We start from the raw sequence: 69786 nt of genomic DNA, 5'->3' as shown, positions 1-69786 counted from the left end.
ATCTATGGCTTTTGTTATTTAGTGGGGATTTTTTGGTTTGTTTCTCTACCCCCATGACGAGTTTAGTTGAAGTCCAAAAGAAATCAGAGGCTAAAATAAATGGTGACAAGCTGGGAGCTCCCTCTGGGTCTGCAGCCTCACTGACAAACACATTTCTTCAACAATTTCTAGGAAATGTAAAGCCAAATTAGAAAAATCTCAATATGCCAAGATGCTGCAAAAGATGTTTGGCTGCTCCTCAGGAACTGGTTCTCTGGATCAGCCCTTTAAGTGTGAGGATTTTCCCTTCCAGGCAGCCTAGCACACTGGTGTTGCTAAATGAAATTACACACGGATCACCAGGGCAAGGAAAAGAAAAATAAAATGTGCCATTCCTCAGATAAAGGGCTGCAGTGTATCACCTTGTCAGGCTGGAAGGAAACTCCAGCTTATGAGGGAAATAGCAGTGTTGGCTCTTTTCAGAAGATTAAGCAGCACCACTGCTGCCTGGAATTTAATTAAAGATACATGTATTTGCTTTATATTCTTGCTCGCTGTTTGACCAGAGAGGAGTTGGGGTGTAAAGTCGGGTGCTTCCTAGAGAGCTGAGGGACACCAGGAAAAGTCCTGACTCTGCTTCCATCCCTCAGAGAGGGTAAAAACTGAGGTCAAATCCTGAAGGGACGGTGCTGGCCTGTCAGGAGAGGGAGCTCTGGCCACACCACCCAGCTGGGAACCCTCTCTGCTCACTCCCAGATTTCTGCCCACACCTTCAGCTCCCACTGCTCTGTCCTGGCTCCATCAGCCTCCAGCCTCCTCTCCCTCTGCTCTGTGTGCCTGCAGCAGAGATCTCTGCAATCACCGTGTTCCAGTCAGGGAAATGAGATCCTCCCCAGGGCATTCTGGTGTCCCCAGGAGACAGCTGGAGGCTGGGTTTGGTGCCTGGCAGGGGCTCCTTTCCCTGCCACAGCACAGACCATCATCCCCACGATCCTCTCCGTGTTTATGGGGTGCTGGGGAAGCTTTCCATAAGCAGTGGTTCTTCCTGGGGGCTTTTAGCACTTGTAGCTGTAACACCAAGCAAGATGTGTCGTGCAGAATGCTTTCAACTAAATAAATGGAATCCAGTTATTTAAATTTATGCAAAAAGGCTGCGATAAATGGAGGGGTTTTTTAAAAAAATGCATGTCACACAATGATTCTACAAAAAATGCAGATACTGAGCACTAGTTATCAGCTGCTGGGATCCAGCTGATCAATAGGTATCAATCCAGAGGACTGAAGAAAATGATGGATAGGGATTTCCATCACTATATTCCTATAGCACCTGATGGCTTCCCAGTCCCCTAATTAATTTAGCCTCATGACCTCTGGAGGTACCACATGCTCTGAAGAGGAAAAAAAAGCCCAGATAACACAGAACTTCAGTTCTAGACCTCAGCTCTTGGCTTGGATCATTGAATCACAGAATGGTTTGGGTTGGAAGTGAGGGTGCCAAGAGAAGATTGATCCAGCCCTGTCCTAGACCATCTCAGTCCCACTGGAGACCATCAGGCCCAGATGTCCCTCATTTCTTCTGCAAGATGACATGAGATGGATTAATCTCATAAAACCCCTGAGCTTTGAAATGGAGCAGGTTTTGTGGTGAGCCAGCAGAGGTGGTTGTGAAAAGGCACAAAAAGGTGCTGCCTGCCCCAGGTCTAAAATACACTAGCAGTTGTAAAGTGTTTAGTTTCCTTGATCCCCTCCTAGATCACAACCTGGCTCATGTTTCCCTGTGCTGGGACCTACCTTTCCAAGTGATTTGGTCATTGTTTCCACTCCAAAAACTTCTCAGATGGGGAGAGCTTTCCCTCTCTGAAGCATTTTTGCTCTCTGCAGATAAAGTGCAGCCTCAGCTCTGTAAATCAGAGCCCTCACCTTGAACAAGGAACAGTCCTAACCACAATTTAATGAAAACCAAAGGAGGTCACAGTGGGAGCCAAAGCAGCTGGGACCAGGAGGCTTCCTTGCATCTCTAAATGTTGTCCTAATGCTGAGGAGTGTTGCAAAAAACAAATGTTCTTTTCTGGAAATCAACACCAGCATTTCTCTGCTTCTGGCTGCTGCCAAGAATGTCCCCCTCAGCACAGGATGAGTCCAGTCCCAGCCCTTATTTGCTGCTGGAAGGGCTGGGCTTGGTGTAACAGCCTGTGACCAGTGCTGGGGCTTACCTGTCCATTCAGTAGCAGTTCACAGGGTTGCAACTTCTCCCTGGAAGACTTTAAAAATCCAGTGTAAAATATCATAAAAATACAAAGAGGCTTGCTTGGCACATATCATCGATTTCTGTCCCCACAGCTGGCTTCATGTGATAGTCTGAAATATTACTTGTAATATTATGAGATCCAGAGTGATCTTCAAATTGATGATGTCCCTTTAAAATGACTTTCAAAAAATCCTTTTAAAGTAGATGACAGATTTTTAATACCACCCGCAGAGTTCAGCATGTATCAGTGTCACTGTTCTTGCACAGCTGTAGCAAACCCTCTCCATCTGGACATTAAAAGATTTGAGTTTAAAAAGGAAAAACAGCAAACCCCCAATCATTAACCAGGACCCATTTGCCAGAGATCGATGAAATTAAAGAGCACTCGTGTTAAATTACTTCCATCCAGCATGTATGACACATTGAATTTGTTACACTTGGGAAATCGTGATATTCCTTCTGCTATTACGAGGCAGAAATACAAAAATTCCTAATAAAAGAACACACACACTCACACATGAAAAATCAGCTTCTTATGGCATTTCTCTTTGAAGCTGCTGTGGCTCAGTGCCAGTGAGAAGTCACAGACTCATCTGCAGCTGCCTTGCTGGACCCTTTGTGCTAACAGAGACTCTGGACTTGCTGCCAAAATTTGAATCTGTGCCCTCCTTTCTCTCAGACTACTATGACCAGTGTGGTGTTTTGCAGGCCCAAAAGGGATCCTCCTTTTATTTCTTTTTTAAATTCTGTTTATTGGTTTTCAGAAAATGCAAACTGTTGCTGTCTTAAGTGCAACAGGTGACTGCACAGAGAGATCTGCACTTCAGCACCAAGGGACATGGAGTGCAAGGGGAACTCACCTTCAGGCAGAATCAAATTCACCTTCTACTTCAGCATCTCATCCTCAGAGTCTGCCCTCTTTAGCTGATGGTTTGTCCTGGTTTTGATGGCCATCTGTCTCTTGTCTTGTGCAGGTTATCCAAGGATACAGAGCTGGAGGACTCCTCCAAAGTGCTGGTGGCACCCGGGATGCGTGGGTTATCTGAGGCGTGAGCTGTGAGCATCAGAAATGAACCATCTCAATCCAACGTGCAGAACTGTTGGGAAGCAGGACAAGCCCCTGTGAAGCCTTGCCTCCTCCTCATCCTCCCACATCCCAGCACGGGCAGCTCCTGCTTCCATTGGGAAATGTACAAATAGCCAGGAATCCAGCTGGTGTGAGGGAGGGGAGAGGATGAGGCTGCAAGAACATGAAGAAGAAAATGAGGAGGAGGAGGAGTAGTTGATTTTTCTTGATATCTTCCACAGGCTGACCTTTGTCATTGTCTTCTATGGAGAAATTACCTTTCTTATCAGTTCCTTGCAAATTCCTTGTGAGATGTACACAAAGAGGATGCCCAAGACTCTGATGGGTGGAGGGATGGACATGGATGGATGTAAGGACACAAGCAGAAACACAGCTTCTCATCTCCTGCTTCTCCACTTTTCCTACACAAATATGCCCGTCCCATCACTTATCACTTCCTTCAATCCTGACAACTGATGAGGAAGTGTTTAGGACTCAAGGTCTTTATTTAGTTTTCTAATCAAATAATTTAAATATATGAGTTGACACAATAGGCAAAGAGCCATAAGTCCCACTGCTTGCTATTATGTGTGATTCTTCTTTGAGCAAATATATAATCACAGCCCTAAGTTATAATAATTATGTAATATTTCTTGATAGAGGCAATTGGAATCCATTGTGTAGGGAAGTAATTACAGCCTACTTTGGTTCCTTTGTTTCTGAGTGGTTGGTATTTATGGGCAAAAAAATTATGCATGCTCAAAAATCTTTATAAAATGTTGGGTTCTCAGAAAATCTTGGACCTCCTCAGATGCACGGGATTTTTAAAGGGATAATAAAATCTTTTCATTTTCTGCAGAGCAAAAATGTGTATTAAGTTAACCAAGAAACATTTAGTTCTAAGGATGAAAGAACATCAAGGCAAATGTTTTGCTTACAAAAGAAAAGAGGAGAGTTTATAAATTTACACATTCAAATAAGCTTGATGGGTGTGTGTGCACATGTTCCCTCTCTCACACATACACAGAAGGTATGAGCTACTTTTAAGATGACACCTTAAATATGGATTTTTATCCTGTAGCAGTTTCATGTTGGAGGGTTCTTATTTGTAATTAAATTTCTGAGAAAACCTTCACAGTAGTGACAGAGCAAAAATTGGCTTAAAGGAATAAATTAACAGTAATAGCACAAAAGAAGAAATGTCAGGCAGACTGCTACAACACTGTCTAATTTGCTTTTTTGATCACATCAGCGGAGGTCTGGAAATAACCAGATGCATTAACATTTATCTAGGAATGATAAAAGTTGCCATCCTGCCAGATATTCAGTTGGTTTATTAATTACCAGCAGAAACCTGAGATGAGATGTGTGTTGGTTTAACTTCTTAACTGCTCACTGGAGAATGTTTTTAAAGGGATTTCCTGTAGAGAAATAAGAGATGTTTGGGAAATATTTTTGAAGCTTGAAAACAAAAATGTTAAGTTTCAGTTCCTGCCATGATCTTGGTAAGTCTTTCATCAAGTGTATGGGGAACTGGTAAGGGATGCAGGAAGTGGGCTGAAGCGGAGAAAAGATCATAGGAACACAAATATTTATCCTGGAGGTATGGGGTGGCCTTTTCTACCTAGCAAGTGAAGGGGCTCTTCCAATAACATCTCAATGTTCTCAATCAATCCTGCACCCATTACTGTCATGCTGGGTGCCAAAGTTGCTGTTGAAGAAACTGAAACTGGTGTTTTCCATGCCAGAGTCCCCTGCAGTCCTGCCAGTGCCTTTTCTCACTAAAACTCTTTGCTGACTGGAGATCAGATGAGACATCTCCCAGTCACGGCCATGTCTGGTGCAATAAGCATTTCTTCCCTTAGATATGCCCATTTTATCTGCCTGCTTCCCATGGAAAGCTTTGCAAGTGGCTTCCTAAGATTAAAAGAAAGTGTGTTATTTTCCTCACTCTGCACAAAAGCCCAGATATTTTTGTTCCTTTTGAGTGCTTCCTGATCAATAGGCCAATTTTAGCTAGTGACCCTTTACAGAATGCTCTCTTGGCCCCTAGAGATTCTCTAATTTGCTCAAAAATTGCCCTGCTGAGAGCAGAAACAGGCAGCATGACCCCAGCCCTGTGCAGTGCATATGCATGGGCTAGATACATAATTTCCTGTTTCTTCTGGGTGTAGATCTACTTGTAGTCCCCCATTGGAAGCATTTTCTCAGTGGCTGACTAGCACTTAGGATGAATTATTTAATGTGCATTTTCGAGCCATACTTTTTCATGTGTCAATTTTATGCTGGATGCCTGCTGCCTAAAAAAGTGATGGCACGATAGCAAAGCCCACCCTCTTCCACATATTTTGACTAATTGCCTCTAAACATCCTGTGTTAGAGTCAGGCTGTGTTCTACACCCATGTCACCACCATTCTTTCATACATTTTTTTTTCCCCACTGGTTTTCTGAAGCTGCCAAAGCTGCCCAAATCCTCAGAGATAAATCAGAGGTCAGAGCTGGATGCTCCTGAGTGGAGTGGGAGTGGAGAAAGTCACAACTGTTCCCTATCCTACAGAGCACCTCCTGTAGATGTAAAATCTTAATTTGCTAAGAGGATAGAGGAACTTCATACTGAATTTGGTGGGAAACGATTGGTGGGTTTGGACAGGGTTTGGGGAGGTGGATTGCTGCTGCCTTGCTCATCCCTGGCCGTGGATTTTTTTCCTTTTCCTCCACACCTGAAGGGAGACTTCCAGGAACACACACTTCAGGGATGTGCCAACTCCAGAGCTGCTGCTACCTTATTGATGCTTGGCATTGAGATTCAAATTCTTTTTTGAAAGATTGCAATTTACACATCAGTGTTATTGTAGCAGCAGAGATTTCTTAATGACTTCCTGTCAAGCACAAAATGCAAGCTAATTTCTGATCCTAAAGAAGTGCTGTGACAAAGAGATTTTTAATGACAATGTTGGGTACAACCAAGCCACTGTGCTTCTCCAGGGCAGTATGTGCAGCTCATCCTCCTGATGTCTTTCACCCCCTAAAAGCAGCACAGCTCGACTGGGAAAAGCTAAGCCAAATTAAAAATAATTTATTTTCACATGAATCTTTGAGTGATTAATTTATCCTATTGGTTTCAGAACATGAAAACGTGATCCCACCCCAGGTAAAAGCTTTTTGGAATATGCCTGATAACTCCATAGTATGACTTCCTTCAGCACCCAGTAGTAATAAATAGCACCTCTTATTAATAAAACATAACAAGAGAAAAAGACATCCCAGAAGCCAAACATCTCTTATAATTCATGAAAGAGTTAACAGGCAATCTTACACCTCGCAGGGAGACCTTTGCTACACATTTTTAATGGCCTGGGCTCTTGGTAGGTGAAAGGAAAGTTCCAAGCAATAATTCAGGTTTAAAATACTGTCTCTGTGCCAAGTAATCAAACTAGTTTTAAGTGAAGCAATTAGCAAGCATTAGAAAGGCAGCTATTTCCTGCTTGAAGGTGGTAAACTCTGTGTCTCTTATTATGATTTCTCTGGGGATGTGAGTAATGGGCTACAGAGCTTTTTTTGAGGGGGTAGTGGGTTTTTTTTTTGCATATGTGGAAATACTGGCAATGTCCTAAATCCTTGCCAATTTACTAGATACGAATGACGATGAGGGTGGAACAAAGTCCTTACTCTTTTCTGGTGGTTTGAGCAATATGTGTGCCAAAATCTGTAAGGTGGTTTTCTCATTAGGTCCTTAAAAACAGGTTTTTCTTCCTGGTTCTGCCTCACCAGATCCTCATTTCTGGGACCAGGCTGGTGCTGGAATGAGCAGACGAGGCAAAAACTGGTCATTCTGCTGCTTTTGCTAGATTTTGTTAAGGGGGTTGATGAAACACAGGTGGGGACCACATCACCCTGAAGGAGAGTTTTCTCCTTGAAACCACTTGGTTTTTTGCCAAGGGGAGCTCTCAGAGCTGCATTTCCAAGGCGAGGTGGCTCCTGATGGGTGCAGCTGCATCAACAGTCTGTTTTAACCTAAACGGGTGCTTTTGGAGCCAATCTGTCACTTCTCCTAATTTCCTACACTTTGTGAGCACAATTTACCTAAACTTAACCCTGGGGTGCCAGAGCAGATCTCTCTCCTCCACCACAGCTTTATAAACTGGCATCCACACCTGAGGCTCCTTGGATTATTGAGAAATCCCTCTCTTGGCTCTGCTGGGCTTTGAAAAAGGCTGTAGGGGCTCAAAGCGAATGGACATGGAGCCAAATAAAGGTGAGAAGCAAGGCTGACACCCTGCCAAAATTCAGGACACGTCCCTGAAGTCTGAGCAGCACAAAGGACAAAACCTCTGCCCTAAAGGAGAACATCTGCATAGGGTTCAGAAACAGAAATTTCATGAGTTTTTCATCAAAATTTATTCTTTTTGTTTTGAACATTCGGGGGAAAACCCCACCATTTTCTAAATTAAAAGGGTGAATCTTAGAGAATATTAAAACTAGTTTGCTTTCTATAATTTTTATTTCTTCCCCGGCAAATTCAAAAATAGCATTGGAAAGCATTAAAACCAAATTCTTCAACAGCCTTTCACATTTTGGCCAGCACATGCCCTTATCTGGTACTGAGCCTGATGAAACTAGCTTTTTTTCAACAAACCTGGATCATAAATGTGATCAGGTGGAATTTTATGTAAGCACCAGCTGAAACCTGTGCTGGTACAGTTATTGCTGTGCATAAGCAAAAAAGGAAAGCACACAAAAAAAGAGCCATGGAATCTTACCTCAGGTTAAAGAAACAATGGGAAGTTTGGCAGAAAATGGGGAATTACATACTTTTATTAAAAGACTTGAATTTGTGTAACCACAGGAAGCAGAGGGAGAAGGTCCCCCTCCCAATCCCTTAGATTTTCAATCCATTTGTTCTTTTTTTCTGAACATGTAGAACAGCTTGGGTTTTTCTGACAGGGTGTCTAGATATTGAAGGTAACCACAACTGTGCTTAAACAATCAGATTTTGTGGCTGTGCTGGGAAAAAAAAAACAAAGAGGAAGAAGCAGCATCCCCTGGATCTCAACCTAGATAGGTACTGGCAAAAGAACTTCCTGTTTTGGAAAAAAGGGAATGCCTGTTTTCCAGCTGCCAACTCAGCTGCTGAGTCTCCCAGCTCATTGAAAAGACTCTTGCCTGCTCTTTATTTCTTATTATCATGGCATCTGTGCAAATTTGGTGGTTTTCACAGTTTTGCTTTTCACACCCAGGTTTTTCCAGTGGAGGCATGAATGCCTTCCCAGCAATCTAAGCACCTTCCTGGCAGGCTTGAATTCACAGAGAAACAAGCCACAAGTTGGAAACCATTCAGCCACAGCTGAGAGATGTGATATTTTCCATCAGGAGATGCAGTGTTTGTTTTTGAAGAACTTTGCCAGCCCAGCCTGCTTCAGATGGGGATTTTGCTGTGTGTCTCTGGTCGGGTCAGACCCCTGAGAGATGGGCACTAATTACATGCTGCTGGTGGCTTTGGTCCCCAGATTGTGACCCCGTTCTGCCAGACACCAGGGTGAGGCTCTCACGATTGCAGACGCAGTCAAAGGCCACCTGTGCTGTCACCAAGTAAAGTGCTGTGGAAAAAAGCACTCTGAAAACCCCTGCCTTGTGCTTTCTCAAATTAGCAGATGCTTTCAATGCTGTTGACCTTCCTATCTCTGCAGCTCTGCTCCCCATCTCCAAAAACAGGGATAATGGTATCATTTTGTGGCACAGGGCTCTGCTGAAGATACACCCATTAGTGCTGGTGAGGTTTTCAGACTCAAAGAGAGAGCACTTCAGAGGAATGCTGAGCCCAGGGTTAGAAAGGTGTGCAGAGGGAACCAGGACCAGAGGCTGAGTGATGAACAGGGAGAGAAATACCCAGCAACCCCCCAGTGTGGGGGTCTGGATCATTATGGATGGAGCAAAGCAGGGGCTGATGGAAGGCAGACAAATAGCTCTGTGGTCACATCTTTCAAGACTGTGTCATAATAATGTATGCAGAGGAGACTAAACCAAAGTGGATGGCACTGTGTGTGTGTGTGCATATATAGGCACAGGATCTAATTTTAAATTAACAGCTAGGGTGAAGCAGTCATTGTGAATGGTGAGATTCGCAGGCATGAGTGTGTGAAGTTGAGGTGGCTGTGAAATGCATATTTATCAAAATAAAATAAAATAATTTTAAAATAAAATAAAATAAAATAAAATAAAATAAAATAAAATAAAATAAAATAAAATAAAATAATAAAACCACAGACATTTCCAATCCCGCTATGTAAAGATCCTCTGCTGACATCAAAATCAACAGAACAGCAAACCTGTGGTAGCACAGAAATCTCAGGGCATCCTCCCAGGAATTTCAGGATGACAATAACCAGAGCTGCTAAGGCTGACCTCAAAGGTTCAGGACTTCACCAGAAACCAGGACCCTTCCAGGGTGTCCACCCACCCAGACATGGGCCAGGAGACCTCCTGCACTGCTGTGTGCCCGTGTCTGGGGTCTCCACTGCTTCCTGCCTCATCTGCCCCTGCCTGATCCATCTCCTCCTGCCTGCCTTTAGCTGAGACCTGCTCCATGTTAAGGTGATATTTGCTGCTCCTGCAGCCCCATTTCTTCAGGGCTGGGATTGGAAAGGCAGAGAAATGGCTGTGCTGCACATCTGGTGGGGTGGCAACCTCTGGTCAGCTGGAGGGGGCACCTGGGGCTGCCTGAGGGTTATAAACCTCTGATCCTGCAGGAGCTGGGATGTGTAACTCCCAAAATATATACTTATAATAATATGTATAATAATACGTATAATAATATGTATAATAATAATAATAATAATAATAATAATAATAATAAATCTGATTACTTCTGCATCAGCATTTGGAAGCAGAACAGCAAGATTTGCATCTTACAGCTTACACTTGCTAGCAGCAGTCTCCAAACTCTCCTCACTACCTCTTCCCCACCCCAAATGTAAATGTCTTTCTTTAGGTATTTTATTTCCAATCTGAGTGTCTAAACTTCGTTTATTGAGCTGCTCAAGTCTGAAGATTGAATCCTCTATATCCTCTCTTCACTCCATTTTCTTTCAGGCAGGTCTGATCACTGCTTGAAATATTCCCATTCCATCCAGCTGATGGAGATTTTTCACAGTGGAGCACAAAACATCTCCACCTGAGCACAGCAGTGCTGCATTATTAGCTTGGGAAGCTATGACCTTGAAGGCTTTATATTTAATTTATTTCAGCATTCCAGCCATAGAGATGTTTGCTCTGATTAGACCCAGTAAATTAGCCTCCACAGATAAATTATCAGGGGATTTTCTTCTATTTTTTTCCTGCCCATTCTCAAACAACTCAAAATGAGCCTGGATACTCAGGTCTGTGTGGCTGGAAATTTTAAATTATTTTTTTTTCCACAGCACAGGTCTCCAAGCAGTTTACAGTGAGTTTTCCTGAACAATTTCCCCTCAGGTATGTGCCATTTATGATGTCACCCACTGGCTAATCTGATTATCAAAACCTTTTAACAATTAAATAAATCACAAATTATCTGAAGTTCTGACCAGTGATTAAAAAATAGGGAGTGGATCCATGGGGATATCCATATCTGCACCCCTAATAAGGCTTCATCCCTGGAAGTGTTCAAAGCCAGCTTGGATGGGGCTCTAAGTATCCTGAACTAGTAGAAGGTGTCCCTGCCCATGGCAGGGGGTTGGAATGAAAAGATCTTTAAGGCCCCTTCAAACCCAAACCATTCAATGATTCTGTGACTCCCTGATAAGTCATTCTCTTGGCATTCTGGGAAGGAGGTGATATTTCTTAACAATTTAGGATAGGAGACAGAAACAATGGAAAAAAAAAAACAACTGAAGGTCTTAATGAAAGTCAACAAAGTGTCATTTTCTAGAGATAAGCACCTTGATTCATATAATCTATTATGGCAGTGACCATGCCTTCTCTAGATAATGTGATTGCAGAAATATTCATTATTCTGGTAATAGAAAAGCAGGAATTTCTTCTTGGTGTGTGAATTCCAGACACACCAAGCAGAGAGGAGGAGAGCTGAACCAAATCTTTAACATTTTCTGGTTGCATATGAGGAAAAGGCATGTTTTTTCTGCAACACTTTTTCCACCAGAGATATAGAAAATACTTGCAAGCAGCTGAGTAACAGGAGCTTAATTCTTTATCACTTTTGCCCCAGCAAGAAGACTCTGTGTGACTCTGAGCCAAATGCAAATGTAAAGAAAAGCACATTAGCTCCAGTCACCCTGCAGGGACATTCTGTTTTGCATTTGCAGGAGCTCTAAAATCTGCACATGGGCAGTCCCTGTGGCTTATTTTAACAGGAAGTTTTTCTGAGCTTCCCTAATTCAGTCACCTGCAGCTACATGAATATTTCCCTAGGGAAGAGAGGGTTATGTCAGCATTTAGAAAAGGGCTTTTCCCAGAATGACTCAAGGAGTGAAAATAAAGATAGATGCACACTTCTGGAGGTGTTTTTCTCCTTGGGGGACATCTTTTCTCCGAGCAGGAGCTGTGGAGGTGAGGTTTAAGCCAGTGTGCTCATGGTTCCCAGCAGAGCACTCAAAAAGCTTGTCAGGACAAGAGTTCACCCTGCAAGACCCAGGGCTGTGCTGCCTCTCCTCTCACCTGCTGGGTTTCCTGCAGGCTCCTCAGCTTCACCTCACTTGTGGAGCACTGATGAATTTTGCCTGCTCTCCAGCACCTCTGTCCTGGCATGCTTCCAGCCCTGGGCTTGGGGACTCCATCAGGAATTCATTGCATTTGCAGCACAAGCTATCACTCCAAAAAGCTTTATTTGCTAATTCCTCTGCAGCTCCATGAGAAAGTTTTCCCCTACAAACTCATTTTCTAGCTTAGATGAGGATGGAAATGATGGAAGGTGCTGGCTCCAGGTACCCTGACATTTATTTCCTAGCAGTGATTTGGATAATGCTTCCCAGCTCTGGGGGGAAGGAAGGCTGGATTTGTTTGTTTGTTTTTTGTTCTTATACCAAAGACTGGAAATTATGATTTAGTCCTTGAACTGTGTAAATTAAGTCCTATATGCAGAATGACTAGAAAAGTCATGGGGGTTACTTCAGCCAGGAAATAGCCCCATTAAATGGGGTTTTTGGATCAAAACTGCTCAAAGTGCATTTTGCAATTTTCATACCCAAAGAAGAAGTGTTGCAATAAATGAGGACACAGTGATTCGAGGTCTAGCATAAAAAACGACATAAAATTCTCTTGCATGTTAGCTCTGTTTCTTTGGGGTCTGTATAGCTACAGGCAAGCCAGAGCTTTGGCAGGTCAGGGGAACACGTTTAAGCCTGGGCTCCGGTGACCTCACTAACCAAACAGATGAAGCTAAAAATAAATGCAAGATGTTGTAGACATACAGGAGCCCCTGTTCCCTGAACTGTTTGCAAAAGGAAGAGACTGATTCTCCTGCTTTCAGTTTGTTGTTGGAGATAAGAGCTCACATCAGACAGTTTGGGTGGGGGGGGTCCTTTGGTCTCATTTTCCCAGACAGCAAATACTGCATAGAGATCCTCCAGAAATCCCTCCTGCTCTCTGCATTCCTACTCCCTAAATACTTCAGGCCCTTACATTTTTATGGCTAGATAATGAGGCCAGACCAAATCTGTCATCTGATCTCTCTGCTAATGTAGCAGACACAGCTTTCCAATCCCAGCTTAAGCCGATTTTACTTAACTGTGACCTCTGTAGCTGATGGGAGCTGAAACAAAACTCCTTCAGTTCAGGTCCTGGGGTTTGGACAATGTGTGATTAAAGCTCTCTACAAGTCCATTTGAAAATCCATAAATGACTACCTAGTCAACATGCTGAGTTTAGAATAACCATAAATTATCTTAAGCAAATAATTTGCCTTGATCACAGAAGTGGAATTTTATATTCACAAACAATTTGAGAATCAAAGGGGACTGGCACAGAAAGTTTACAAAAGACAGCAGACCATTTTCAGTTTTCCCATGTAACATGGACTCAAAATGATTTCAGCAAAGATTGGATGTGCTGGGCTATGGGACATGAAGATGGACTGACCTCCATGGGTCTTGAGGAATCTGATTTTTCAGAGGCTACAAAAGCAGAATTGAGTGATGGTAACTTGTCATCAAAGTGAGAAACCTTTGTGTTGACGTGGCTCTGATTGCCAGAGTAGACTCCATGTGACTTCACCCCAAGATGAGAGAGGAAAGCACATTTCTGTAGGTTAGTGGAGCCCTGGGAGAATTCACACTGACTGGGGCAGGCAGACCCTGGCCAGTGACAACACCAGAGGTGCAGCTGAGACAACCAAACAGGCGGAATTTCCTGTAAGAAAGTCTCACATCAAAGAGCCACACCGTGACAGCTGATGCTGGCAGGGTCTCCACAGATGTGGCAATCTCTGCACCGTGCCCTGTGGAGGGAATAGGATGTTCCCATTGTTCCTTCCCCTCTTAATTAGCCACGGTCTTTTAATAACAAAGCTGTCAGGTGCAAGGGGAATGTGGCTCCCATGGGCTGGACAGGGAGATTTGCCATCCCCACTGCAGCACTGCTCCCCACATTGAGGCAATTTCCTCCTTTTTGTATTTGGAAGGGAGTACAGGGGAACAGGGTTCTTCAGGTGATAATTTAAAATATTTTTCCTGCTGGCAGAAGGAAAAAAGGCTTCCAGAATGAGATCTGACCTTTTGTGTGCTGCGGTGCTGATTCCCAGAGAGGCCCATTGAATTCCTCCCTCATGAGAAAGGACTTTGTTTCTGCACCACAGAGGAGGTCACTGAGAATAGCCCCATTTTCCTGCCCATCAGCTGGAAAACTTCCTCCTTGGGGCTGGCCTGATGGCTCATCCTGTCCCCCTCTGCATGGGGAGGCAACCACATCCCCCCAGTAGAACCTTCTGCCCAGGAGCAATATCATCCTCAGCACTTCTTCCCCAGGTGATCTCAAGGTGCTCCACAGCTGACCTTCAGTTTGGAGAGGTCCAGGAGCTCTGACTAAACCCCAAAGGCCCTGGGAAAATCTGATCTGCCTCTGATCTTAAAAGAGCCTCACAGTCTCTGCTAGTCCCAATGGAGGGAGAATTTGGGATGTGCAGACAGGTCCTTTCCTCCAGGAAAGGCAGAGATGTCCCCTCCAATGCCCTGTACCCCAGTCTCTCCTTTATGCAATCAATTCCCTTTGCTCTCCACTGTAACAAACCTCGTCTCATCCCTCCATCCCTCCTTCCTTGCCCTGGAGCATTCTGCAGTGGAAGGGATGAACAGTTTCCCTTCCTTGCTCCAGGCTGTAATGCAACTTTCCTTATTTTCCCTCTGGTCTCCTAGGATCATCTCGAATGGACTTTACGGGCTAACCCCAGTGTCAGCTCAGCCAGCTCAGCTCTGTGCAAATTTGTAATAAAGGTATGTAAAGAAAACCCCAGAACATGTACTTTTTTTAAATTTATTTTATTTTATTTATGGTTAGAATAAAGAAGGAATGTGGTAGGAATGTGTCAGCTGTAACAGCTGAAGCAAGGGGAAGCAGTTGGACCTGGGGTGAGGGGTACCAGGGGTACCCTTGGGATGCAGGAGGTGAAAAGGGAGAGAAAAGGACTGAAAATACTTGACAAAAGGGAGATGAAAGAGGGGGTTCAGTCTTCCATTCCTCCCTGCTGGTGGGGCTCAGCAAAGACGTGCTTGTTTGAGATTCACAGTTTTTTTCCTTGGCCTCAAGTCCCATTTCTGCTTTTGGAAACATCACTGGGCCTCATCTGCAAGGTATTCTCTGTGTAGATAATACACAAACTGCTGCATTCAGATCCCTGAAGAGCTTGAGCTTGAGCACCAGTGGCTTTGTGCAGAGCCAAGATCCACCACACACCCTTCTTTTCCTGGTGAATAACAAGGGTTGAAGCGTGTTTGCTGTGTGGCAGCACCTCTGAAGGGGCTGACACGTTTCACCAAGCAGGTACAAATAATTGCTTTACACTGCACAAAGGCAGTCGAGGGCCAGGGACTGGCTGTTAAAATGTTTGCAGTGACACTGTGCCAGGCTCTGTGACGGGAATTCACCTTCGTGTAATTAATTCTGAGGCTATGTCACTGAATCTAGTTCTCCTCAGATAAAGCTGGTGTTAAATAGGCTCAAAAACTTGCCGTGTCAGTCCACTTTGTACTTGAGAGGAGATGTACCTCGGGGTAGGGGGAAGGGAGGGGAGGCAAATATGCTGATGGCTGAGAGACACTGAGATATGCTGGTAATGGGGCCAGCCAAGAGGCAGAGGGAGAATAAATAAACATAATTTGGAAGTGACAGTCTGTCTGGCATTGTACTGCGGTCTGCTAAGATTTCTGTTTTTAAAGGATGCAGTAATGTAGTGAAAGCAATATGGTGAAAGGGCTCTGGTATTATCGATTAGCTTTGATCCATAAATTTCTGCTGAGCTCCTTGAAAACAGATGAGATAAGGATGCAGGACAGATGGAGGACAGATCCAAACAGATCCAGGTCTCGATGGTGCTAGCACCACAAAATGTGACCCTAAGGACAACTAGAGTGGGAATGAAGGGGCTTTTCACTGTGGCAGGTCTTGACTGGGTGTAAAACTAGTGAAATCATAATAACCATAGAAAGCACTGAATAGCTGGGGTTGGAAGGGACCTTACAGATCACCCTGTTCCATCCCCTGCCAGTTCCATGGGCAGGGACACCTTCCATGACACCAGGCTGCTCCAAGCCCCATCCAGCTCTTCCAAGGATGGGGCAGCCACAGCTTTTTTCTGGGCAACCAGTGAAGCTGATCTGACTGAAGGCCTTCAGGTTCTCCTGTACTTTAGGGAAACTGTTGGGGCTGTGAAACTGTACTTCAGGGAAACTGTGTTGGGCTACAGTGACAGGGAAGCCTGTTTGAAGGTGTCTCAGGATATGTGTGGATCCCTGTGGAGATGTCTTGCTGAGCTGGCAGATGAAGGGGAAGCAGAAAAAACCCAGTCCAGTGGCTGGCAGAGCTGATGGGTCACTCATGAACCATCATGGATGCTGAGCTGAGCTACTCCCAGTATCCCAATGCATCCTTTCTGTCACACATTTGCTCTTGGTTTTTGGTGAGTGGGTTGCAACATGGGAATTTTGTGAGACAATCCCATATTCCTTAAACCTCTTGAGGTTTCTTTGCAAGCTTAAGTTGGGGAGCTTTATCAGAAATACTTTTCCCCACTGGCAAATTCAAGCATCTGAGACCTGTTTGGAGGGAATTTGACAGGTCAGGTTTCCACGGAGCCTGGAACTGGCAAATGCATTGCAAGTTGCCAGCAAGTCTTTGTTTATTTTTCTTGGTGACCCTCCAGACAATCACATTCTCAGATTCTGGTGATTCAACATTTTATTGCATCAGAGACCAGCTGTGGTCAGATTTGGCAAAGCCAATGGCATCTTGCCAGCTGTCAGTTCTGTGCTCAAGGCTGGAGTTTCTCCAGAGGAGCTGTGTGAGGAACAGACCATCCCTGTCTCACGGCTCAGAGGTAGAAGGGAAACAGCTCATTTCAAGTGCCTGGTCTTGCAATGATCTCCAGAATGCTCCAAGGACAACCAGGGAAATTGTGGGCTTTTCTTTGGACCATCCCTGCATCCTCGTGGTTTTTTACACTTGCTAAGCTCTCTCCCACAGCATCAGGTCCTTTTGCAGATGATGCCAGAGCTCTCTTGACTCATCCTCCCACGGAAGTCTGCACCCACCTGGCTCCAACTCAGTGACATGTTTCCCATCCAAACACTGACTGTTTTTACGGGATTAGGCCTCGCATGCTGGTCTTCAGTGGCTTGGATCCAAACCCTAGAAATGTCCATGAAGAAATTCCTGTTTGTTTCAGCTTTGGACCTGGTGCCAAGTTCTCAGCACTGTGCTGAGCACGAGCCAGGATCCTGCTGAAGGCAATATCTGATGCAGTACTATGTCACCCCTTTGGATTCCCTGTCTTCAGCTTTTAAACCCCAAAAAACGTGTTTTACTCAGCTCCCTAATGGTTATTCAAGAACACAAAATTGGAAGATGATTCCTTGAACCATCAAGGCTAATCCCCTGTTCCTCTGGCAACCATGCCACTCAAATCTTTGCATAAATCTCAGTTTTGACTGTAATTAATCTGTTTGACCCTTTAAACCATGGCTAGCTTCTCATGCATGTTGCATCCTTTTTCTGCCCAACATGCAAGTGTGTTGTAGAGTCTTTTCTAGCAGAACTTGGCTGCTGTCATTATCAGCTCACACCTTCTACTCCCACCCCATCTGTGCCTGGCACTATTTTCATGCATAATACATCGATCATCTGCAGCCTGGTGGGGGGGAAAATCATCACTTCAAGTCACTTGTCTGAATTCAAGCCACATCTGAGCTGTATCCTTTGCTGAATTCCATATCCATGGTTTGATAAAAGGGAGGGAAACCAGCAAGAAGACTTCAGGCTCCTCCTGTCTGCAAGGACTCCTAATCAAATATTGTGTTTATAAACCTTTGAGAGCCTTATGGGCCACAGTCAAAACTGGTGGAAATCCATGCAGGTCTGATGGACTCTTGCAGCAATGCCAACTGATACCAGGCAAAGGATAAGAGCTCTGTTGTGTTTGCTTAGCTTGGTTTTCTGCAGTGCAAAGCCTCTCCTCTTTAGCAGGTTGGATGGGCCTTTGTGAATATTTGACTGATTTTCAACCGTGCTGCTCTTCATTTACACCAGCATGGCTGAGAAGAGCACTGGTGCTTCATTCTGGAAGACAGATCTTCAAAGAGTAATGCACACGTAACAAACTTGATTTTGAAGTCTCTCAGGAAGGCTTTGAAAACAAAGGCTCAAATTCCAGAGTAAGTAGAAAGACCTTGGTTCCTAGTGGTGAAAGCTTCCTACCAGAATTATTCCCAGAGGCAGTACAGACTTTACGTTTTGCCTCATCTAAATGCATTAGGAGGAGTATTAAATTTCACATGTGCTGCATATTGATGTAATTCTCCTGACATGTCTGTTTGCACCATTATGAAATAAGGGATTTCCTTTCCCTTTCTTTCCACATTTGCCTTGCTCCCTAGGGATCTCGAGGATATGATCCATTGGCATACAAGGATTATGCCTTTTACACAGAGGACTTAAAAAAAGCTTTGTCATTGGGCTAACAGAGGTCTCAGGACAGCATCCTGCATTAGCAGTGCTTGACTTAACTGACAACCGATGGCTGGGAGAGATCCATTAATCTTTTGTGTCACCCTCCCTCCAGGCCCTGCTCAAACTTTGTGAGGATGAAATCTTTGGTGCAGGAGAACCCTGAGGGTCTTTTCATGTAAAAACAACACCTCTGTACCCTACAAGCATTCCCCAACCCAATCTGGCATTCCCTTTTGTGATATTTTTTTAATGTCATGTTCAGGGGAAGGGTGTGTCTAAACAAACAGCCCCCAGATATCCTGCCAGTTTTCTGCAGGTTCAGAGTTAGGTTGGAGGGTGCTCTGCCGCCCTGCACACCCCTCTGCAGCCCTGGAAGGGTGACCACCCTTGGTCCCACAGCTCTGCTGCCTCAGTGCTTGGCTCTGCTTGTGACTTCATTCTGCGTCACAGCTCCACGATGTGACAGGGACAATGTAAATGCCAGCTTTGAGCAGAGCTGAGGGCCTTTTCCTTCCCCATAAAAGCTGAATGCACTCAATCTTGTGGGCAGTAAGGAGAGGGCAGAGTTCAAGGGAACAAGAGGCAGAGTTGAGATTTTTTAAGCCTTTTTTTTTTCTTAACAGGCAGATTTAGATTGCTGAAAGAGAGCCATAAAACGAATTTAACAAGCAGAGGGAAATAGAGGAGACAACCAATTCCTTGAAAAGTCAACACTGACCTTACTACACAGACTTGAGGGCACATTGTCTTCTTTCTCTGGGAACACCTGTGCCTATGCTCTCAGATCCTTTATACCGGGCTGATTGCTCCATTTCTCAGCTCATCAGCTGGATGGGACACAGGAATGTGTACTGGAAGAGATGAATATTTATATGGTTAGAAAAGGCACTGGAGAACACGCCTTGCTTTTACCTTCAGGTGAAGTTGCTGGCAAAGAACCTGTGATTCTTCAGACCAAAGGTTATGAAGTCATATATATAACTTTATATGCATACATATATATACACACATAGATGATTTTATATACATATGTGTGTGTAAAATAATGAGCACCTACACACAGGGAAGCACCCATGTGGTCTAGATCAGTGTAATGTGCATACAAAATGCTTTCATGCACAGCTATAAACCACATTCCTTAATTTTGTCTGTGATTCAAGCACTTAATCCAGGTGGACTGGAAACCCTCCTGTCAGTCTGTCCCAGGCAGAGGAGCAGGGACTGAAGAAGTCTGTGGTTATTCTGCTCGGTTTGTGCTGTGCCTCTTTCTTGCTTGGGTTGATGGTGACATCTGGAGGCTCTGTCGTGTGTGTGCACAGTGACTTTACAGAATGCTAGAAGCACGGAATGATTTGGACTGGGAAGGACCTAAAAGACCACCTTGTTCCAAACCCCTGCCATGGACAGGGACACCCACTGTTGATGCAAGCCCCATCCATCCAGCTTGACCTGGAAAACGGCTGGGATGGGGCACTCACAGATCCTCTGGGCACCGGTGCCAGGACCTCAACACCTTTTCAGGGAAATATTTCTTTCTAATATCTAACCTGACCCTGCCCTCTGTCAGTTTGAAGCCCATTTCCCCCTGTCCTGTTCCTCCATGTACATGTAAAAAGTCCCTCTTCAACCACAACACGCTTTTTGTCTCAGCTGAGGGACACCTGTGCATAAAGGGGGTTTACCTATCATGTAGGCAGATCCCAAAAATCAGCCACAATCCATAATCCCAGAAGGGAGAGTGCTCTGCCTGTCCTTCTTTACTCCACCTCTCCTCACCCTGCTGTTACCACGTAAGACAGATAGCCTTGCTGGGGGAGTGACAACATTTCTCATTTCTGTAACTCACTGCTCTGCTTTTTGGCATGTGTGAAGTAAGTGTGGGCTTCAGGGGTTTCAGCATGAGTTGCCATTCTCTGGTTTTGTCCTTGAACCATGATCACTGAGAAAACCACGTGCCAAAGCAGGGGTCTCTGTGGAAAGTTCCTGTCATGTTTTAACTCCCCAGCAGAGTATCTGGAAGGCACCCTGGCTGCCACACCAAAGCCCTTCCACTCTGCTATGGTTGAGTACTGTTCACTTCTACAAATGCCAGTATGCAAATTTCATGCACCAAAAATTGTGCTGCTCCCTTGACATCCCTAGAGGATGTTTTCCACCTTCACTGGTTGGTTTGCCAAGGCAGGCCCAGCCCCTACAGAGACCTGTGAGATGATGACTGGGAAGTGTTGTTACCAAACCCCAGCCCAAAAAATGACCCATGTTTGAGCAAAAAAGTGTGGGCAGCTTGTATTCAGGGTTTTTTCACAGACCTGCTGCAAGCAAGGAACAGACTTTTACAACCACTGCTGGAAATTCCTCTTTTTTGTTTCCCCCTAGCAATTTCTGGCTATTTGGCACCACCCAGCTGTGCTACCACTGTTGTCACTACATTCAGCCTTTAAGCACTTTGTAGGCCTTGTTGCTGGGCCATGTTCTCCAGGAGCTGCCCATGCATTTCTGGGACTGCAGCGAGCTCTGCTGCACCCATCCTTCATCCCATCACCAACTTGAAGGCTGTAAGGAAAAAAGAAATCAGGAAAGAAAGGAAGAAAGGAAAGAAAAATATTTTAAAAATTGTTGGACTTTTATACTGGCAGCTGGGAAGCTGGCTGAAGTTCTGCAGAGATTGGAATTGACTTCTAATTGATTTATATCTAATTTGGGCAATTTACAGGTCCCAACCCCAGCACTGATTTGTGACAGACTTGCACAACACAGATGCTGAATACCTCCTGCATGCTTTGTGAAGAGGCAGACTGCTTGGATAGGGAGAATTGGTTTCCAGCACTTGGAAGGTGCCCATAATGGGCTTCTTGCATCTTTCTAATTCTCAGGCAGTGCATATTTTATTTTGAGATTAATGCGTGGACTTTTGAAGCTGAGAATAGACAGATGAAACTTGCTTAGGTTTCATCCTTGGTTTCCAGTAAATCTCCAAAACCATTTTAAATTTAAGACCTCGCCCTTGATCTTAAAGCATTCAATGAGTCATTTAAATGAAGGGAACAGTGATTGCTGGGGGACTTCCAGCACAAATTCTGACTTATTCTCTTTTCTGGTCTTGATGCATGATTTTCTCCATGCCAAAAGATGAACAGTCATCTTTTACTTTGAGAAGCTGGATTCACCTCAAACCACATCTGTTCTTTGAGAACATCAGCATCTTTCTGGCTAATCCCTCTCAAGGAAGCCATCAGCTTAAACTGTAAATTGTACTTCCCTTCATTTTTCAATGACTCATGCTTGTTATTATTATTGTTCTGCTTATCAGGGTATCTCTCTTTCTGGGGATGTATTATTTCATGTTTCAGCATCATACCACAAAGTACATATGTAGTTTCCAACCACAAATGTAAGAGTAATTGAAAGAGAAATTTGGAAAGTGTTTATTCAAGAGACACATCTCCTAAATCATGTCTGGTAATCAAATGGATTCAATAATTGCCCTAATTTTAACTCAGCATAATGAGCCTTTCCAAACCCATGACTTAGAATTACCCTAATTGAGTCCAGAACCACTCGTGATAGTAAATGCTGAATTTCCTGAGCAGATTTGAGTTCCTGTTCTGGGTTGGAGGTGAGACCAGCTGCAGGGATGCAGGAGCATGGACAAGGCTCTCTGGAAGCAGCATTTTTACTTCCCCCCAAATTTTAGCCCCAGAAGAGCTAAATGGTGACTTTATCTGTGATGTAGTAAAGTTCGTGCTGCCCAGGCTGGTCCTCAGGCATCCCATCTGACCTCCCCCAGACATCCATGTGAGGGATCCCAAAGGATCCCCTTTCCTCACAGTGTGAGATCTGGTCTCAAATCTATGTTCAACACCACTTTGAATCCTACTGGAACGGTACGAGGGACTTGGCTGGCACCAGAACCTGGGGGTTTTGTTTCTTTGGGTGTGATCATGAGGGATGGATTACAAGCAAGCCTTTGTAGAGTGATTAGTTATGTTTGTTAAACCAGTTCTGAGCTGGATCCAGCCTTTTGGTCACGAGTCAGGCAAGCAAGCACAAGTCCATGTGTGACAGAGTGGAAAACAGCATGTGTGTGGCCCATGCTTAGCAATAGCTGTAAAAAAAGAATATCCCACTGGCTGTGTGATGTTACATTAGCCAAGGTGTTCCACTGTTTTGAGCAGTGCCTCTGCTTCCAGAAAAAAAAATCTCTCCAAATGAACTGGCTATTAATTGAGGGAGACCTCAAACGATCCCTAACAGCCCATATACTAATTAAAGACAGATCAAAGCATAGTTTCTCCCGTTCTCTCTGGAGGCAATTGAATTTCTGAGGGGAAAAATAATTCCTCATGGCTTTTCCTTGGTTTCAAGTGCAGAAGTGCACACTGTTTCCTAGCTGGCAGCGAAGATGTGGGTGATGTATGAGGAGCAGCACAGACTGAATGCAGGAACATGCTGCTGCCATTTAATCCCAGGTAATATATTTCACAATCCTACTCCTGGAGTTTTTCAGCAACTGGTTTAATGTATTGGAAAGTACTTGGCTTGCCTTGGAAATGTTTCCCATTTGAAAACAAGCTGCAGTGGGAGAGCTGGCAGTTGCACAGGAGGTTGCTCTGTGAAAATTGGATTCCCCTGTGTGGCACAGTGGGAATGGGTCACAGGGAGAGCTTTGAGCAACTCCCAGAAAAGGCTGCAGGCTGTACAGATCTGCCAGCGGAGAACCCTTCTGCTTGGTCTCCAGAGCATTTCTGTCACTCTGTCACTTGGCAGAACAGGGGTTTTAGAATGGATTTATTCCTGGTTTCTGTCCCTTGGGCAAGGAGAACGTGCAGAAGAACAGCAAAGCCTGGCTTACACTCATGAATTAAAAATCTTGGGATTATTTTAAATCTCCAGATGTGGAGTAGAATCTCTGCTCTAATTCTGCTCTCAATTCAAGTCTATTTTTTTAACCTCAACAACTACAGCACCACTGTCTGGGTCTAGTTTATCAGTAAGGAATACCAGGACACCTGGTCCTGGCTGAGACAGCCAGAGGTCTGATGCATGTGTTTGGGATACATTGAATTTTCTCTGGGGCCCTGTTACCTGCACAGGAATCAACAATTCCCCCTTCCAGGGGTGATGTGAGGACAATTTCTGCTGCTGTTGTGCAATGCTCTGAGGATGATAATGCTGGAAAAGGCTGCTTGCTCCAGCCCTGGAGAGATTTGTCACTGTGCCTAAGCCCTTTTGGAAACAGATTTATCATTCAGTTTAGGAACAAGGAACAGTATCACATCCAAAAAAGTTCTTCTCCCACCCTGGCTTGCAGCTTTCCCAGGCTTTCCCCTTGCCTTTCCCAGCAGAGAGGACCACACACCCTTTGGTGCTGCTTCTTCCTTCCACATATCTGCAGCTCCTATCTCCACCCCTGGTGCTGCATGAGGCACTGCCAGCCCCTCCAGGCCCCAGAGCTTGCACCCAAACTTGCCTTTTTGCACATTTTTTTTTCCAGACCAATCACTTTCCTTTTTGGGACAGGGTGTGGGAATGCATGCCTGAAACAGATTTTGTGCATAGAAAGCTTCTGGAGGGTGGACATAAGGCAGGGACCTTGGCTGCACCAGTCTGAGGTGCTCATCCCCATCTTTCTGGACAATGAGGCATTTTTTTGACTTTTACAAACTGGTGTGAACTGGATAAAAATAAAGGGCCGTGTCCTCTGGTTCCACTGACACAACAGAGCTGCAACAGTGGGAGGTGGAGAAAGGCTCCCCAAACCTGGCAGGGATGTGAAGGGAAAGGGTCTGCAGCACGCAGCCACTGGAGGGCACAAGGAGCAAAGCTAAGACCCTTCTCCAAAAGGCCTCTGCAGGAGTAAGGCTTTATGAATGGGCAGCCTTCTTTCTCTGAGCAGCTGAGCTTCTCCTGAGAGGTCTTATTTTAATGTTTTTTTAAATGGAATGTGTTTTCTGTGCTCCCAGGCTGGCATCTTCAGATGAAGGGACACCTCAGATCTTGCTGCCTGAAGGTGGGCAGCCCCACAATGGCCATTGCTGGCTTCTCTGGCCTTGGGTGGCTTTTTCAATCCCTCTGTAACACATCCTTACCCTGGAGCATGGAAGGAGGAATGAGTTAAAATGCCTGCACCCTGTGGCAATGACTACACAGGATAGATGGACTCCTGGAAGTGGGAAGTGTTTGGGTTTCAAGGCTCATTTTTAAACACCCACCAAGGCAAAGGAACGAATTTGTCCTATTTTGCTCCAAGAGGCACTGCCTGGCTCTGTGCTTGCTGTTTACACTCAGAGGCCGTGGGATGTCTCTCTTGCCCTTCCTGAAATGTCTAAAAAAAGCGTCTTTGGTTACTCTGTGTTACAATGGGACATCTGCAGCCTGTTCCAGGGCTGAGTTGTGTTATTCGTCACAAAAGGGAGAAGTGGGAAGAAGTTGAAGAAACCCTCCATTCCAGACACCAGGAACTGGCATGGAAGGAATAATGATAGGCTGTGCAAAATGACTATTGCACCCCAAGGCAGGACCCTCACACCCCCTAAACCAGCCCTGACAGTCCCTACATTAGACTGGGAGGGGGGTTAATGATCCTTCTGGGAAGGGTTGGGGAAAAAAAAAAAAAAAAGAAAAAAAAAAGAGATCATAGAGAATAGAATGATGCCTGGAAAATAGTAATGTGGTTTAATGCTCAGTGTGAGCAAAACAGAGAGGTGAAGAGATCCCTGCCTGGGAGCATCCAGCTGCTTTCTCTGCCTGGCTCTGGTGCCTGCTACCCTTTGATTTCAGTCAGGTCTTGCTCCTGCTGCCTCAAAAACATTTACTGACAGTGAGACATATGAGGTGAGAAGTCAGTCTTGAGAGGAACACTGGAAAATAATTTGTGGAGGGAAAGAAACTACATGTTTGGCCAGGTCTACAAGCCAGGTCTTGAACCAGCAGAATTGCTTTGGCAAGAAGCATGGCTCTGTTTGACTGAGATAGTTATGAATCCAGCTTCGAGGCTGACTGCATCTTTATTACCTGAAATTGCTTCACAGCTGTAATTTATTCTCCTTTTCATACAGCAATAACTCTGGCATGGGCTGGTCATGCTGTAACACCCAGAGGGTGAGCAAAACCCAATTATTCAGTCTGACAAAACAGGAGCTTGAGGGGCTCACAGTAACCTGTCAAGTGACAGGTTCAGCACTGTCAGAGTGAGGACTTGGTGCACTAAAGCTGTGGACTGCCTTGGGGGGTCCTGTGGGTGCTGATGTGAGTTCAGCATTTGGGCAAGCTCATGGATTTTGATGTACTGACCCCATCTCCTGCATGGGCAGCCTTGTGCCAGGCTGGCAGAGGGCTTGGCCCCTGTGCTGGGGCATGGCAGAGCTGCCTGAGCCTTGCACTGCTGGGGGAGACGTTAGATAAGGTCAGAGAAGGTTGGGCTGGACTGACTTTTGGTGTGATCATAAACACACATGGATGTTTCACTTTTTTGACTGTGTCTACCCCAGCTGCTCTGCCAGCTTTCAGGGCTGGGTTTCCATGCATTTTTGGCACACAGAAGGCCTGTGACACATAGATCAACCCTTTGAAGGTCAGAGTCTTCACCCAGAAGTGGCCTGAAGGTCAGACAGCACGTCTGAAAAGCCATGCCCAGATATGACACCCTTTTTTCTTCACCTGGTTGAAGGTTTAGACACCATTCACCCTTGGAAAGCAACAGCACCACAGAATCATTGCTAAATGGCTTCATAGTTCATATGGAATCAAAACATAGCAGCAAGGACTCCTCCCTTCAAACTGGTCTCTGTTCTAATGAAAAATTTGCAGAATAAAATTATTATAAAAATTGAATTAAAGACGTGTTTTTGTAAACACCATCAGAAAAGTTTTTCAGAGCCACAGGGATAAAAGCTGAAATTGCCTTTATTTATCTTAGTATAAAAGAGGAAGAGGTAGAATCAGTCATTTCTAACATGCTAACCTTTTCATAACCCTGTCCATTAGATGCTTCAAGTGTCTCTGAACTGAGCTCAGGTCTTGTCATTTAAACATGTCTTTCAGACCATAACACCTGATCCAATATGATGGCTCAAGTCACCTATTAAGTTATATACCCTTACTTCTTCTTCCAAAAGTGCTGTGCAATGCCAGAAAAGCTTCTGCATGTCAGTTCCTGGAAGAGACATGATTTCTTGCAAGCTGCAAAATCCAAGCAGAACCAGCAAGCTCTTCCATGCCCCTCCTCTGCATTTTTGTGAAAGCACCTTAAAACAACTTGCAAAGCAAGTGCACTTCTTAGGCTGTTAGCACAACCTAGCTGCAAACTGAGGAGCAAATTTCTTACCATTAATATCCAGGCTTTGTGTAACTGTAAGTCTTGAGTTCTAAAAGGTCTTATCTCAGCAAAAGGTAGGAGAAATTTTATTTCTATGGGAATTTCTTTAGAATAATTAACTAGCAATTCTCCAGTGAAGAACTCAATTCTCAACATGTTATGGCAATAGTTTTGCTATTAGAAAACACTTTTTTTCATTTTTTGTGTGTTCAGAATTTGCTGTTAATGACTCCATTTTCATTGCATCCCCTCCAGCACGTGGTGGTAGTTGTTCCTCTTCAGGAGTAAACTGAACGGGCCAGCATCTTCTTTGCTGGCTTCCTACATTGTCCTTACTCACCTTTCCAATTTGCTGGAGATCCTTGACAATTATTTTTTCAGTATCTTCTAGTACTGTTGTCAATAAATTAAACAGCAGAGCAATCCAGGCAAGGCCAAAAAGAATCCAAATGGCCACAAGCACTCGATAGTAGGAAAAGTATTTCCTGTCAGACTGTTTGCCTGAAGATAAGGGGGGAGAAAGAAGGAAAAAATGAAAAAGTTAAAATTGCCTTGCCAGTGTAAAGTGGAACAGCCTAATGAATTCATCAATTATGTTGAGTACTTTAAGGTGACTTTTTCACTGTAATGGAGACTCTCAGCTCCAGAGAATTAGGTTAAGGCTGGGCAATTCTCTTATTGTTGCAATGAACTGATATATGCAATAAACATGATACCAATATGCTGGCCTGCCAAATGACACACTGGAATTGAAGCTAATCATTCTGTGATTCTATGATTCTGTGATTGAGGTGAATTACCATCACCTCAGCAGGTTATTTTTCCCCCTTACTACATATCAATCCCAGTAAAACTGCTGCACATACAGGTAAATGAAATAATGTGGGAAGTAGTGTTAAATTGTATTGTATTATCATGGAATTGCACCCTAACTCCCAAAGCACAAAAAGCAGAGCACAGTGGACCACTATAATCACACAACCATTATTATCTGGGTAATTGTAATTCCCTGTATTTCTATAGAGTGTGATTATAACCTAATAAATAGTTCCTTTAAATTACATGTACCTGCAAGCACACAAAGAATGTAGCTGCAATTCCTACCTCACTTTTGAATGGTTTCAGGAGCTTCCCCCATTAAAAAACTACATGACTGATGAGAATTTACTGACACATGCCAAGAACAGAACTTTCTATGTTGGAAACCAGTGGAACAAAGCTTATTTCATGCAGTCTGATCCTCTTAGCATCAGCCAGGACCTCACATCTGCTGTTCTGCATGGGTCATTTTGTTTGATCCTTCAGATGTCAGCAACCCACCCCCAACGTCCAGAGAGCATTTGCTTGGCCCCACACAATATTATCGTCATGTACAGGTGATGTGGCCCTGGCATCTGCAGGGACACTTGGTGATACTGCTTATGGAGTGCTCCGAGTCACTGCCAGAGGTGACTTGACAAGGTTGATAACACAGCAATGTGCTTGGACAGGGAGACCACCACAAACCTTGTGGTGAACCTGCCCAGAAGGAGCCTGGGTGCTGGCAACTCTTTCCAAGTCCTGCAGTGCTCTGTTCTGCATAGATTAATGGGCAAGATTTTTGTTCTTTGTTATCCAAGAGCTCTGGAAATGGGGCAGCAGTGAGCTGGTTTGTCCTCATGCACAGGTATCCAACAGCTCTTTCTTTTTCTGCTGCTGGCATTGAGTTAGCAAAGGGATTCTTAGCCCTGGTACAAAGAATCTCCTTGTTATGCTCTTATCTGGAGTTCATGAGTGGGGTTAGCAAAGCCACAAGTAATATCTTTGTATTGTTAACCAAAACTGGACTTGAGCAGGGAATATTCAGTTAACAACCCCAGGAGTTTCACCCTAGAGGTACCACCTGTATGTACATGTATTCCAGGCTGAGCCATCTTCCCAGCATGTCTGCCTTCCCCAAACAGGCTCAGCTACAAACCAGTTTTGAATTACTAAAATGCAAATCAACTCAAACCTGTTCTGTTCCACTTGGCCAGTGCAAAACCATTTATCATCTGTAAGCAATTCTCAGTGCATAATTCTCAGAGCAGTCATTGATTCTGCTCGTTTCATTGTGAAGATGTGAAACATTACACTTATCAACATTTTATTACTGTTGTTAAGGCAAATTAAGATAAATACTGGCACAGAAAAATATTTCAGCTTCAGTTGTCATCCTAATGAAGATGAAATCATAGAGCCACGAGGCTTATCAAATTGCTATTTTTAAATAACAATTAGAAAGTTAAAATACAATTAATTGGTTTTGTAAAGCAATATGGCTGCAGAGGAGTGCTATGGAAGTCATGGTTTTCAGGCTGTGACTTGCTGTCATTATTGTAAAACACACCTGTGATTTGGACAAGGAAAGACAATGCAACATTTTGATGCTCAGTTTTTCTCCTGCATGACACCAGCCCCTCCCCACCATTCTGTACAGCAGACTATTTCAAGGAATAATTTTAAAGAAATTACAGTCAACAGTGACACATCATTCCTGGAAAAGTTTGTGGGCTCCCTCTACCAAAGGCATCAGCCTTATGTAAGAAATCTTTCCAACTCAGAGGCTCCAAGGCCTGTCTGGAACTTCTGCAAGGCTTGAGAGCCTAGGGTTTGCTGTGTGGTGGATGTCTGTCCCTCAGAAAGGTGTGTGAGGCTTCCAGACCCTTTGTGGGGACAGCACTGGTGCAAGTATTAGCTCCAGTTTTCTTTGCATACCCCTGCTGAGGAGAAGTTCAGGCTGGCAAGATGATGGCAGGACAGACTGTTGTAGAGAAATCTCGGATGCTCCATGGAGTTCAGTTTCCTGCTTCTTCTGTGGACACTGATTTTGCTCCTGGTAATTATTTTGCAGCTCCTTTGGAAACTTATTCCATGGAAAATGTATTTTGTCCAGCAGATCCACGGAAATGCTTTGAGAAGCATTCCAGCATGCTTGAGTGCAGCTTGAACAGTGTTCTTCAGGGGAAATCCTAATCTCTGGCTTGTGAGGATAGAAAACTTCCAGAGATACTCAGGAGACTAAAGATTATTTCTAATAGTGTGAGTAGATTTCCCCAATTTCCCATGACTGGGATTTCCACCTTTTAGTCTGTTGTGTGAAGTTATATATTCTGAAACATGATCTCTTATTTCTTCACTTTGCACTGTGAAACCTAAATCTGAGATGGCTAAAGCAGTGATACACACCTTGTTTTGTACAGCTGTCATAAACTGTTCCCTCTAGGTAATAAAAATTCCACTTTCACTTCCCTCACCAAAATACTTGTCTTCTTTGCACCCCAAAGCACCTAATTTTTTTATATTTTGATGACTTTGTGCTTTTATCAGCACATACAACCCCAGAGAAGTGAGTATTTTCCCCCAGAACTGTACAAGGCAAAGACTAGGCAAAGACTTTTGACAGAATTGAATCTACAGTTCATTCAGTCAGCCCCTGGGAATTACAGTCATTATCCTGGTGTTTTGATGTGTTTCTTCTCTGCAATCAACCTTACCTACTACATAATCTCCGAAGCCAATGGTGCTGAGGGTGATAAATGCAAAGTAAATTCCTTCACTGTAGGACCAGCCCTCTGTTATCTGGAAGAAGACTGATGGCAAGAACAGAAAAACCAGGATCCCCGTCGCCAGGAAGAACAAAAGGGTCAGAAATTTGATCTTCTTCTGAAAAATAAAGCAGTTTAATTATAATCATGATTTGAAACACAAATAAGCTATATATAGTGGTGGCTATTCAAAGTGGGTGGCTATATGGGATCAGGAGGATCTGAAGGATTTCTACTGAGTGCTTTTTCTCTGGAAATACCTTAGTCTTGCTAAGAAGCAGGGGAAAGCCAGGTGTTATGGGTGTTTCATGTCCAGAGTGGCCCTGGAAGATGTAGTCTTTTACCTGATTGTATCAATGACTGTGACTATTAGAAGAATTCCTATCTAATGACATTTACCAGAGTCAAACCATTTCCACTCATCACCACACAACTTAATTTTTAATTTTTAGGTCTTTAGGGTTGGCACCTAAATTCATATTTGCCTGGGAAAAGAGTATTTTTAATAAAAAATAATTGCACCACTTCTGACAGTACTATCTTTAAGAGTCTTGATTATTTTTCATTGCATCAATGCCACAACTTGGCTCCTAACCAGTGGATATCTCACTATGAAAAAAACTAATGAGATCTTGATAAAGAAGAGCCTGGACAGTGACTTTTAAGCCATTCTACTTCCCAGCAGTCATGAAGGAGCTTTGACTAGAGAAGAAGATTTGTTACATGTAGAGATTTATCAGCCAGACACACATAGTTTCTATGTATAGAATTTTCCAAATCCAGATTGCCTGGAAATTAATGGCAACTGCTGGGTAACTTTTCATGTTTTCATGTATTGTGTACATGCTTGAGTCTGTATCTGATTGAGCCTTATCTTCTGTTTAAGTTTGCCATATATGACAGGAAATTCAGCAATCTGAACAGGGTTATCTGTAGCAATCATACCTTGTCCTGAAAGAGAATTACAGTAGGAGACACAGAAAAGCTATTCTCACTGCCTCAGCAGTGCTGAGAGAAGGGGAGGAGCTGAAAATAAATTGGGGCATAAACCAGATAAAAGACATCCTGTCTGTAGCTTGTTACAGGTGTCTCCTCATCCTTCAGCAACCAGGCTCAAATGGACAACTTCAGCCTGATGCTTCCTTTCTGTCAGAGTTAAGGGTGGAGAGAGACTAAAGGACTGGGTAATCCCACTACTATGAGGAGTAACCCACTATGCATTGAGTTAAAATCCATTTTAACCTCTACACCTCACCTAATTTTTACAACTTTGCACAGCTCACCTGCTTTTTGCTGCCTTAAGGTGATGCTTAATCACTTTTACTGGTTTTAAAGGGATGCATGCACTTCCCTAGGGTGTTGGCTCCTGAGATGTGTCTCAAGAAGTGGGGTGGGATGCCCACTCTCTCCACTGATTGCTGAAGGGGGCTGGATTTCTGCCATTCCCATCAGATGGGAAGACAAAATGCATGCCTTTGTCTGAATATCTCCTCTATGGCTGACATGTCTTCTTAGCTCTGCAAGTGAAGAATGCCTCTTTTTCTGCCCTAGAACAACATCTAACCCGGCACAAAAACAAATACAATTGAGGATAAAGCAGCATAAAACTTGAGAAAAAGACTAGAAATGAGCATATAATTGTGCCTGAGTAGGTAAAACCAATTACCTTTCTCATTCCTTTCTCGTACAGGAACTTCCCCAGCTTTTTACAGAGCAGTGAGAGCATCTTACCAACACGGTGCAGAAAAACAATGTTCAGAGGGATTCCAAAAAGAGCAAAAAACACACAAAAGATCTGTCCCCCAGCAGTTTTAGGATGTAATGTGCCATAGCCTATAAAAAAAAGATGGGTCAGAGGAGATGTTCCAAAGAACTGCAGCAATTCACAGTCATATTCACCTTTACTCCAATCCAGCCTGCCTTTGACCCTAAAAGATGTGGCTAGCGTTTCTCAGCCCAAATGCACTATTTTTTCCTCTGAAAAAGGCAGTTAGCAGATGAAGTGGTTCACCCTGCATGTCTGGGGGAATGCAGAAGCACTGTGTGTTCCCAACCCAGCCTTAGTGGGAACAAAACCTCAATCAAGATGTAATTATGGGAAACATGCTCTGTCCTGTGACAAATACATGGAAAGTCAGAAAATAGAAGTCTGAGGATCTGGAAGACATCAGAGCTGGAGTCCCAGGCTGTCAGGATCACATGCAGCCATCTCCAGCTTCTTGCTGATCTGCCTGTGTGTTAGTGACCTCCCTGGCTCCATCCCAGTGAGTTGCTATGTCCAGATACTGACTCCAGTCCCAAGGCAGCAGTGTGCACTAGAATAGATGGTGCTAATTACCCCAGACCTTGCTGGTAGCTGATTTATTAATGACAGAGAGACATTAGCCTTAAAGTGCTACTAAGAGAGGATTTATCTAAGTAGTGGAACAACCCCAAACATGCCCTTTAGTCTCAACAGTCTTGGACCTTATGAGGTACATGCCTGAGTGCAAGAACACTGAACTTTTTGTATGTTCTTATGCTATCAATGACACTGGGAAACTGCATTTGCTTTGCACAGTTCATGTCAAGGCATCCATTACCTGGAAAATGCAATGTTTTCTTTGGGGGAAAAGACAAAACAACTGAATGAATTTTGGGCTACTAGATTCCTAAATGCATGAGCTGTCTTGCGCTCCCTGTTGCAGAAATATTCCAATTTCAATGATGGGTGAGAACCTGCCCCTTCTACAGCAGGAGATCTCCTGTGGGCTCAGGCAGCACTTACACAGCTCCCATGGTGCTGGGACACTACTGGGGCCCTTGGGACATGTCACACTCACAGATCAGATGTGTTTAGGATCTGGTGGGAGTGAGGCCTCAGCACCACTCTGTAAAAACACACATTTCACTTCTACTGCGTGACTGCGAAGAAGGTGCCAACAGTATGGATTTTATCCTTAAGTTTGGCAGGCCTGCACTTTTTGGGATGTACATTTGAAAGAAAGGATGAAGCAGGTAGGGGCAGGCAGGCCCTGTAAAGGTCAGAACAGCTTGAAGCAGCAGTGTAAAATTCTCAGCATTTGCCTTTACCCTTTCCCATTTTTTTTCCTCCTGGCATGTTACTAATTGAATATATGAATTAGCAGCTCAAAACAGGTTATGGAGATGGGCCCCAGCAGGATTCACTTTTTTCCTTACATTTTTTATGTTTTACAGCACTCTCAGATTTAAAGCCTGGAATAAACACCAGGAAAGTGAAGTTTATCTCCCACCTACAAATATCAGCAGAGTGACCATTATAACAGATGATTTGAAAAGAAGAAACAAGTGGGAAATAATAGGAAAGGCCACTGATATTTGACAAGCCAAAATAAAGCATGAAATCTGTGCACTGGGAAGGTCTTAGGACTTAGTCCTTGCCTGCTTGTCACCCATGACAGCAAAGGGCTGGAGTTTTCATCCTGGAAAGTATTATCCATTCATGTCCTAATAACCAGACATAATAAGCATCACTCACACACAAGCACACATAAATAGAAAGCATTAGACTTACCTATTGTGGAGACAACTGTGCCTGCAAAGAAGAAGGAGTTGCTGAAATCCCAGTTGCTCTCTTCAAACTGTGATTCATTCCCAACAGGGTATACTCCATTTTGAATGGCTTCAATCAGGTTCTGGGAGAGAAAGCAAAGTTTGGTATAATCATGACTGTTTTTCTCAAGTGCTTACTGCAAAACCATTACAGGTTTAGCCAACTACTGCTCCTCTCCTGCGAGTAGCACTCACCTCACTTCAGAGATTGTCTGACACTATTCACACCTTCACCTCCAAGGTTGGGAAGCCGTTATCCAGTGGGTTTAGGTGTTCAACTTCTGCCCTGTTTGTGCTGACTGCTCCAGTGGGTGTTTGGAGAGAAATTGTTTCTTTCAGTGTGACCAAGGGCCTTGTTTCTTTCAGGCCAAGTAATTTGGAAAATCACAATCCTGTAGTGACTAGGATGTGGCAGAGCACTGGTTTAAGATATGGGGGTGGCTGATTGTTGGATTTGGACTTGCAGTTGAGATGGCAGTGGTGGATCCAAGATCTGATCACCCACTTGTATGCGCAGTGGCTCTGATCCCTCCCAGTGGTACATCAGTGAGTTGTGCCAGGCTACACATGAGATACACCGAGAATTTTATTTCAAGTCTGTATTTTGATTAGTGTCACAGAATTAAAATCAGAAAAGGTCCATTGATTTGCAAAGCCTGACATACACATTCTTCTCCAAACTGTGTGCATGAATACACATTTATACATTTACACACATGTTTGCAAAGTTGCCTTTGAGAAGAGGATGGAGGAACATCTGTCAGAGATGGTTTGGGGTGAGTTGAAACTGCCCTGCCACACAAGGCTTGACTAAATATTTCTTCCACATCTCTCCAGTGCTATAATTTATCACTTTATGCATTTTCAGACTCTTCCTTGGTTTTAATTCTAAGTGCCATTATTTTTTATCTCTTTTTCTTTTTAAGTTAAAAGGAAATTTTAAAAACAAACAGTATCCAGTTGCTCCTGTGTTTAGCAGAGAACATTGGACTGGACATCTGGAAAGCAGGCTGGTTTGTATAGAAAAAACTGAGATAAAATCCAGGACAGAGCCCTGCCAGAAGCAGGATGCATGCTGGAATAAATTGCACCAGCAAAATCTTCCTCTCTGCTTCTTCCTTCATTATGTTTTTTGCTGATGTCTCAGAAAATTGAGGCTAACAAAAATAATTTCCATAGCCCTTGCAAAAATATTTGTTTGTCTTAAAATCTCATCTTTTTTTTTTCCTTCCCTTCTTGAAAAGCTCTCTTTTTTTTACCTTCTTCCCTACCCATAAAAAACAAGGTGAAGAGGATGCATGCATGGGTGAAACAGGGTCTGAATTGCTGGTTCTGCTATTAGAAACACCAGTTCTTCCCCACATTTCTTTATTCTCTGAAGTGGCCCATTAAGAGCTCCATTAGTTTTCCATGTGGAAATGCTTCCAGCAAGGCTTTAACTCCTCATTTTCTCCTGCATTATAGCAGATAGAGCTCTAAGAGACCCAGGTTGAAGAGACAGCCATATTCATCTTCATCTTCCTGTGCTATGACCAGAAATATTTTCCTCTGGCCAAGCCACTTGTTTCTCTTCTTCAGCATCCTAAAAACTAAACTCTGATCGTGCTACCCTCCTTGTAGTTTTTTTGAGTTTTGTTTGTTTGGGGTTTTTTCCTCCATCCAGACCTTTCCTTATTGTTTCAATATTGCACAATCCATGACGCTGTTCCGAGTGGCAGCCACACCTATTCATTTCAGACAGCCTCATTTTTCTTGCCATGTCACCCATTGTGTTAAGAGCACAGCCCCAGAATCAACAGGAGGCAAGACCCCAAAAAACCCAGGATATTGTGGGATGGGGATTTTTAATAGCTAGCACACACAAAGTTTTGTCCAGCTACACAAACTGTGTTTACCATCAGACTGAGCTGCCAGCTCACACCCGAGAGGGGTTTGCTGGAAGCATCCAGGTAGAAGGAAAGCAGTGAGAGCTACCTGCGCAGCAAGGACGAGCAGGAAACAACATCTGATGGGGAAACAGGAGGGAGAAAGGACTTCCACTCACCTTCATGAACTGCTCCATCTCAGCCACCGTGAGCTGTGTGAAGTTCTGCAGAAAAGCCTCCTTCATCTGGGCAGCTGCCATTTTCTCTTGTTTCTCAGCAGTCCTCTCCAGGGCCTGGAACACGGCAGCACCCACCAGCAGGTAGACAAAATAGCCAGCCACCAGCAAAGCTGTCTGCAGCCTGCCACTGCACATGGCCTTCAGAGCAGCTCTGCAGAGGACAGGGAGCGAGAGGAGGCGATTGTAAATCCCTCACACTCCTGGGAAGCCTCCCCCGGGCAGGAAGAGCCCTCCCACCTCTGGTTTCCGCTGGGATCCCGCACTGGCAGGGACAGTGTGCTGCCAGATGCATTCATTGGGAAGCTGGAAGGGGTGTGTGGGGGGGAGAGCCACAATAAACCCAACCCCCCCCACCAAGAAAAAACTTTCCATTCTCTGGGCTGCATGCTGTTTAGGGATTTCCTCTTGTCCGTGAAACTCTCCCTTGCTGAGTTCTCAGGGAAAGTCAGTCAGGATTTGAGCAGCTAGCTGGCAGGTGGCCATCTCCTGCTCATAAGGCTCTGGGGACAGGTGGGGATAGTCTGGAAGGGGTTCACAGGGGAGTTTGCTTGGAAAACCATTGTTTGCCCTCCTGTGTCTCCTGCTGAGTCCAAGAACAGGACTCCAGGGCAAGCCTCTGATCCCAGGAGCTCCTTTGTGCCCCATGTTCAGGGGCAGCCTCAGGGAAATGCAGCTGGACTGATCTTTTGGGCTTCACTTGTCTGCTTGCAGCACAGGGCAGGGTCATGCAGCCCTGCAGAGCTTCAACAGCTCAGAGCAAGCCCTTGGACACACATGCAAATGGCTGTGAGTTGCATATGTGCCAAATCTGAACAGGTTCTTCTGCCAGCAATTCCTCTGCAGTGTATCCAAGGGAATACATTACACTGGTACTGGGTGCACAGTCAGATGGATAAAAAAAGTAGCTATGCCATCAGATCAGTGCAGTCATAAAATTACAGAATTGTTTAGGTTGGAAAAGACCTCAAAGATCATCAGACATGGTGCTTAGGGACACAGGTTAGCGGTGGGCAGTGCTGGGTTAATGGTTGGACTCAATGGCCTTAAGGGTCTTTTCCAATCTAAATTACTTAAATTCTCTGCTACCTACAGCAATGTAGCCTCTGCTGACTTCAGAAAGATGGTTCTCATGCATTTAGAAGTCATTTATATAACGGTGAGAGCCTGTTCCCATTAGCTTCAAGAAGAATTTGGGTGCCACTGAGAAGAATTTGTGAGAGAGGAAAGTTCTTGAATGAAGATGTTGATTTTGGAATGGACAGCAGACAGGTCTGAGCTTGGCTGCACCATGAACATTGTTAAGATTCATTAATTTTCTTGACTTTATATTTCCCAGCATTTTAATTTGTTTTGTGCACAATTTCTTTTTTATTTCAGCAGATGCCCTACTTTAATAATGAGAACACACTGAAGCAAATCATCCTTTGAAAAAGCATTTAAAATGTACCACCTATTCTGTTCTTCAAGTCTTTGTGGTTTTATTGAGTTTGAAAACACCAAGAAAAGGCAGAGACTCTGGGATTAGCTTTGCAGAACTGGTGTAAACAAGAAGCGACACATGGCTTCACTCTGTCTACTGCAGGTTGTCCTTTCACATATAAATCTGTTTGACCTTAGAGGAAAACAGGAAGACTATGAATGAAGGTAAGCAGCTTCCGAAACCCTTACACGTTTGAAGATCTTCCTTAGGGTTACTGGAAAAGGGTTTGTTGAAACAGGATGTGCCGTGTTTCCTTTAACTTCTTTTGAAGCTACACGTCAAAGGTGTGCTTCTTCCTCAGATATAAATTATTGCTCTAAAATAAGGATAACCACGGCTCCATCCTTTTGTGTCTCTCAGTCTTCCAGCCCCATGAGATAAGATAAAGACCTTTAGATGTGTAAGTGCAACATGTGTTCATCATTCTCAACAGACATGAAGATAATACAACTGGATTATTTCCTCAGTTCATCTGAGGGGAAAATGGATGACAAAATTATGAAACTCATGGAAGATCATGAGAATTTCAATATTGATGACAGCTCCAGTGGTTTGATTGTGTGGGTAAGATGTCAAGAAACCTCATCTTTCTTATGCTGTCTCCTCCAGCCTGTATATATATATATATCTTAAGTTGGGTTTCCCTCTAAGCCCCTCTCCAAAGGGGCTATTTGTGCCTGCATCTCCAGAAACCTTTGATTGCAAGGAAGTTTGGTGACCTTGTTTTTTCTCTAGGTCTGGAACAGGGAATACACACCAACTTTTCTCAGTCTGTTTCTTCATACAAAGAATCTTTAATAGCCTGCCTGTGTATCTTTAATAATCACTACAGATTGTTTGAATGTGAGAGGAGTGTCCCATCACACAGCATCTTGTTCATACTTGGGTTGACACTTCCACAGGCAACAAAGGAGGGAAAACACAATTCACTGCTAGGATGTTTGTAGATAAGTTGCTCTGAGGAAGAAAGGAAGGGGGAATTCACTCAGTGGAATGCTTTACTTGAAGCCATTCCTTGTAAAGGTAAGAGTACTTTCCATTAGCGTTGACTGCTCTCCTCTCCTTATTTTGCCTAGATTAAAAACTGAAAAACATGCTCTTAGTGGAGGCTGCTAGAGCTGTACTGCTTGTTATAGCTTCTGAGTGTCAGGGGCTTGAGACAAAGCACAATTACTGACTCAGTTTCCCCACAGGGGTCTGGGTACTGGGTTAGCTTGACACCATTCACCCCAGTCATGAAAACAAAGCACTTCCCAAGTGCTGGGAGCTGCTGTAGATACAACACCCTCATCCAAAGGCTGATGCTGGCATCTCACAACTGCTTCATAACCACACTGATAACCTGTCTAGAGAGCTGGGAAGGTAAAGGGGAACACTGTCCCTGGTGAACCAGCCACCATTACCTTTGTCCATTGGGAGATCATGAATACATGCCATCTAGGTGCAAATTATCATAGAAGTCATATAATAGTTTGGGTTGGAAAGAAGGATGTTAAAAATTGTCTACTTCCAACACCGCTGCTGTGGGCAAGGAAGCCACCCACTATGTCAGGAAGAGCCACGCTCAGGGCCCTATCCAACACTGCCAGGCAATCTAACAGAACTATTTGTGTAAAGCAAAACAAGTTTCTGCTGGCAGCATCCCTTCTCTTGACACCCCAATCCCTTATGGTGCCATAAGTTCTGACAGACCTATTCAATGGCATTTGTTTCTCAAGAAGGAGCTGAAGAAATAGAAGTGAGGCCTTATCTCTGTAGCTTTCAGTTGTGGGAAACCAATAGATCCAGCGACCAAGAATATCTCCACTACTCATAAACTGACAGAACTTCTGCAGGTCCAGTTCCCTTGGGACTGCCCCACTGCCACCCAATGTGTGGCTTGTAGTTACAGCAACAAGATCCACCGGGTTGCCCGAGGCTGTGGTGTGTTGGGGTGTAGTTCCCTGGCAAGGAGTGGTGGTAGAACGTGGCTATAATGGCCCTGCAAACCTTGTGCTCAGGTGCTGTGAGGGCTGGAAGCTCCCTCAGGGTCCAGGAGCTGGGAGCTGAGTGTGCTAACACTGTGGTCTCTCTGTTCCACTGCCCCCATCCAGGGAGCAGGGCAGACCTGGAGGTTCTCAGCAGGTTCAGCGGGGTGTGCTGAGTGTTCTTAGAGCAAGTTCATGGTGATGAGACAGGATGAGCTCAAGTGAGAAAATCATCCTGCAGCTCAGCCAAGCAGGGCTGTGGTGACTGGGCCAGGCAGGATCTCCTGGTGGGCTTGACTTTTTGGGACCCATGGCTGGGCTGGGCAAGATGGAATGGACATCCTGCAATGGCACTGGAACGCACTAGACTGACAGCCCTAGTTTGGGCTGGAGATGGGTTCTGGCCCACTGAAGATAGAAAGGAAGCTTGGGTGGGCTGGTCATAGCCTTGGCAGACATGGAGGCAGTGTGTCTGGTAAGGCAGTTAATTAATACTTTTTGTTCCTGAGCCAGGAGAGATCCATGACGCAGTTAAGGGACAGGGAAGGAGGAGCCATGCTGACTTTTTTCACCTGCATTATTTACCCAGTCCACTGCAAGGAAACCCAGGCAGTGAGATCCAGTGGTAACAGAGGGCAGGGAACAGAGGGCATTTCCTGCCTGTAACATGATGTGCTGGGACAGGGTTTTCTTACACTGAGTCCTCTGTCTTCAGTGTGTCCTTTCCTCCTCCACACCCCAGTCATACCCACAGTGTAGCCATTTTCTTTTTTTGCATCTTGCTGCAGCATTATACATTCTGTGTCCTTAAGAAGATTATAGCCTAAAATAAATTCCAGTTTAATGGAAAATATTATCAGTTTCCATGGGAATTACCATGTGATTGTGGTTGTACTTCCTGTTGTGCTTAGGGCTAAAACCATTAAATGATCTGTATTTTTTTACACTTTCTTACAGTTCTCCTATAAATATCTATTCCTCATATCGGGTCAGAACATTCAGTCTTCAAACATGGCTCATTTTGGTTTTTATGCTGTGATCTTATGCCAGATTATCAAATACTTAGTCTAAAGCTGGATTCCACGGAGATCCTCCTACTTCCTAGTTTGTTATTTCAGGTCTGCAAAGCCAAATTCCTGTGGATAGCTATCAGCTGTCAAGCAAATGGGCTAATATTCTTGAGTGCTGAAGCTGGTCACTTGCCTTTGGTAGCTGGCTAAGACCTCTGGTGTTCAGGAGGTAAGGGCTGCTGTGTCAGGCAACCCAGCATGTAGAACTACCCAACTGCTGTGTGAGTCCTGGCTCACAGCATTGGACACAGTGATCAATTGGGCCCAGGAAGAAGGGAGAGGTGAGGCAAAGATATTTTAAGAAAATTGGTTTTATTTTTCATTATCCCACTCTGATTCGGTTGATAGCAAATTAAATATGCTTCCCTCAGATGAGCCTGAACAATCTCTCTGTTCTTGTCTCAGCCCACAAGTCTTTGGTCCTTATTTTCTCTCTCTGTCCAGCTGAGGTCAACCACCCACAACAGTGAGTGCCTGCATTCCCCACCAAAGTGAGGCACAGACACTCAACAGAGGAAACATCTGCTCAAGATGCCATTTATTGGCATATTTGCACAGGGTAAAACTTCCAGAGGGTTGGACTGTCTCAAAAAGAGACCGCATTCATTGTCCATGTGGTCTCGAGTTCCAGGCTCCTTGCCACGCCCTCTTCATCTTTGGATCTGACTCCCGGAGTGAGCTTTTGCTGTCAGAGAATGGTGCAGCAAAAATTACAAACACTGACAAAGCAGCGTCTTCCCCATGTCCTGTGTGCTCAGGAATGTGGCACCTACTCCCCAGGGAGTCAAGGATGGGTGGACACTCCTCCGAAACAACAGTGAGGGTTCAGAGGACCTTTACTGGTACCACACACTTGGACACACCACAGTCAGATCTTCCACTCTACTGTGAACTGTGTCAGCACGAGAGCTGCTCAAGCTGTAGCTATAACCCTCTAGAAGGTTCTCACAGAAGCCACACCTGTAGTCCCACAACTTAACCTGCAGTTTGGTGTGCACTTTGTGTGTATCCAGCCTTTGATGGCTTCAGGCTACACTGAATGCCTGAGTGGGGGTGGGGATGAAAGGTGGGGCTGGCTTGGCTGGGTTGTGACGTGCTGTGACACGCATGACATCACGGGGGACGTGTCACAATGAGGGCAGCTGAAAATAGGCCCCAGCAGTTGACGCTGGCCCTGTGTTGCCTTGGCAAGCAGTGAGTGCACATGTGGCAGAGAGGCTGGGCTGGGAACAAGGGCTGGGGCAGAAACGCTGCACCTGGGGCTGGCTTCTCCCCCTACATGCAGGGACAGCCCCTCCTAGGAGAAGCTTGGGCAGGCCACAGTGCTGCTGCTGCTGCTGCTGGGAGAGCAGTACAGCCCTTGCTGCCTGCCAGTTGTGTCCTTCCTGTCCTCAGATCCCTGTTATTCCCATCCCTGCTGCCCTCATTGTAAATTCCCTCCCTACTGGCCCCATTTAACCCTGCTCTTCATCCTCCTGCAGACCATGGATGCCATAACATTTTTCTTCATGCTCCTGGAAAGCCTCATCCAGTACCTGCAGCCCGTGGGTGATGTTTTGGATGAGGAGAAACATCTGCGCATGGAGCTGCGTGCAAAGCGCTTGGAGCGGAAGAGAATTCGGCTGGAGCGGGAGGTGGAGCAACTCACCCTGAAGCAGAGTGGAGGGGTCTGGGGAGAAGTGCTCTGGTTTGCTTTGAAGCCCTGGCAGGTCTGGGCTGTTGCTGGGCTCCTGGCCCTTGTCTTGGGACTGTATTTTTTTTGGAGGAAAAGGAGTGATGAGGCAGACAACAGTAGCGAGGAAGACGAAGACCATGTTTCTGACAATGATCTGAGATGGCTTCTAGATGAGCGCATCCAGTGGCCAGTACAAGACCTGCAGAGAGGCTGTGAGTGGACACTAGACCTGATGGATAATTATACAATTTACTTTGGGCATGTCTTGTCAAACAGCTTCTACCCAGTCCTGCAACGAGCCATCGGGGTGGGCAGTGCCTTTGAAGGCTGGAGTCCCCGTGAGCAGGATGTCGTGTACAGTGTGTTCATCCCCATGACACCTCCCCGAGGCCACAGTTTCCACCTGGAGCTGGACAGTGCAGGGCAGGGGCACGTGAGGAACTTCCGTGTCCGCGTGCAGCTGGAGTGCACCTGCAGCAGGGAGCAGCAGGCTGAGGACATGCTGTGCTTCCTGCACCACCCCGAGGAGGAGCTGAGGAGCAATCAGGATCCCAGCCTCCTAGACACCCTGTGCACCGGCTCCTACCTTGATGTGCAGAAAACTGCCCTCTGGTTCCACCAGCTGGTGAGAGCAATCTGGCCAGCTTTGCCTCAATCTCACAACTGGCATTTAACACTGCTGCCCTCCACACGCTCCTGCCGGCTCAAGGTGACCTATGGCACAGAAATCTTCCAGATTGAGATGCTCTTCGGGGTGCGGAGAGGTGACTCTGACATCTTTGTCAGCAGCCAGCCAGGATATGCTGGAACCCCAAGCACTCTGTGGCTGGAGACCTACGATGTGGCAGAGATTAAGTTCTTCCAGCACATTGCCAGGCAGGCCCCCGATGACAGCTTGCACCTCAAATGCCTGCAGCTCTTCTCCTATCTTCAGCTGGGCATAGGATTTTCCACCTATACAATGAAAACCATTGTCATGCACCTCCTGAACACTGTTCCTGTGTCACGATGGCGCAGGAGGTATTTTTTGCGGCGCCTGGGAGATATCAGTGAGAACCTGCGCTGCTGCCTGGAGGAGAAATGCCTTAATCACTTTATCATTGGCAACAAGAGATTGCCTCAAGAGATCAGCTTGCCACTGGACATTGCATCATCTGAGCCACCCAATCTCTTCCATCATCTGGCATCGTGTCCAGTTGCCCACTCCCAGGCAATGAATGAGTACCAGGATCTTCAGCGTCGGCTCGCAAGTGTGCTGCTCCATGGTCACTGAAAGACGTGCTCATGTACAGAGCTGTGCTTGTCAGCCTTGCAGGCAGTAGCAGAAAACCACCTCACAGTGCTGAGAAAAAGACAGGAGAATATGACATTCAGAGAAAGAAGGTAAAATGTTCTGCAGCATCACTCTGCCATCATCATCAGCAGTTGTGTTGTCTCAACAGCCTCCCCAGCACAGCATCCAGTGATGATAGCGTGTGGAGGCCCAGAGAAGCTTACTTCCATTGCAGGGTGGATTGTGGTGATGCACTCCCCTTGACTCTGGCTGCACTACAGTCTGAGAAATGCTCATTAGGCCTTAACCTTGACAAACTTCATTTGTACTAAGCCCCTTCTGAGTGTACCAGAAACATTATTTGCTCCCAGGAACTAACAGATGTCTAAGTAGCACCATTTTTTTTTTCAAGGAACAGCCTTGGAAACTTATTTTTCCTTTCCTGACTTATTTTTCTTTCCTGACTTTTTCTAACTAAGAACCCAAGTGCAACAATATTTTTGTTGACAAACCTTCAAATAAAGTTACAGAGAAAATACTTGAATGGTGGAAAATTCCTGTGACTAAAACCTACTCTGTTCTGAATTTAAAGCAGTCCAAAGTGAGACCATTTGAGTGCTTGATTCCCAGTATATAAGGGACCAATGTGTTTATCTCTAACACTGATAATTGCATGGCAGTGGAGCCAACCAGGGACTCTTAGTAATAGCCAAGGACTGCTGGTATTAACATGCGGTGAGAAAGACCAAGATTTGGCTGGAGAAGCGGGGTCAGGAGGAAATATGACAGCACTTTTATGTGAGAAAGAGCCACAGCACAGTACAGCATAAGCACAATAATAGGGCCAAGAAGAGGGCATGGACTACAGAGTAGAATTAAGACCCCACGAAAACCACCAAAACCCTCTGACCCATCCAGAGGAAGGCCTGAAAGAAAGGACTATACATGGTAATTAATTAATATAGAAAGTGGTAAAACTGTCTTTAGTGCAGAGAAACTTGTGGATAAAAAGTAACCCCCAAGCCGGGGAAGTGCCCTCAGGATCCTGGATAACTCATAGATGAGAACGGCACAGCCGGATTGATGCTGAACCCAGGATTATCACCTGGATTGGCAGTAGAGGTCTGACATCCAATTAATTAGATCAACACTGTAAACAGGACTGGTGTTCTCTTTTTCTCTCTCATTTCGTTCCTTGTCTTTTTCTTACTCTTTCTTTAATTCATCTCTCCCTCTTTAATTCCTCTCTTCCCTTTAATCCTACCCCTTTATCCAAACCTAACTGACTTGTGCTTGTATAGTAGGTCAGGAACTACCATATCCATTCCCAAGCCCAGTGTGTGTAGGCAGTTAATAAGGTTTTACTGATTGTTGGTGGACCCTCTGACTTTTCTTATTCCTTTCCATCACAAGCATTTACAAATCTTTGGTGCTTCCTTCCCCTTAAGGATGGGTCGTCACACTACAGTGGCTACAAAGATGACTTTCATCCCCCTTTCCTCTCATACTGTCACAGCCAGGGTGACCCTTTTTGATGGACCCAGAAATTCTCGCTGGCAGCTCCAGCTGGTCAGGGACCATGCAAGAGGCATTGCTAATATTCCTCCTTGTGTTCACTGGGGTGTGCGTGGACAAGCTAGGCATCCTTAGACACTCCCTGAGGAAAAGCTGACACAGATCTGAGAATGCAGGACACGGAGAAGGCACTGCTCAATGGGCAGGGAGAATTGCTGCCACACCTTTCCTCTAGAGTAAAAGAATTCTCATGGTGACAAAGCTGATGTAGCTGAAGAGATCCTGGCCAGGGGGCTTGTGAGAGAGAGAGCCGTGACCACTTGGACACTGCCTGCCCTCCCTTTTCTGAGAGGATCTATTACCTCGGTGAGCTCCACCCAGTCTCTAATGGATCACGGAGCCAGCATGATGACACTGGTGGATGATGCGATAGGCAATGAAAGGAAATCTCTTGATCAGTCACACAAAGTCATACTCATGGTGCACCTCAACTTGGCAGCTGCAAATAGAGACAGCCGAGAGAAGAGCTGAAGAAGCCCAGAAAATGCCTGAAGTCCACATTGAAAATAGCTTTTTGCCATGGGTACTGTGGGAGCCGACTCGGAAAAGTGCCCTCCTAGACCTGTTGTTTGTCCACAGAGATGCTCTTGTGGGTGAAGTGCTGATTGCTGCTGTCTTGGCCACAGGCATCAAGAAATGCTTGAGTAAACAATCTTAGGTGTTATGGAAAAAACTGTCTGTGGAGCTACTCCCCAGGCTTGTGGGAGAGCAAGCTCAAGGAACTAATTAAGAAGGGCCCGTTAGCGTGTAGTTTCAAGGCTTTTGATGTCCACAAATGCTAGTCCTTGTTATCAGAAATGTTTCTATAAGAGCACAAGTCTGATGAAGAAGGGCTGAGGGAGGTGGGGTCTGGAGGCTGGTGGGCCAACAGGGAGAGAATCCACTGTACTCCCCTGGAGGGAAAACCCCTCAAGCCAGAACCAGCTGTCAGGGTGCGGAAAAAGGCTTCTCCCAGCAGGCCTTGTTGTGACATGCAGATCCACTGTATCCCATTGGCCCTTCCCCCTGGCTCCACCCCTGTGCCCTCATCCTGTTGCCCCTAGTGTTCTGTCCCACCGCTCAAGATCCCTGTAGAAATGCCTGCTTTCCCTGCCTGAGTGGCTCTTCATCCCTGGACCATTTCAAGGAAGAAGCTCAATAGAGGCCCCCCTTGGAACTGCACACAAAGACCCCATCTCTTCTTCTGCGTCGCTTGGATCATAAAAGAGCTGAAATCACCCGGCGTGTGCACAGACGGCCAGGTGCCTTTTTTAAGAGGCTTCTTTGGGAAGGTCACGGCACCCTGAACACCGCCCGCTGCAATAGTGGGGGTGTTTTTAGCAGACAGAAAAAGTGCCTCAGAGGGGACCTTCTGGTTCTCTACAGCTCCCTGAAGGGAGGTTGTAGCCAGATGGGGGTGGATTTATTCTCCCCGGTGTGGCAGGGGCATCTCATTCCGCTCAAGAGCTGATCCCTGCTTTGTTAACCGCTCAGGTAATTCAAACAGGACCATCAGTCTAGCAGTGAGCTCTTTTGGCGCCGTGGGGCTAACAGTGGGCTGGCATCTCCCAGCTGCCAGTAAACATCTTCCTGTTGAAGTGAGATCTGGAAAGAGAAGCTGGATTTCTGACTGACAGGCACCTCACTTTAGAGCTCCTAAAAGCCATACCGAAGTTGCACAAAGCAGAAATTTTCCATACATTTCTCTGGATATGGGTGGGGTTTCCCTTGTGGACAAGGACACGTGTTCTGCAATTACTGCCGTGGAGGTTAAGTGAAAGGAATCCTCATTCTTATCAACGCTGTGGTGTGTAATATTTGACTCCTGATCAATGCTGTTTCTTTGCCAAGCTTTAATATAGGTACCTTCATGTTGTGCATTGTTTGTTATGCTGTAATCAACTTCTAGTTCCTTTTAGTTTTATACTGAGTAGTACGCAACTCTGACGGAGATTGTTTATCTCTTATCTCCTGGCTGTTTAAGAAATAATTCGTTTTTTAAATAGATTTGATCTTTAGACCTTGCAGGCCAGAGAGATTTCTTAAATATGAGCTGTTGACAAAACCTTAGGCTAAGGAGGGGCTGGTCTGAGGATTCCACTTGTCCAGTGACTCGAGGATACAACAAATTAGACCAAGGAAAATGACGACCTCAAGTTGCATCAAATGCAGATATTTAGATTGGATCTTAGAAAAAGTGCTTTCAAGAAAACTAATATCAAGCATGGCAACAGGCTGCCTTGGGAAATAGCTGAGTCACCTCCCTTGGAGAGGTTGAAAAGGCATGGAATATTTGGGGACTCGATTGATTAATGGCGTAGGAAGTTTTAGGTTTGCAACTGCATGGTGGGATCGTGAGCGACTTTTTCAACCACACTCAGTTCCAGATTTAAGGGTAGCTCAACCAGTGAGGAGTCACAGGTTAGACGCAATGATCCTCCGGGTTGCCCTCCAACAGGGATATCAGTGAGCTTGCCAAGGAAGGGCAGATGAAAATAATGGCAAAAGAGACAAGAATGGCAGTTGTTTGGAAAAGCTTCAGTCAAGGGCAGCCCTAAGCAGAACACCTGGGCCACTCTGAGTGCCTGAGCCAGGAGCTGGCTCAGGGGAAAAAGGGTGGGGTTGGCTGGATTGTGACATGCTGTGACACGTGTGACATCATGGGGGACGTGTCACAATGGGGGCAGCTGAAAATAGGCCCCAGCAGGTGACGCTGGCCCTGTGTTGCCTTGGCAAGCGGTGAGTGCACACGTGGCGGGGAGGCTGGGCTGGGAACAAGGGCTGAGGCAGAAAAGCTGCACCTGGGGCTGGCTTCTCCCCCTACATGCAGGGACAGCCCCTCCTAGGAGAAGCTTGGGCAGGCCACAGGGCTGGAGCTGGAGCTGCTGGGGCAGTGCGACAGGCCTTGCTGCCTGCATGCTGTCTGTGTGGGGCCCTGTCCTTCCTGCGCCCAGCTCCCTGAGGATCCTCTCCTCCCCCCAGCAGCCAGTAGCTCTCTGCATTTCCATCCCACTCACGGCATTCTCTCCCTCCTCCTGCAGACCATGGATCCCATGGTATTCCTTTTCGTGGTGTTGAAAAGCCTCATCCAGTACCCACAGCCCGTGGCTGACGGTTTGGATGAGGAAACACGTCTGCGCATGGAAGCGCGTGCCAAGCTCCTGGAATGGGAGAGGCTTCAGTTGGAGCAGGAGGTGGAACAGCTCACCCAGGAGCAGGTGAAGCAGGTGCAGCTCTTGCAGCTCCTAGCTGTTGCTGTGCTCCTGGCCCTTGTCTTGGTCCTGTGGTTCATTGGGTGGAAAAGCAGCCAGAGGAGAGAGGAGGATGAAGAAGGAAACCGTGGTGCCAATGAAGCGGAAGTGGGCAACATTGGGGCAAATGAAGAAGACAATGTCGGAAATGAAGATGTCAATGCGGCTGTAATTGCAGAAAACATCCGTAATGTTGCAAATGAAGCCCTGGAATATGATTCGGATGATCACGTTGGACAAGTTATAATGGAGCGCATCCAGTGGCCTGTACAGGACCTGCAGAGAGGCTGTGAATGGACAACTCAGCTCATGGATAATTATGCAATTTACTTTGGGCATGTCTTGTCCAACAGCTTCTACCCAGTCCTGCAACGAGCCATCGGGGTGGGCAGTGCCTTTGAAGGCTGGAGTCCCCGTGAGCAGGATGTTGTCTACAGCGTGCTCATCCCCATGACTCCTCCCCGAGGCCACAGCTTCCATCTGGAGCTGGAGAGTGAAGAGCAGAGGCACGTGAGGAACTTCCGTGTCCGCGTGCAGCTGGAGTGCACCTGCAGCAGGGAGCAGCAGGCTGAGGACATGCTGTGCTTCCTGCACCACCCCGAGGAGGAGCTGAGGAGCAATCAGGATCCCAGCCTCCTAGACACCCTGTGCACCGGCTCCTACCTCGATGTGCAGAAAACTGCCCGCTGGTTCCACCAGCTGGTGAGAGCAATCTGGCCAGCTCTGCCTCAGTCGCACAACTGGCATTTATCGGTGATGCCCTCCACACGCTCCTGCCAATTCAAGGTGACCTACGGGCAGAAAAGCTTCAGGATTGAGCTGTTCTTTGGGGTGCGGAGAGGTGACTCAGCCATCTTTGTGTGCAGCCAGCCTAGAGAGGCCTACACAGCAAACACAACCTGGCCCGAGTCTTACGCTGTGGCAGAGGTTGAGTTCTTCCAGCACATTGCCAGGCAGGCCCCCCCTGACAGCTTGCACCTCAAATGCCTGCAGTTCTTCACCCGTCTTCCGCTGGGCTTTGGCTTTTCCACCTACACCATGAAGACCATTGTCATGCACCTGCTCAGTGTCACACCCGTCTCAGCGTGGCGCAGGAGGAACCTCCTGGAACGACTGCAGGATATCATCAAACACCTGCACTTATGTCTGAGAGAAAAACGCCTCAACCACTTCATTGTGGGCAACCAGAGGTTTCCTCAGGACATCAAGTTACCCGCTGATGTTCAAAGGGCTGAGCCATACAATCTCTTCCATCGCCTCGAGCAGCAGCCGGATGCCCACAGCCATGCGCTCTATGAGTACGACATTCTAGAAAAGTGGTTCAAAAGAATCCTTCGTGGTGTGGATTTACCGAATGAAGGGGAGGAGTCGTGGCTATGAGCACAGAGCTGTGCTTGTGCTGCTGGCATCAGCCGCACTACTGGCAGGAGAGAGCCACCTTGCAGTCCTCATTTGGTGCTTTAAGGAGAAGAGGATGCATGCAAAGTCTCTGGTGAAGGTCCCACAGCATGGCCTGCCATGTCAGCGAGTGAAGGGCTACAGGAAGGGGTTTCTACCTCCTTTTATAGTGTGAACTCTGCCAGTGCTGAAAAAGCACATGAATAGAAGACATGGCGCACATGCAGGGCCAAAGTCATGCAACCTGACCTGCAAAATGGAGTTGTTCCTGGCCTTTGAAAAGGGGCAAAATTTAGAGCATGGAAGAAGTGGGAATGTGGGACCGAAAGAAGAACAAACAAACAGGACAAAATCGACCAAGAGGACAAATCAACACTGCTGGCCCGGGATGAGTCAATGGATGAAGCCTCTCCTTGTCCGCGGAAGGAACACCTTTGATGTTTATTTCATATTTTTATATATATATATATATATATAGTATTATTATTATATACTATAATTTTTAGAAATTATATGTACTAGTAAAATAACATAAAAGAAAACAATATACTAATATGGATAATATCAAAGGTATGAAAGATTTAGTTATTATGGCAGGATTAAAAGTAAATTTGAAGAGTTGAATATGTAATTACATTTCAATAGTAACAGTAGAATATCTGTTTAGTGTCACTACCTGTTGTGACACATTAGATTTCTTTGTACATTTATGTCTGGAAGGTTTTTTCGTTAAAAAGATATATTTATAACATAGAACATGCATAGACTATATACATTCTCTATACAGTATATATTTATATAATTGTTTAATACATACTATATACCCGATGCATATAATATATTATAGATATAATATAATTTTTATATTCATGTCAAGCCATATGTAGTGTCGCAATCTCTTGCAACCCAAATTCATGCGCTATAGTTAGTGCATTTATGAATTGAAAGCCGAAAACTGCTTTGCTCTGTTTTCAATAAAATGCATTTTTTCAGAATCTGGTGTATGCTAGACTTTATTGATCTCAGCCAGGCCTGGAGTAGTGGTAAATGTCACACACTGTGAATCTGGGATCTGGAACTCTCTTTTTCGCTCTCTTTCCTTCCTTGTCTTTTTCTTTCTTTCTTTAATTCGTCTCTCCCTCTTTAATTCCTCTCTTCCCTTTAATCCTACCCCTTTATCCAAACCTAACTGACTTGTGCTTGTATAGTAGGCCAGGGACTACCATATCCATTCCCAAGCCCAGTGTGTAGGCAGTTAATAAGGTTTTACTGATTGTTGGTGGACCCTCTGACTTTTCTTATTCCTTTCCATCACAAGCATTTACAAATCACTGGTGCTTCCTTCCCCTTAAGGATGGGTCGTCACACTACAGTGGCTACAAAGATGACTTTCATCCCCCTTTCCTCTCATACTGTCACAGCCAGGGTGACCCTTTTCGATGGACCCGGAAATTCTCGCTGGCAGCTCCAGCTGGTCAGGGACCATGCAAGAGGCATTGCTAATATTCCTCCTTGTGTTCACTGGGGTGTGCGTGGACAAGCTAGGCATCCTTAGACACTCCCTGAGGAAAAGCTGACACAGATCTGAGAATGCAGGACACAGAGAAGGCACTGCTCAATGGGCAGGGAGAATTGCTGCCACACCTTTCCTCTAGAGTAAAAGAATTCTCATGGTGACAAAGCTGATGTAGCTGAAGAGATCCTGGCCAGGGGGCTTGTGAGAGAGAGAGCCGTGACCACTTGGACACTGCCTGCCCTCCCTTTTCTGAGAGGATCTATTACCTCGGTGAGCTCCACCCAGTCTCTAATGGATCACGGAGCCAGCATGATGACACTGGTGGATGATGCGATAGGCAATGAAAGGAAATCTCTTGATCAGTCACACAAAGTCATACTCATGGTGCACCTCAACTTGGCAGCTGCAAATAGAGACAGCCGAGAGAAGAGCTGAAGAAGCCCAGAAAATGCCTGAAGTCCACATTGAAAATAGCTTTTTGCCATGGGTACTGTGGGAGCCGACTCGGAAAAGTGCCCTCCTAGACCTGTTGTTTGTCTACAGAGATGCTCTTGTGGGTGAAGTGCTGATTGCTGCTGTCTTGGCCACAGGCATCAAGAAATGCTTGAGTAAACAATCTTAGGTGTTATGGAAAAAACTGTCTGTGGAGCTACTCCCCAGGCTTGTGGGAGAGCAAGCTCAAGGAACTAATTAAGAAGGGCCCGTTAGCGTGTAGTTTCAAGGCTTTTGATGTCCACAAATGCTAGTCCTTGTTATCAGAAATGTTTCTATAAGAGCACAAGTCTGATGAAGAAAGGCTGAGGGAGGTGGGGTCTGGAGGCTGGTGGGCCAACAGGGAGAGAATCCACTGTACTCCCCTGGAGGGAAAAGCCCTCAAGCCAGAACCAGCTGTCAGGGTGCGGAAAAAGGCTTCTCCCAGCAGGCCTTGTTGTGACATGCAGATCCACTGTATCCCATTGGCCCTTCCCCCTGGCTCCACCCCTGTGCCCTCATCCTGTTGACCCTAGTGTTCTGTCCCACCGCTCAAGATCCCTGTAGAAATGCCTGCTTTCCCCGTCCTGAGTGGCTCTTCATCCCTGGACCATTTCAAGGAAGAAGCTCAATAGAGGCCCCCCTTGGAACTGCACACAAAGACCCCATCTCTTCTTCTGCGTCGCTTGGATCATAAAAGAGCTGAAATCACCCGGCGTGTGCACAGACGGCCAGGTGCCTTTTTTAAGAGGCTTCTTTGGGAAGGTCACGGCACCCTGAACACCGCCCGCTGCAATAGTGGGGGTGTTTTTAGCAGACAGAAAAAGTGCCTCAGAGGGGACCTTCTGGTTCTCTACAGCTCCTTGAAGGGAAGTTGTAGCCAGATGGGGGTGGATTTATTCTCCCCGGTGTGGCAGGGGCATCTCATTCCGCTCAAGAGCTGATCCCTGCTTTGTTAACCGCTCAGGTAATTCAAACAGGACCATCAGTCTAGCAGTGAGCTCTTTTGGCGCCGTGGGGCTAACAGTGGGCTGGCATCTCCCAGCTGCCAGTAAACATCTTCCTGTTGAAGTGAGATCTGGAAAGAGAAGCTGGATTTCTGACTGACAGGCACCTCACTTTAGAGCTCCTAAAAGCCATACCGAAGTTGCACAAAGCAGAAATTTTCTATACATTTCTCTGGATATGGGTGGGGTTTCCCTTGTGGACAAGGACACGTGTTCTGCAATTAGTGCCGTGGAGGTTAAGTGAAAGGAATCCTCATTCTTATCAACGCTGTGGTGTGTAACATTTGACTCCTGATCAATGCTGTTTCTTTGCCAAGCTTTAATATAGGTACCTTCATGTTGTGCATTGTTTGTTATGCTGTAATCAACTTCTAGTTCCTTTTAGTTTTATACTGAGTAGTACGCAACTCTGACGGAGATTGTTTATCTCTTATCTCCTGGCTGTTTAAGAAATAATTCGTTTTTTAAATAGATTTGATCTTTAGACCTTGCAGGCCAGAGAGATTTCTTAAATATGAGCTGTTGACAAAACCTTAGGCTAAGGAGGGGCTGGTCTGAGGATTCCACTTGTCCAGTGACTCGAGGAAACAACAAATTAGACCAAGGAAAATGACGACCTCAAGTTGCATCAAATGCAGATATTTAGATTGGATCTTAGAAAAAGTGCTTTCAAGAAAACTAATATCAAGCATGGCAACAGGCTGCCTTGGGAAATAGCTGAGTCACCTCCCTTGGAGAGGTTGAAAAGGCATGGAATATTTGGGGACTCGATTGATTAATGGCGTAGGAAGTTTTAGGTTTGCAACTGCATGGTGGGATCGTGAGCGACTTTTTCAACCACACTCAGTTCCAGATTTAAGGGTAGCTCAACCAGTGAGGAGTCACAGGTTAGACGCAACGATCCTCCGGGTTGCCTTCCAACAGGGATATCAGTGAGCTTGCCAAGGAAGGGCAGATGAAAATAATGGCAAAAGAGACAAGAATGGCAGTTGTTTGGAAAAGCTTCAGTCAAGGGCAGCCCTAAGCAGAACACCTGGGCCACTCTGAGTGCCTGAGCCAGGAGCTGGCTCAGGGGAAAAAGGGTGGGGTTGGCTGGATTGTGACATGCTGTGACACGTGTGACATCATGGGGGACGTGTCACAATGGGGGCAGCTGAAAATAGGCCCCAGCAGGTGACGCTGGCCCTGTGTTGCCTTGGCAAGCGGTGAGTGCACACGTGGCGGGGAGGCTGGGCTGGGAACAAGGGCTGAGGCAGAAAAGCTGCACCTGGGGCTGGCTTCTCCCCCTACATGCAGGGACAGCCCCTCCTAGGAGAAGCTTGGGCAGGCCACAGGGCTGGAGCTGGAGCTGCTGGGGCAGTGCGACAGGCCTTGCTGCCTGCATGCTGTCTGTGTGGGGCCCTGTCCTTCCTGCGCCCAGCTCCCTGAGGATCCTGTCCTCCCCCCAGCAGCCAGTAGCTCTCTGCATTTCCATCCCACTCACGGCATTCTCTCCCTCCTCCTGCAGACCATGGATCCCATGGTATTCCTTTTCGTGGTGTTGAAAAGCCTCATCCAGTACCCACAGCCCGTGGCTGACGGTTTGGATGAGGAAACACGTCTGCGCATGGAAGCGCGTGCCAAGCTCCTGGAATGGGAGAGGCTTCAGTTGGAGCAGGAGGTGGAACAGCTCACCCAGGAGCAGGTGAAGCAGGTGCAGCTCTTGCAGCTCCTAGCTGTTGCTGTGCTCCTGGCCCTTGTCTTGGTCCTGTGGTTCATTGGGTGGAAAAGCAGCCAGAGGAGAGAGGAGGATGAAGAAGGAAACCGTGGTGCCAATGAAGCGGAAGTGGGCAACATTGGGGCAAATGAAGAAGACAATGTCGGAAATGAAGATGTCAATGCGGCTGCAATTGCAGAAAACATCCGTAATGTTGCAAATGAAGCCCTGGAATATGATTCGGATGATCACGTTGGACAAGTTATAATGGAGCGCATCCAGTGGCCTGTACAGGACCTGCAGAGAGGCTGTGAATGGACAACTCAGCTCATGGATAATTATACAATTTACTTTGGGCATGTCTTGTCCAACAGCTTCTACCCAGTCCTGCAACGAGCCATCGGGGTGGGCAGTGCCTTTGAAGGCTGGAGTCCCCGTGAGCAGGATGTCGTCTACAGCGTGCTCATCCCCATGACTCCTCCCCGAGGCCACAGCTTCCATCTGGAGCTGGAGAGTGAAGAGCAGAGGCAGGTGAGGAACTTCCGTGTCCGCGTGCAGCTGGAGTGCACCTGCAGCAGGGAGCAGCAGGCTGAGGACATGCTGTGCTTCCTGCACCACCCCGAGGAGGAGCTGAGGAGCAATCAGGATCCCAGCCTCCTAGACACCCTGTGCACCGGCTCCTACCTCGATGTGCAGAAAACTGCCCGCTGGTTCCACCAGCTGGTGAGAGCAATCTGGCCAGCTCTGCCTCAGTCGCACAACTGGCATTTATCGGTGATGCCCTCCACACGCTCCTGCCAATTCAAGGTGACCTACGGGCAGAAAAGCTTCAGGATTGAGCTGTTCTTTGGGGTGCGGAGAGGTGACTCAGCCATCTTTGTGTGCAGCCAGCCTAGAGAGGCCTACACAGCAAACACAACCTGGCCCGAGTCTTACGCTGTGGCAGAGGTTGAGTTCTTCCAGCACATTGCCAGGCAGGCCCCCCCAGACAGCTTGCACCTCAAATGCCTGCAGTTCTTCACCCGTCTTCCGCTGGGCTTTGGCTTTTCCACCTACACCATGAAGACCATTGTCATGCACCTGCTCAGTGTCACACCTGTCTCAGCGTGGCGCAGGAGGAACCTCCTGGAACGACTGCAGGATATCATCAAACACCTGCACTTATGTCTGAGAGAAAAACGCCTCCAGCACTTCACTGTGGGCAACCAGAGGTTTCCTCAGGACATCAAGTTACCCGCTGATGTTCAAAGGGCTGAGCCATACAATCTCTTCCATCGCCTCGAGCAGCAGCCGGATGCCCACAGCCATGCGCTCTATGAGTACGACATTCTAGAAAAGTGGTTCAAAAGAATCCTTCGTGGTGTGGATTTACCGAATGAAGGGGAGGAGTCGTGGCTATGAGCACAGAGCTGTGCTTGTGCTGCTGGCATCAGCCGCGCTACTGGCAGGAGAGAGCCACCTTGCAGTGCTCATTTGGTGCTTTAAGGAGAAGAGGATGCATGCAAAGTCTCTGGTGAAGGTCCCACAGCATGGCCTGCCATGTTAGCAAGTGAAGGGCTACAGGAGGGGGTTTCTACCTCCTTTTATAGTGTGAACTCTGCCAGTGCTGAAAAAGCACATGAATAGAAGACATGCCGCACATGCAGGGCCAAAGTCATGCAACCTGACCTGCAAAATGGAGCTGTTCCTGGCCTTTGAAAAGGGGCAAAATTTAGAGCATGGAAGAAGTGGGAATGTGGGACCGAAAGAAGAACAAACAAACAGGACAAAATCGACCAAGAGGACAAATCAACACTGCTGGCCCGGGATGAGTCAATGGATGAAGCCTCTCCTTGTCCGCGGAAGGAACACCTTTGATGTTTATTTCATATTTATATATATATATATATATATAGAGTATAATTATTATATACTATAATTTTTAGAAATTATATGTACTAGTAAAATAACATAAAAGAAAACAATATACTAATATGGATAATATCAAAGGTATGAAAGATTTAGTTATTATGGCAGGATTAAAAGTAAATTTGAAGAGTTGAATATGTAATTACATTTCAATAGTAACAGTAGAATATCTGTTTAGTGTCACTACCTGTTGTGACACATTAGATTTCTTTGTACATTTATGTCTGGAAGGTTTTTCGTTAAAAAGATATATTTATAACATAGAACATGCATAGACTATATACATTCTCTATACAGTATATATTTATATAATTGTTTAATACATACTATATACCCGATGCATATAATATATTATATATATAATATAATTTTTATATTCATGTCAAGCCATATGTAGTGTCACAATCTCTTGCAACCCAAATTCATGTGCTATAGTTAGTGCATTTATGAATTGAAAGCCGAAAACTGCTTTGCTCTGTTTTCAATAAAATGCATTTTTTCAGAATCTGGTGTGTGCTAGACTTTATTGATCTCAGCCAGGCCTGGAGTAGTGGTAAATGTCACACACTGTGAATCTGGGATCTGGAACTCTCTTTTTCGCTCTCTTTCCTTCCTTGTCTTTTTCTTACTCTTTCTTTAATTCATCTCTCCCTCTTTAATTCCTCTCTTCCCTTTAATCCTACCCCTTTATCCAAACCTAACTGACTTGTGCTTGTATAGTAGGCCAGGGACTACCATATCCATTCCCAAGCCCAGTGTGTAGGCAGTTAATAAGGTTTTACTGATTGTTGGTGGACCCTCTGACTTTTCTTATTCCTTTCCATCACAAGCATTTACAAATCATTGGTGCTTCCTTCCCCTTAAGGATGGGTTGTCACACTACAGTGGCTACAAAGATGACTTTCATCCCCCTTTCCTCTCATACTGTCACAGCCAGGGTGACCCTTTTCGATGGACCCGGAAATTCTCGCTGGCAGCTCCAGCTGGTCAGGGACCATGCAAGAGGCATTGCTAATATTCCTCCTTGTGTTCACTGGGGTGTGCGTGGACAAGCTAGGCATCCTTAGACACTCCCTGAGGAAAAGCTGACACAGATCTGAGAATGCAGGACACAGAGAAGGCACTGCTCAATGGGCAGGGAGAATTGCTGCCACACCTTTCCTCTAGAGTAAAAGAATTCTCATGGTGACAAAGCTGATGTAGCTGAAGAGATCCTGTCCAGGGGGCTTGTGAGAGAGAGAGCCGTGACCACTTGGACACTGCCTGCCCTCCCTTTTCTGAGAGGATCTATTCCTTCAGTGAGCTCCACCCAGTCTCTAATGGATCACGGAGCCAGCATGATGACACTGGTGGATGATGCGATAGGCAATGAAAGGAAATCTCTTGATCAGTCACACAAAGTCATACTCATGGTGCACCTCAACTTGGCAGCTGCAAATAGAGACAGCCGAGAGAAGAGCTGAAGAAGCCCAGAAAATGCCTGAAGTCCACATTGAAAATAGCTTTTTGCCATGGGTACTGTGGGAGCCGACTCGGAAAAGTGCCCTCCTAGACCTGTTGTTTGTCCACAGAGATGCTCTTGTGGGTGAAGTGCTGATTGCTGCTGTCTTGGCCACAGGCATCAAGAAATGCTTGAGTAAACAATCTTAGGTGTTATGGAAAAAACTGTCTGTGGAGCTACTCCCCAGGCTTGTGGGAGAGCAAGCTCAAGGAACTAATTAAGAAGGGCCCGTTAGCGTGTAGTTTCAAGGCTTTTGATGTCCACAAATGCTAGTCCTTGTTATCAGAAATGTTTCTATAAGAGCACAAGTCTGATGAAGAAAGGCTGAGGGAGGTGGGGTCTGGAGGCTGGTGGGCCAACAGGGAGAGAATCCACTGTACTCCCCTGGAGGGAAAAGCCCTCAAGCCAGAACCAGCTGTCAGGGTGCGGAAAAAGGCTTCTCCCAGCAGGCCTTGTTGTGACATGCAGATCCACTGTATCCCATTGGCCCTTCCCCCTGGCTCCACCCCTGTGCCCTCATCCTGTTGACCCTAGTGTTCTGTCCCACCGCTCAAGATCCCTGTAGAAATGCCTGCTTTCCCCGTCCTGAGTGGCTCTTCATCCCTGGACCATTTCAAGGAAGAAGCTCAATAGAGGCCCCCCTTGGAACTGCACACAAAGACCCCATCTCTTCTTCTGCGTCGCTTGGATCATAAAAGAGCTGAAATCACCCGGCGTGTGCACAGACGGCCAGGTGCCTTTTTTAAGAGGCTTCTTTGGGAAGGTCACGGCACCCTGATCACCGCCCGCTGCAATAGTGGGGGTGTTTTTAGCAGACAGAAAAAGTGCCTCAGAGGGGACCTTCTGGTTCTCTACAGCTCCTTGAAGGGAAGTTGTAGCCAGATGGGGGTGGATTTATTCTCCCCGGTGTGGCAGGGGCATCTCATTCCGCTCAAGAGCTGATCCCTGCTTTGTTAACCGCTCAGGTAATTCAAACAGGACCATCAGTCTAGCAGTGAGCTCTTTTGGCGCCGTGGGGCTAACAGTGGGCTGGCATCTCCCAGCTGCCAGTAAACATCTTCCTGTTGAAGTGAGATCTGGAAAGAGAAGCTGGATTTCTGACTGACAGGCACCTCACTTTAGAGCTCCTAAAAGCCATACCGAAGTTGCACAAAGCAGAAATTTTCTATACATTTCTCTGGATATTGGTGGGGTTTCCCTTGTGGACAAGGACACGTGTTCTGCAATTACTGCCGTGGAGGTTAAGTGAAAGGAATCCTCATTCTTATCAACGCTGTGGTGTGTAACATTTGACTCCTGATCAATGCTGTTTCTTTGCCAAGCTTTAATATAGGTACCTTCATGTTGTGCATTGTTTGTTATGCTGTAATCAACTTCTAGTTCCTTTTAGTTTTATACTGAGTAGTACGCAACTCTGACGGAGATTGTTTATCTCTTATCTCCTGGCTGTTTAAGAAATAATTCGTTTTTTAAATAGATTTGATCTTTAGACCTTGCAGGCCAGAGAGATTTCTTAAATATGAGCTGTTGACAAAACCTTAGGCTAAGGAGGGGCTGGTCTGAGGATTCCACTTGTCCAGTGACTCGAGGATACAACAAATTAGACCAAGGAAAATGACGACCTCAAGTTGCATCAAATGCAGATATTTAGATTGGATCTTAGAAAAAGTGCTTTCAAGAAAACTAATATCAAGCATGGCAACAGGCTGCCTTGGGAAATAGCTGAGTCACCTCCCTTGGAGAGGTTGAAAAGGCATGGAATATTTGGGGACTCGATTGATTAATGGCGTAGGAAGTTTTAGGTTTGCAACTGCATGGTGGGATCGTGAGCAACTTTTTCAACCACACTCAGTTCCAGATTTAAGGGTAGCTCAACCAGTGAGGAGTCACAGGTTAGACGCAACGATCCTCCGGGTTGCCTTCCAACAGGGATATCAGTGAGCTTGCCAAGGAAGGGCAGATGAAAATAATGGCAAAAGAGACAAGAATGGCAGTTGTTTGGAAAAGCTTCAGTCAAGGGCAGCCCTAAGCAGAACAACTGGGCCACTCTGAGTGCCTGAGCCAGGAGCTGGCTCAGGGGAAAAAGGGTGGGGTTGGCTGGATTGTGACATGCTGTGACACGTGTGACATCACGGGGGACGTGTCACAATGGGGGCAGCTGAAAATAGGCCCCAGCAGGTGACGCTGGCCCTGTGTTGCCTTGGCAAGCGGTGAGTGCACACGTGGCGGGGAGGCTGGGCTGGGAACAAGGGCTGAGGCAGAAAAGCTGCACCTGGGGCTGGCTTCTCTCCCTACTTGCAGGGACAGCCCCTCCTAGGAGAAGCTTGGGCAGGCCACAGGGCTGGAGCTGGAGCTGCTGGGGCAGTGCGACAGGCCTTGCTGCCTGCATGCTGTCTGTGTGGGGCCCTGTCCTTCCTGCGCCCAGCTCCCTGAGGATCCTCTCCTCCCCCCTGCAGCCAGTAGCTCTCTGCATTTCCATCCCACTCACAGTCTTCTCTCTCTCTCTCCTCCTGCAGACCATGGATCCCATGGTATTCCTTTTCGTGGTGTTGAAAAGCCTCATCCAGTACCCACAGCCCGTGGCTGACGGTTTGGATGAGGAAACACGTCTGCGCATGGAAGCGCGTGCCAAGCTCCTGGAATGGGAGAGGCTTCAGTTGGAGCAGGAGGTGGAACAGCTCACCCAGGAGCAGGTGAAGCAGGTGCAGCTCTTGCAGCTCTTAGCTGTTGCTGTGCTCCTGGCCCTTGTCTTGCTCCTGTGGTCCATTGGGTGGAAAAGCAGCCAGAGGAGAGAGGAGGATGAAGAAGAAAACCGTGGTGCCAATGAAGAGGAAGTGCGCAACGTTGGAGCAAATGAAGAAGACAATGTCGGAAATGAAGATGTCAATGCGGCTGTAATTGCAGAAAACAACAATGATGTTGCAAATGAAGTCCAAGACGAAAATTATGATTTGGACGATCACGTTGGACAAGTTATAATGGAGCGCATCCAGTGGCCTGTACAGGACCTGCAGAGAGGCTGTGAGTGGACAACTCAGCTCATGGATAATTATGCAATTTACTTTGGGCATGTCTTGTCCAACAGCTTCTACCCAGTCCTGCAACGAGCCATCGGGGTGGGCAGTGCCTTTGAAGGCTGGAGTCCCCGTGAGCAGGATGTTGTCTACAGCGTGCTCATCCCCATGACTCCTCCCCGAGGCCACAGCTTCCATCTGGAGCTGGAGAGTGAAGAGCAGAGGCAGGTGAGGAACTTCCGTGTCCGCGTGCAGCTGGAGTGCACCTGCAGCAGGGAGCAGCAGGCTGAGGACATGCTGTGCTTCCTGCACCACCCCGAGGAGGAGCTGAGGAGCAATCAGGATCCCAGCCTCCTAGACACCCTGTGCACCGGCTCCTACCTCGACGTGCAGAAAACTGCCCGCTGGTTCCACCAGCTGGTGAGAGCAGTCTGGCCAGCTTTGCCTCAGTCACACAACTGGCATTTAACACTGCTGCCCTCCACACGCTCCTGCCAGCTCAAGGTGACCTACGGCAAGGAAATCTTCAGGATTGAGATGCTCTTTGGGGTGCGGAGAGGTGACTCAGCCGTCTTTGTGTGCAGCCAGCCTAGAGAGGCCTACACAGCAAACACAACCTGGCCCGAGTCGTACGCTGTGGCAGAGGTTGAGTTCTTCCAGCACATTGCCAGGCAGGCCCCCCCTGACAGCTTGCACCTCAAATGCCTGCAGTTCTTCACCCGTCTTCCGCTGGGCTTTGGCTTTTCCACCTACACCATGAAGACCATTGTCATGCACCTGCTCAATATCAAAACCGTCTCAGCGTGGCGCAGGAGGGACCTCCTGGAACGAATGCTGGATATCATCAACAGCCTGTACGTATGTGTGCGAGCAAAACGCCTCAACCACTTCATTGTGGGCAACCAGAGGTTTCCTCAGGACATCAAATTACCTACAGATGTTCAAAGGGCTGAGCCATACAATGTCCTCCTTCGCCTCGAGCAGCAGCCGGATGCCCACAGCCATGCGCTCTATGAGTACGACATTCTAGAAAAGTGGTTCAAAAGAATCCTTCTGGGTGAGGATTGACCCAATGAAGGGGAGGAGTCATGGCTATGAGCACAGAGCTGTGCTTGTGCTGCTTGCAGCTGGCAGGAGAGAGCGACCTTGCCGTGCTCATTTGGTGCTTTAAGGAGAAGTGGACGCCTGCAGAGTCTGTGGTGAAGGTCCCACTGCCTCTCTGCCGCCTCAGCATGTGCAGGGCCATGGGCGGGTTTGTTCTACCTGCTTGCATCTTTTCATTTTCTAACACAGCCCCCAGACTGCATTGAGCCCTGCTTGCCTAGGAACTGTCTCAGTGATCGAAAAGCACATGAAGAGAACAGGTGCCGGGCCAAAGTCTACAAACCCCACCTGCGACTTGCAGTTTTTCCTGGCCGTTGAGAAGGACCAGAATGTGGAGCATGAAAGAAGTGGGCACGTGGGACAGGGAAAAGGAAAAAGAAACGGGAAAGAAAGACCAAGAAGAAAAATCAGCACTGCTGGCCCAGGATCAGTCAGTGGATGGATCCTCTCCTTCCTCCTGGAAGGGACACCTTTACAGCAGTATTGGACCACCTGTGTTGGAGCTGACCTGAAATTTTGTATATAGAGGAATCTAGATTTTTATTTCATAGGCAGATATATTTTGTATTCCTATTGTAGGATATAATATTTATAAATTATATATAGAAGTTAATGACCATAATACAAAATGTTATACTAAAATGAATAATATGAAATATGCAAAATATGTTTTTAAGATATCACGATAAAAAGTAATTTTAAATAATTGAATGTGTAATTATGTGAATAGTAAGAGTAGAGTACATATATAGTGTCACTATCTGTTGTGACACATATTGTTGCTCTTAGCACGTTTATGTCTGGAAGGTTTTCCATAAAATAGAGATGTTTAAAACAAATATTATATACCTAGAATATATACATGCTTTATAAATGTTATTTGAATATATCTGTACAATATATATTATATGCTGCATGCCTATAATATATTATATATATGATATAACTTTTATACACATGTAAAGACATATTTAGTCTCGCTATCTGTTGTGAGCCATATTAATGCTCTAGAGTTAGGGCATTTATGAGCAGCAAGCTGGAAACTGCTTTCCTCTTGTTTCAATAAAATGCAATTCTGCAAAATCTGGAGGGTGCAAGACTTTATTGACCTCAGCCAGGCCTATACTAGTGGTAGATGCCACACACAGTTAACCTGGGCTCATGAACAGACTCCTTGAAATCAAACGGAGAGTGCTGCTATGGCTCTATACAGAAATTGAGCCCAGCTGCCCCCAGCCCCTCTGATCACAGAATCCCAGAATGGCTTGGCTTGGAAGGGCCCTTCGAAATGGTCTTGTTCCAGCCCTGTTGCCAAGGGCAGGGACACCTTCCGCCAGGCCACGTTGCCCCAAGGCCCATCCAAGCTGGCCTGGAACACTGCCAGGGATGGGGCAGCCACAGCTTCTGTGGGCAGCGTGGGCCAGGCCCAAGCAGCCTCTGCGGCCAGAATTCCTTGCCCATCTCCAGCCTAAGGCTGCCCTTCCTGTGTCGGGGGAAGCCGCTGGCCCCGGCGCTGTGCCTGCAGGCCCTTGGCAACAGCCCCTCTGCAGGTCTCTGGTGGCTCCCGGGCAGGGACTCAATGGCCGCAGGAAGGTGCCCCTGGAGAAGGCCCTGGAGAGCGCTGGGGCCAGGAGTGCCGCCATGAGGGCAGCAAGCGGGGCCTGGCCCGTCCGTGCCTGCGGCAGGGCGCGGGGCGGGCGCTGAGGCCCTGCCAGCTGGAGCTGGGAGCTCTGCAGTGCGGCCGGCAGAGAGCCGTGGGCTCCCGCAGCTCTGCGGCCCTCACGGCTGAGGCAGCTGCCCGGGCACAGCCCGCTGGGGACACGCGGCCGGCCCGGGGCCACCCGCAGGGGGACCCTGCTCTGGGGCCAGCCCAGGCCGCAGCAGGGAGCAGCCCATGGTGCCGTGCCCGGTCAGGGAATGGCTCTGCCCGGGAACAGGGCTCCGGGAGCTGGGCAGCAGGGCCGCCAGTGCCGGCCACAGTGAGAGCGGGGCACACACGGCTGCAGTCAGAGCCTGACTGCCCTGGGGCAACCCAACAGGCAGGCCCCACGTGGACAGGCAGCGTCTCTTCCCATCCTCTTTTTTCCCATGGGCCAGAGTCTGCCTTGACATATCCCGGGGCCTACCCTTAACCGGGTGTAGCACCTTTTACTTGGTCTTTTGAAACCACATGAGATTTCCATGGTTCCACTCCTTGAGCATGTCCACATCTCTCTGGTTGGTAATCTGTCTTTGAGGTGTGACAACTGATCCACTCTGCTTGGTGACATCAGCAAATCTGCTGAGGATGCCCTTGCTCCCTTTTTCTACAGCATTATTGAAGAGATAAAGAATCAGTGCTCCCAGAATAGACACGAGGGACACCACTGGTCACCCATGTCTGTCCTGACTGTGAGCTGTTGACCTCTGGAAGCACCGTGCATGCAATTTCTTATCCATCCTGCAGTCCAGGCATCAGGTCCATCTCTCTCTAATACAGTGAAGATGTTGTGGGGATCATGTCAAAGGCTTTACAGAAGTTCAGATAAATGACACCTGTAGCCCCTCCCTTGTCTCTTCAAGTACTCACTCTGTCACAGAAGGATACTGGGCTCATGCTTAGCTGTCCCGAATCACCTCCCAGTTCTCCATGTGCCTTAGCATAGCTTCAAGGAGGATTTGCTCTGTGATCTTCCCAGGAACAGAGGTGAGGCTGATGTGTCAGTCATTTCCAGAGTGTGCCTTTCTACCCTTTTTTAAGATGGCTGTAGTGGGTTCACCTTGGCTGAATGCCAGGTGCTTACTGAGCCATTCAATCACTTCCCTTCCGAGTGGGACATATGAGAGAAAATCGGATGGAAAACAAGTACTCAGTTGAGATAAAGATGTTGTCTAAAGTGAAAAAACAGAGAGTTTGTGCACGCAAAAGTAAAGGAATAAAAGCATTTAGTCTCTGCTTCTCATAGATGAGCGATGTTCAGCCACTTCCCGGGAAGCAATCAATTTCTCTGTTCTCTGGTCTTCTCATTTCCTCTGAGATTATTGGGCCTATCGAACTACACATGTTAACAGAGCAGAGTGATACTTGCTAAGGAGAGCTCTGTTCAGCTTAGAAACCCAGCCGTGAGTGGCCTCTAGCTGGAGCCAGAGGTTTATGTATTCCACTCTGGTCCTGTGCAAGCATAACAAATGAATGGCTGCAGACATTCTTGCCCTCTCCAGAAGGTCAATCTTCCCTTTTTTCTAGTTGGTTCCTAGTCTTGTTAAAGCACTCGGAGCAGGGGAAGAGGGAAACAGCCATTTCCAATTGTTTGGCTCCCACCGATGCATAAAGGATGGGAATTGTCCACAAAGTACTTGCTGATTTTCTCTACTCCCCTCTAGCAGTGGTTTCTTTCGGTTTCTTTCGTATGGTGATTTTTGCTTTTGTGGGGGTGATGCAAAATGCAAGAAAACAAGCAAAGCCAGCAATCAGACTGCAAGTTAGGTCACTGCAAAGAAAAGGGGTTAATCTCCTACTCAGCAAGCAAGGGTTAGATAAAAACTTGTCTGTGTGGAGTGTGGAATGCTGCAACAGGTCCCAAAGGCCTGAGCACAGGGAAGGGAAGAGAGCTGAGAAAGGGTCTGGAGATCAAGTCTGATGAGGAGCAGCTGAAGGAGCTGGAGAGGCTGAGGCTGGAGAAGAGGAGGCTTAGGGGGGACTTTCTTGCTGTCTACAACTCCCTGACAGAAGGGTGGAGTAGCCAGGTGGGGGCCAGGCTATGCTTCCAAGGAACAAAGGAGAGGACAGGAGCAAAAGGCCTCAAGTTCTGCCAGGGGAGGCTCAGATTGGGTATTAGGGAAAAATTTTTCCTCTGAAGGAGTTACTAAGGGTTGTCAAGGCTGCCCATAGAATTGGTGGAATTATCATTGCCTGAGGCACTTCAGGAATGTGTGAATGTGGCACCTGAGGACATGGTTTCAAGGTGGACTTGTCAGTGTCAGGTTTGTGGTTGGACGCTCTTAGAGATATTTTTCATTTTAAACAATTCCATACTATTGTGATGGGGAGCTGGTTTTAATCTAGAGTATTTTGTAATCTAATTTCATAAAGTCCTTAATAACAACTTCAGTCTAGTGCTCAACTTTATGCAGCTGCTTTTCCCTGTGCTCTCCTCATCTTCACCTTCAGCCTTGGGACAGGAGAATTTGCTTTGGTGGGATCAGTGGTAGTGGGAAAGCCTCGTTCCAGGAGGTTGTAGGTTGTTTTACTTCTGCCAAGGTTGGAGCTGCCTCCAGAAAAGTCTGTGATGTCTCTAGTCCCTATTCACATTCTCTGACCATTCTGAGGTGAGTTACAGGCTGCAAGAGATATTGGTCAAGCTGAAGGCAGATCACAGGAAGCACTGATATGAAACCCAGCTGAACCGAGCAATAGATAAAGTCTTAGTCACATCAATCCCAGGCTGTGTTTGCCAAGCAGATGAAAATTACAGGAACACAAAACATGTAGGCAATGGTGGGAAAGTCGCTCATTTCCAAACAGCATGCTTCTAGAATCAGGCATGTTTCATGGAACAGTGAATGGAAGAAGGTGGTGTGCCACTGTTATGACCCTATGTTGTTTCAGTGTCATTGATCATACAATGGAGTTATTACAGTATTATTATAATGTGAATTATACACATTTAAAACTACTGCAATATTTTTCAAGGCTTTATTACATTCAGGCAAGGCTTTGCCCAGCTGCCAATGGGAGCAGATGGCAACAGAAACAGCCCATGCATGAAGAAGACTTCATTTGCTGAAGTCCCTTTGGCTTCCCCTCCTGACATCCTGCTGCAGCCTCTGACTGATGGCAGGAAGAATGTGAGGCAGGACACAGCTCAGATGCTGGCAGCTGTGAGGTGACTCAGCCACACAGATGAGTCTCCCACCTTGGCTAGCACCAGTGCCGGCAGCTGAGCCACTGGCAACATGCCACCTTACCCTACTGCAGAACCCTTGCAGAGTCAAGCTGTGGCAGGGGAGGGCGGTGGGTGGCTCTCCCAGCTCCTGAGCACAAGGTGAGAAAAGAGAAACGCTGCTACCCAGCAATGCCTTCAACTGACACATCGTAACGGGGGGAAAGAGAGGGGCAAAGGCACAATTCTGAGTTCCATCTAGGCAACACTCAGAGTGGACCACTTCAATCCAGGTGTGCAATATGGCAAAAGCCACAGGTTTTGCTGTGGGGGAAAAAGCTCCAAACAAAACACAACCAAGGCCCCAAACCCAAACAGTGACGTTTGAATTTTCTGTGACTGATGGCTGAGAGAAGCAGCTGTGCAGTGGTGATGGTCTCTTCTCTGCACACTCCTTGTCCTTGCTCATCTCCGGGGTCTCCAAAGCCAGGTGATCATTTCTTCCTGCACTTTCCTGTGCTGAGTCCAAAGAGCCTTGGGGTGGCCAGGGCTGTTAGCAGGAGAGCTGCTGAAAGGCACCGCCAGCCGCGCAGCCTTCCCCTCCAAGGCTCCAGAGACACAAGGGCAGAAAGCTGTAGCCTAAGCTGGATTGCACTTGAGACTTATTGAGCTTGTCTGTCCTCTGGCACCCTTCATGCTGGGCAGTGTAAATCTGAGCTGCTTTCACAAGGAATTTGATGGAGAAGGAAGACTTGCTCACCATATGATGATCGACAAGTCTCGTCTTTATTCCCGAATCGCCAATTATTATACACCTTTTAATTAGCTCATGCATAGTGCAAAATCCCAGCTCACCATTGGCTAATTAGTTATCAGCTATCTACGTGCTGTTTTTGGTATAACTATCACCATTTTCCCAGGCTATTTTGCTCCACCACCTGCTCGGTGCATTACTTCATCCGTGGGCCAAGGACACAGTTTAATTGGAATGGCAACTCCCCTCATTTTCTATCTTGGTCAAATTAATCTCACTGTGACCTTTAGCTCGGAGCCAGCTTGTTACAAAGCTCTCAACATTTCCCCCGTTTTCTTTTTGGGCCAGAAGTGTGGTTTTCCAAGCCCTTTCCATCATCTGACTCACCATTCTTTGTATGCAATTAAGCAAGCATGGTAATACAAGCATTAGCAATACTATCACACAATATCTCTATAGCATATTGATACAGAATGATCTGATAAATTCATACAACACATACTCTCAAATTCTTCACAACCATGGCCTTGAGCTAATAATAAGAAATCGATTGCTGCTCTATTCTGCAATACTGCATGATTTACACTTTGTACATCTTGAGACAGCATGTCTAATACTTGGGAGGTGGCGTTCAGTTCGTCTTTGGCCCAGCAGCCTAATTGCTTGGCCAAATTCATGGCCTTATTCGCTGCCCCTCCAGGTAAAAGTGTGGCTACTACTACCTGTTTCAGCTCGCTCCAGAATGTGGGTTGCTCTATTTGGCAGTCCCTCTGGAGCGAAGAGAACAGGACTTAAGTTGCTTGATGCAGTCGTCTAGTGCCTCCTCAACCCCACAGTCCTTTTTAATCGGTCCAACAATGGATGTCTGTGTGAGGGGCACAAGCTTTCGACAGTGCGAAGTTATTATGTGAGTACGTACTTGCTTTTCTACTCGCTCACACAAGGTCTTAAGTTGCCAAGTAACATATGCCAAGATAATTTGCTCCGGGGCTTCATACAAGCCTAACGATCCTCCCAAATCAAGCCCTGTAAAATCCCTTAGTGCTCGCTGCCACGAGTTCTGCAAGTTCCAAGAGAATCGGCAGCTTGGGCACCAGTTTTGCCGAAAACGGTCGATTGCTCCAACCAAAACACCTTATTACAGCCTCCACAGTCTAGCGCGATCCATGCAGCGCATTTATTGTCCCCACAGTCCAGGCATGGCTGTGATTGAGGAGCTTTTACTTCTACCGTAAGGTCCTGACACCACTCAATCCAATCGTCAGGAAGATGACGCAGGCACGTCGCACGTCGTTAGAGCAGGGCTGGAGGCGTTGCAAATAGGGTCGCAATATCAGCGTCAGTTTGTTGTGCACCCTCTCTTTGTCCTCCGGTGACAAGGCCGCGACGGTCCTCAACATCTGGTACAGCTCGAGTCCACTTCGCGGGGATCCACAAGGGTCCTGTTGGAGAGGAAACACAAAGATATCCCCTCCCGCAGTATAGTACCCTGGCAGCTACTCCTGCTACATAAAGGGAGTCAGTCACAATATTCAAAGGACCTTTTAAATTCATCATTGCCCATACTACAGCTAAAAGTTCCAATGTCTGTAGACTGTCCCTGGCATCTGCATCTAACAAATGTTGTCGCCACTGTCCTTGCTGTTTCCATGTCACGGCTGCTCTCTTGGACTTTTTACCAGAGTCTGTAAAGGCTGTGATAGCCCCCCTTAATGGTGACAGACTCCGAATGGGCTTTGTTATCTAGTCCCATTCTGTCATCCACTGGAGGGGACTAGGATGCAGTTTCCCAGTCTCCACGACAGCTCCAGCTCCTAAAAGGGCTTCCTGGAGCTCCCCAGAGTTTACTAAATACCAGTCAAGCGTGTCCTTTTTGATGGGCAATCGTATTGTGGAAGGCTCTGCTCCTGTAACTTGGATTGCCCTAAAGCGTCCTTTCTTTATGAGGGATGCAATCATTTCAATTTTCATTCTCAAAGTTCTCTATTGATGTAGCGGTGGAGAGAGCCACTCCAATACCCTGAGCTCCCCCGTTTTCTTTTCAAGCTGAGATAGGGCACCTGTTAAAACACAAACAAATCCCACATCCCTGCAGGACTGAAGAATCTTCTCAAAATCCTGGAGGTGAAGAATGGGTCCTGGTTTCATTTTGCAATGTTACATAAAGAAATGTTAAGATAAAAGTAATTAGGAGTTAATTTAGATAATACACATAATCAACAACACATACAAAATCAGAAAATTACTAAACACTATAACACTGAACTCTTATCCCAGAGTCTGC

The 69786-nt window shown here is 46.3% G+C and overlaps 5 protein-coding genes and 1 long non-coding RNA gene across 7 annotated transcripts; 4 read left to right on the top strand and 2 right to left on the bottom strand.

Annotated features, from left to right (window-relative positions):
• Nucleotides 1-14786: 14786 nt before the first annotated feature.
• On the bottom strand, nucleotides 14787-36268 carry LOC135302503 (potassium channel subfamily K member 16-like). 2 transcript variants are annotated; one of them, XM_064422992.1, is made up of 7 exons: nucleotides 35942-36268; nucleotides 33860-33980; nucleotides 31991-32157; nucleotides 30274-30442; nucleotides 27099-27259; nucleotides 19160-19292; nucleotides 14787-17124 (listed from the first exon to the last, which is right to left on the bottom strand). In XM_064422992.1, exons 1-6 carry the CDS (start codon nucleotides 36134-36136, stop codon nucleotides 19257-19259), a joined length of 849 nt encoding a protein of 282 aa, XP_064279062.1. In that variant the 5' UTR covers nucleotides 36137-36268; the 3' UTR covers nucleotides 14787-17124; nucleotides 19160-19256. The 2 variants fall into 2 exon arrangements, with proteins under 2 accessions (XP_064279062.1, XP_064279061.1); XM_064422991.1 differs by lacking the exons at nucleotides 14787-17124; nucleotides 19160-19292 and having other exon boundaries at nucleotides 25857-27259.
• A 4771-nt stretch (nucleotides 36269-41039) lies between these two features.
• LOC135302040 (uncharacterized) lies at nucleotides 41040-41632 on the bottom strand. Its single transcript, XR_010363723.1, has 2 exons — nucleotides 41292-41632; nucleotides 41040-41203 (listed from the first exon to the last, which is right to left on the bottom strand). It is a non-coding gene; the product is annotated as an uncharacterized LOC135302040 (long non-coding RNA).
• Nucleotides 41633-41747: 115 nt separating this feature from the next.
• Nucleotides 41748-43995, top strand: LOC135302502 (inositol 1,4,5-trisphosphate receptor-interacting protein-like 1). Its single transcript, XM_064422990.1, has one exon. It carries the CDS (start codon nucleotides 42003-42005, stop codon nucleotides 43464-43466), a length of 1464 nt encoding a protein of 487 aa, XP_064279060.1. The 5' UTR covers nucleotides 41748-42002; the 3' UTR covers nucleotides 43467-43995.
• A 4009-nt stretch (nucleotides 43996-48004) lies between these two features.
• Nucleotides 48005-50664, top strand: LOC135302039 (inositol 1,4,5-trisphosphate receptor-interacting protein-like 1). Its single transcript, XM_064422601.1, has one exon. The coding sequence runs from the start codon at nucleotides 48065-48067 to the stop codon at nucleotides 49649-49651; it is 1587 nt and encodes a 528-aa protein (XP_064278671.1). The 5' UTR covers nucleotides 48005-48064; the 3' UTR covers nucleotides 49652-50664.
• A 3194-nt stretch (nucleotides 50665-53858) lies between these two features.
• On the top strand, nucleotides 53859-56772 carry LOC135302501 (inositol 1,4,5-trisphosphate receptor-interacting protein-like 1). The gene is made up of 2 exons (XM_064422989.1): nucleotides 53859-53868; nucleotides 54171-56772. Exon 2 carries the CDS (start codon nucleotides 54174-54176, stop codon nucleotides 55758-55760), a length of 1587 nt encoding a protein of 528 aa, XP_064279059.1. The 5' UTR covers nucleotides 53859-53868; nucleotides 54171-54173; the 3' UTR covers nucleotides 55761-56772.
• Nucleotides 56773-59959: 3187 nt separating this feature from the next.
• Nucleotides 59960-62219, top strand: LOC135302037 (inositol 1,4,5-trisphosphate receptor-interacting protein-like 1). Its single transcript, XM_064422600.1, has 2 exons — nucleotides 59960-59978; nucleotides 60285-62219. Exon 2 carries the CDS (start codon nucleotides 60288-60290, stop codon nucleotides 61848-61850), a length of 1563 nt encoding a protein of 520 aa, XP_064278670.1. The 5' UTR covers nucleotides 59960-59978; nucleotides 60285-60287; the 3' UTR covers nucleotides 61851-62219.
• The last annotated feature ends 7567 nt before the right edge of the window (nucleotides 62220-69786 follow it).

This window comes from Passer domesticus, chromosome 6, assembly GCF_036417665.1.
Source record: "Passer domesticus isolate bPasDom1 chromosome 6, bPasDom1.hap1, whole genome shotgun sequence".
Lineage (NCBI taxonomy): Eukaryota > Metazoa > Chordata > Aves > Passeriformes > Passeridae > Passer > Passer domesticus.
The sequence above is the reverse complement of the archived record's forward strand: the minus strand, read 5'-3'. Positions and strand labels throughout refer to the sequence as shown.

Bases quoted from the DNA above. Each gene is read 5' to 3' on its own strand.
- LOC135302037 (XM_064422600.1), top strand. From the start codon at position 60,288: ATGGATCCCATGGTATTCCTTTTCGTGGTGTTGAAAAGCCTCATCCAG.
- LOC135302503 (XM_064422991.1), bottom strand. From the start codon at position 36,136: ATGTGCAGTGGCAGGCTGCAGACAGCTTTGCTGGTGGCTGGCTATTTT. The intron at 32,158-33,859 runs GTAAGTCTAATG...TTTTTTTTATAG, and splicing joins CACAGTTGTCTCCACAATAG to GCTATGGCACATTACATCCT. The intron at 27,260-30,273 runs GTAAGGTTGATT...CCTTATCTTCAG, and splicing joins CTTCGGAGATTATGTAGTAG to GCAAACAGTCTGACAGGAAA.
- LOC135302039 (XM_064422601.1), top strand. From the start codon at position 48,065: ATGGATCCCATGGTATTCCTTTTCGTGGTGTTGAAAAGCCTCATCCAG.
- LOC135302501 (XM_064422989.1), top strand. From the start codon at position 54,174: ATGGATCCCATGGTATTCCTTTTCGTGGTGTTGAAAAGCCTCATCCAG.
- LOC135302502 (XM_064422990.1), top strand. From the start codon at position 42,003: ATGGATGCCATAACATTTTTCTTCATGCTCCTGGAAAGCCTCATCCAG.